General features: G+C 41.9%; 1 long non-coding RNA gene across 1 annotated transcript; it reads left to right on the top strand.

Moving 5' to 3' along the window:
• The first annotated feature begins 17,974 nt into the window (after nucleotides 1-17,974).
• Nucleotides 17,975-71,503, top strand: LOC306649161. Its single transcript, XR_013760581.1, has 4 exons — nucleotides 17,975-18,346; nucleotides 42,052-42,142; nucleotides 43,594-43,686; nucleotides 71,232-71,503. It is a non-coding gene; the product is annotated as an uncharacterized lncRNA (long non-coding RNA).
• The last annotated feature ends 586 nt before the right edge of the window (nucleotides 71,504-72,089 follow it).

The raw sequence follows: 72,089 nt of genomic DNA, 5'->3' as shown, positions 1-72,089 counted from the left end.
GAAGGCTGGCAGGCTGCTGGGGAATCAGGAAGGGTTGACGCTCCAGTGAAGGCTGTCAGCAGAATATTCTCTCGCCCAGAGAACAGTCAACCTTTTGTTCTATTCAGGCCTTCAACTGATTGGATAAGACCCACCCTCCCACATTAGGGAGGGTAATCTGCTTTACTCGATTCACTGGTAAATGTTTATCTTACCCAGAAACACCCTCACAGGCACGCCTAGAGTAATGTTTAATCCAATATCTAGGCATCCTGTGGCTCAGTCAAATTGGCGCATAAAATTAACTATTGCAACACCATTTAGAGCAGAAATTAGACAGGTGAAGAATTTTCTCTGAATGGCCACTGAGTTTTTTTTTCCTTTCTCTTTTCTTCTTCTTCTTCTTCTTTTTTTTTTTTTTTTTTTGTGCTGGGGATTGAACCCAGGGCAATTGACCATTGAACTGCATCTCCAGACCTTTTATTTTGAGACAGGGTTTCACTAGGTAACCAAGGGTCTCACTAAATTGCTGAGGCTGACCTCGAACTTGCCATCCTCCTACCTCAGACTCCCATGTTGCTGGAATTACAGGCGTGCTGCTTCTCCAGGTGGGGTTTTTTTCTTTGAACTCTAGAGCCTCAGCCCTGTCATGAGATGACGGTGGTGAGGTCCATTAACTGACATCCAGTTCTAAAACAGCCCTGGCCTGACCTGGTGAGTGGTGGATGAGGCTGAGGGAGGTGCTATATAGGTCTTTCCTCTCTCCAGGTGTCTCAAGCCTGGTCTATACCTTGTTCTGAATCAGGATCACAAGCTGCAGGCCAGTACAGGGCCTGAAGGCTATTGCTCTGCAAACTCTAAGGGCTTCCCCTGTCAAGTCCAAAAGCACAACTCCCCTGATCCTGACCAAGTCCTGGGCTGCACCTCCTCCCACCCCAGTTAGGCCTGGCTCCCATCTGCAGCTATGCAGCCGTGATGGGAGCCAGACACTGTGTACTAGATGCACCTCACATACATGGGGAAAGGAACCAGCTTGGGGTCCAGCTTGACCATCTGACTCAAGTAAACAATTACAATCATTCCTCAGGATCCTTGGGGAATTGGTTCCAGGACTGCCCCCCGCCACCCAGGTACCCAATTCTGTGGATGTTCAAGGCCCTTATATATAATGGCACATTATTTGCATATAACCTCCGCAATCTTCCCATATACTTTAAATAATCTCTAGATTACTTATAATACCATTTACGATATAAATGCTACGTGAATAGTTATTATACTACATTGCTTAGGGAATCGTTTCAAGAAAAGAAAAGGCTGTGTGTGCTCAGCACGGGTGCAACTCTCTTCTTTGAATACAGTATTTTTGGTGTGGGTTGGGTTGACTCTATGAATGCAAAACTTGCAGAGGCAGAGTATCAACTGTACCTGAGTGATGTATCAGCAAGCAAAGCATAATCAAAGAGGTCCGGCTTCCTTTCCCCCTCCCTCCTTCCCCCACTCTCTCTGTGTCTCTTTCTCTCTGTTTCTTTCCTTTTTTTCCAGCAAGGGGAAAAGATGTTTCTTTCAACCTCAACTATCAGTTGAGGCTTTTGGCCACACACAGAGCTGAATTTTAATTGGCTCCTTGTACTTCATATAGCAGCTGGTTGGGAAAGAAAACATCTTCCATTTAGATAAATATGCAAAAAAAGGTCGAAATTAATAACCAGAAAGATACACTCATTTTATTATAATATTTTTGAAAGAAAACAAAGCACTGGCTCCAAAAAAAAAAAAAAAAAAAAAAAAAAAAAAAAAAAAAACCAGGTCTATGTGCTAGAAATGTGGAAAAGCTCAGCAGCGGGGCAGTGGGGAGATCTTCGGGGGCCAGTGAGGCAGGGCGTGGGTTGCTTCCTGGGGCTGGGGCTGGAAGTGGGCACCTACCTTGCTGCTTTTCCATTAAGGGCTCTCTCACTGGCCCCACAGGGGGGTTCGAGTCTGCAAAATTGCCTGAGTTGGGCCTTCCCAGGTATAGCCAGTCCTTGGTATCACTGCAGCCTGGTCCCACCTGTCAGGGAATATTTCCCCCTGAAATGAAGTGCACTGTTGCTTGGAAGTTTCCTGAAGCTCATGGCTTTCTGCACGTACAGCAACCCTTTGGCCAACGCTCTCCACTGACTGTTTCTGGCATCGTGTCTCAGGTCCATCCTCTGCCTAGGACACCTCATTAACATGCAGAAGTGTCTGCCATATACCAAGTCATTGAGCATCCTTTTATCTGTATCAGTTCATTTGAATCTCACAACAATCCAGCGAAAACAGCGGAGCATGAAGGAGGTCCAGGTGTCAACAGGCTGGAGTAGAGCTCAGCCCCAAACCTAAGCCACTGGGCTCTGGGCAGAGGTGACCACCTACTGGGTTAGGGGCAGAGGCTTCGCATAAATCAAAATAATAATCAGAAGCCAGGGAAGTCTCAAAATGGTATTAAAAACTTTGCGGTATGTTTGAGATGATTGTCTTTTTAAAAACGGCTACTTCAAATGCATAAAATTGCCATGCATGGTAATGGTGCCTGTCACAGGACAATGACATGATTTATGGAAATGTGACTGAGCTGCTTGTTCTCAGGGATGTGTCCAGGCATCAGCTGGTGCTTGAGGAACACTGTTGCCTTCTAGTGCTGTCCGTGAGCTTCCAGGAACATGTGTCCTCTCAGGGAGGTAAGTGGGAAACTCCTAACTCAGCTTCTGTCCTGTCACATAGGACATTCTTGCCTTTGCCTGGCCCCCACCCCTCTCTTCTCCTTTGTGTTTTCTCTCTTTCCCCATGGCCATCTGTGTCTGATGACATCCCTGTATCTCTAACTCTCCCATGGTCCTGCTGAAATTCTGGTCCTGGGGAGTCATCCTCAGGCCATGTAGTTCTCTGGTGACTTGTCCTGGGGTGTGGTACTGCTCACTGCAGCAGAGTTGTCATCTCCTGGAGGGCAGGCAGCTCCTCCTGTACATCCTCGCCGTGTACGGTGCTCGTCAATGGCTTGTGCACGCACACGGGGTAACTGGTCAGCTGGCTGAGTGCACCCAAGGCCAGTCCAGTGCAGACTTGTCATTTAGAAAAAGGCCTCAGAGTTGGGACCCTGTGCTTAGCAATAAGGGAGGCTTTGGGTGTATCAGTTAGCTTTCCATTTCTGCAGCGACTCTCTGAGATAATCAACTTAGAAAGAAAAAAGGTGGCTTTCTGGAGAGTGATGGTCCAATCCTATGAATGCCACCCCAGGAGGGCGGGCTGCTGTATGTCTTCTCTTCCGTTCACCATTGCAACCAATAAAGGTCATTCTTACTGTTGAATAAAAAGAGAGAGGAAGATTGATTTTGGCTCACAGTATTGGATATTCCAGTCCACGTCGGGGGGACCTATGACTTAGGCCTCCGGCGGGGGTGCAGCACATAACGGCAGGTGCAGGTGGTGGAACGAAGCTGTTCACAGCATGGATGGGAAGTGAGAAAGAAAAAGATGAGAAGATCAAGGTCCCACACTCCTCTGCAAAGACCGTTGTGGTTTGGATGAGAGGTGTCCCCCAAAAGATCACATAGGAGAAAATGCAAGATTTGGAGTAGAAACGATCTGGTTATAGCCTCACCCTAATCAGTGAATTAATCCCTGATGGGATTAACTGAGTGGAAACTGGAGGCAGGTGGGGTCTGTCTGGAGGCGTGACTATGGGGTGTATATGTATTTGTATCTGGAGAGTGGAGTTTGTCTCTCTCTCTCTGCTTTCTGATTACTGTGTGAGCTGCTCCTCTCCTCCACACTCTTCCGCCATGATGTTCAGCCTCCCCTCCAACCCCGAGGAAAGAAGCTGGCCTTCTATGGACTAAGACCTCTGAAATTGTGAGCCCCTGAATAAACCTTTTCTCGTCTACAATTGTGCTGGTCAGGTCCTTTAGGCCGACTAAAATGAAGACATACCCCGATGACTAGAAGACCTCTTAAAATTTCCACCCCTCACCCCATCACTCTGGAGAATGAGCTTGTGGGCCTTTGGACAAAACTTAAGGTCCAAATTATGGATTAAGTCAGTCATAGTCCTCAGAGGGAAAAATGCCTGCACCAATACTCCTGGTGGAAGAAGAACCCATCAATATGAGCAAGAGAAACCCAAACCACAGGCATCCAGAGCATGGAGGTCACATCTGGCAGAGAAGAGGAGGTGGGAGAAGACCTTGGTGCTGGTCCCTGGAGAATAGGTCTTCCTGGGCTCAGACGATCATCAGGTGGTGCTTGTAGATGTCAGATGCAAGTGGTCTTCTCGTTTGAGAAGAGGTGCCAGAGGGCAGTTTCATGTTTCTTCCTTCTTCTTCCAGTCCAGGTAGGGCTGACTTTCTTACAGGGGCAGGCATGGGCCTACAGGGTGTGGCCATCTCCAGCTCAGCAGAAAGCCTTCAAGGGCTCTTAGTGCAAGTGAGCTGGTACCATGAGAGGCTCCTTAGTTGAGATAGCATGAGGGCACTGGGCATTGAGGCCACGGGGCTCAGCCTGGCTAGTGGAATGGATGACCTCAGTACTTGGGGCCTGTGCAACTGGAGGGAAGAAGAGCCCACTAAGACGAGGAAGACCATGGGGGTGAGAGGTGGTAGGAATTAAGCTTTAGAAGTTCAAGCGTTCCATGCCTGTCACTTCGTTGAGGGGTAAGAATCTGCAGCTGGAGGACTGCTCTGGGGTAAAGTCAAGTTTGTAGAGCCTCGTCATGTAGGTTGGTTGTCATATCCTACAAAGAGAGATGTATGATTTGCATTCAGCAGATGAGGAAATCAAACCCCAAGAGAAGTTAAGTAGCCTATAGTGATGAAGGGTCTCGCGTACAGGAAGTGGGGCTGTTAGGAATCAGACTGGGGTCCGGGTGATTCCTAATCTGCTCTCCTTATCTACTGGACCACCTGTGCACCGACACAGCACCACTGTCCATTTGGAGCAGGCCAGACTGTTCCCCACCCTGAGTCCTTAGCCTTTGTTTACTGTTTTTGTTTTATTGAGCGGCTGCTTGTGACCAATAAGAAAACACAGTTGATATGTTGGGTAAGGCTCTTTTGATGGTTAATTGAAGGTGTCAGATTGACTAGATGAAGGGGTACCTAGATAGCTGGTAAAAGCTTATTTCTGAGTGTGTCTCTGGAGGAGATTGGCATGTGAGTTGGTGAACAGAGTGTGTGTGCGGCACCATTGAGCTGACAGCAGGCCCAGAAAGAACAAAAGAGCAAATTTGCTCTCTGTTTTGGAGCTGGAATCTTCTTTTTATCTTGCCCTTGGCCATTAGAATTCCAGGTTCTCCAGTCTTCAGCCTTGAACTAAGAGTTACATAATTTGTTTCTCTGGTTCTGAGGAACCAGGATTTGAACTGAGCCATGCTACCAGCAAACTTGGGTCTCTAGACAATAGGCAGCCTATTGTGGGATGTCTAAGCCGCCATAGTTTTACGAGCCAATTTCTCTAATAAATTCCCCCCCCCCCCCATCTCTCTGTCTATTCATCCATTCACTTATCCATCCATCCACCTACCCACCCACCCACCTATCTCTCCATTATCCATCCATCTACCTACCTACCTACCTATCATCATCTACCCTGCTGGTTCTGTCCCTGGAGAGCCCTTAATACAGCTTCTGCGGCCCACAGCAATGGATTCATAAGTGCAATCCTAGATCAGTAACTCAGCATCACCTGGAAACCAGGAGAAATGAGAATTCTTAGACTTCACCCCAGAACCTACTGAATGGGGCACTCCAGCAGGGAGATTTAACCAGCCCTCCAGCTGAGAATTTGAAAATCATCAACCATCTAAAATCCCAAATTGCCCTCTGCCCTCTCCCAGCTGTCTGCAGCGCCCTCTCCTGTCCGCACCAGCAGCTCTGCTCTGGGCAGGGGCAGGTGGGAGAGGTTGCTCTGCTGGGGCTCTGCAGCTGGGCAGCCATGGGGGAGAGAGTCATTGGAGAACAGCCTGGCAAGTGGCTGTGGGTCAATGGGAGAGGTGTCGCAGGGTCGATAGCACTGCCACTGAGCAAATGTGATGCTCAATTTCCTTTGCTCTGGTCAGTGGCCAGTGTGGGCAATGAGCTCAAGAAAGCAGGACGTCGTTCTCTGTCTTCTTCCTTCCTTTCTCCCATCACATGGACCCCCAAGCCAAGGAAGAAAGTCAGTCTTGATGGTGATAGTCAGATTCCCTGGCCAGAAAGCACAGCTGTGAAATCACTTGGGGTGTCGTAGACATTTATCTTGCAGGGGTGAGAGGGGAGCCCCCAATTTAAATTGAAATGCTTTTAGTTTTTTTTTTTTTTTTTTTTGGTACTGGGGATTGAACCCAAAGACTTTAACCACTGAGCCACAGAAGTTCTTATTTATTTATTTTGAAACAGGATCTCTCTAAGTTGCTTAGGGTCTTGCTAAGTTTTAGTCAGTTTTTCTGTTGCTGCAACAAAAAGACCTAACAAGAACTATCTTAAGGAAGAAAAGTTTATTTGGGGGTTCATGATTTTAGAGGTCTCAGTCCATAGATGGCTGACTCCATAGTTTTGGGCCTGAGGTGAGGCAGAAGGTAATGGTGGAGGGGTGTAGAGGAGGAAAGCAGCTTAGGATATGGCACCAGGAAGAAGAGAGAGAGAGCTCCAAAGGCACGCTGCCAATGACTCACCTCCTTCAGCTACACCCTACCTGCCTAGAGTTATCATGATTAACCCCTATAGTGGATTAATACACCGACTAGGTTAAACCTTTCATAAGCCAGTCATTTACCTTTAAACTTTCATTTTCTCAAACCAAAGCAATTTGCTAAGGCTGGCCTTGAACTTGAGAATCTCCTGCCTCAGTCTCCCGAGTCATTGGGATTATGGGTGTGTGACACTGTGCTCGGTTGGAAATCTTTTAGATTTACAGAAAATTTGCAAAGATAATACTGAATGTCTCCATGTCCCCCTTACCTAGTTTTCCTAACATGAGAAACTCTCACTACTGGCTACATTTGTCAAAACTAATAATTTACATATTATTGTTACTAAATTTCAGATTTCATTTGGACTTCATCTGTTTTTCCATGAATACCCTTGTTTTGTCCCCATTGCAATTCAAGACACCATACCAAATGTAGTAGTCTTCACTCCTGAGACTGCCCTGGTCTGTGATGGAGTTTGACTGAGTGCTAACCAGGTATATGGAATGTTCTTACATTTGATAAAGTCAGGAAGTAGAGCTAGAAAAATCCTGAAATATTTTTTTCTCAAAAGACAGTGTGTGCTTGTGTTGAATTTTCTGATTTTTACACATTGTCTCCTGTAGGTTGAGCACCCCTAATCTGAAAATCTGAAATCTGAAAGTCCACCAAATCCAAAACCTTTTGAGTGTCAGCATGACATTCATTACATGTGGGAAATTCCACACAATGAAACCTTTCATTTTATTTTTAAAAATTGTATATAATCACCTTCAGGCTGTGTGTACAATGTATATATGAAACACATAAATTATTAGACTGGGGTACTATCCCCAAGATGTCTCATTATTTATATATGAATATTCCAAAATTTAAAAAAGAATCTGAAACCCCAAACGCATCTGGTTGCAAGCATTTTGAATAAGGGATACACGATATGTTGTTTACTCCTGGGTAACCCAGTAGCACCCCTATAGCACCTGAGGGTTGGTCAATAAAGGCTCTGTAATGACAACTAAATATTTTTAAAACATATACTCTACATGTGTCAGACCAAACACATCTGAGAACCCTACTCAGCCATGTGACTTTGGCCCTATATGTCAGATGAAGGATATTTAGTAGACATTTAAGACAATACATTTAGTTAGATCAAGCCCCTCCCACCATGCGGTGCTGGGAATCAAACCCAGGGCCTCGTACATGCTAGGCAAGTACTCTACTGGACAGTGCATTTGGAAAGAACCCAAATATTAGTTTTTGTGTAGTTTTGTTTTGATCTTCTACTATTTTCTGTTTAATCACATTGTTTGATCTGCAACCTTTTCCCACAGAGTTGCTGGCTGTCTGACCTGGTAACCTTGATTGGGAAAACTCTGCAGAGATTCTTTCCCCCAGCTGTGGACTGAGCAGGTGAGTGTCTACCAGGTTCATAATGAACTTCAATCCCAAAGGACAGGAGTCTATTTGGAAAACAATCCTGTCTATAACTGGCCTAAGAGAGACTTAACTTTCCTATGCACATATATGGATACAGTGCAGTGAATCTCTATATCACATACATCTGGGAGACTGGGAACCTAATTAGAAGAAGATATATACTGCACTTTTGTATAAATATGTCAAAATTGACTCTACTGTCCAATGCCTAACTAAAAAGAACAAATAAAAAATTATAAAACAAATAAAAGACCCTGGATTTTAAAAAAGAAAACACCAATGAATTACCATCACCAATTACCAATCACCAATGTGATGTTGGTGACAAGTTTCAAAGCAGCAGGTCCTGCTCCTACTGGCAAGAGCTGGCATGAACATGTCCAGCACACCAACCACCTGCCAGTTCCCTCTTACAGGGGTGTCAGGAATGTGACCTTGGCAGATCTTTCAACTATTGTCATGCTGTCCCTTTTACAGATCAGGACACAGAAGCACAGGGAGATTAAATTACTTGCTTGAGATCATGTAGCAAGCTCTGTCCCCAGCCATCTGGGTTAGGGCCCAGCGTCCCTGTCTCTGTGCTGAGCTGGGGATGTTTGCTGTTGCTAAGAGGCAGTAGCAGATCCTCCCAGGAGAACACGCGAGTGTCATCTGGGAGAAGATGGAGGGTTTACAGAATTGAGGCTTTTGTCCGTGTTGCTCCCAGGTTTAACGTCCTGATGCCCATGTGGAGCTCCAGAAATTTGGATTTCTTTCTCTGGGGTCAACAGGATCACATAAAGTGCAGAGAAGACACCAGACTCTGTCTGTAAACAACCAACTTCTAAAGGCATCTCTATCAGTTGGTTTCTGTTTCCCATTGTGACTTCTTGGGGTGAAAGCTGGGGACATACTTTGTACTTGTCATGTGACACATCCCAGCAGAGCTTTGGAACTATTTGAAAACCCGTGGCTGCTCTTGAGGAGGGAGATACCCATGCATGCAGGATTTGGTCCGAAGCTTGGTTGGTCATGTGCTACTCTGTGTGGCTTGGGGTGCTTGGCAGTTGTCACGTTCCGAGGCCTTGTGGCATGCTTTAGAACTGTTCCAGTTGTTTCCTCCTTATCTACATAAACAACATAACTTTGTCAGAAAATTGAAAATGTGCACTTTGTCCCGTCAGCTAAAATGGGCTGTCAGATAAGGCTTTTTTCTTTCTTTCTCCAATTGCATCCAATGAATGATGTAAATGGTTTTTGGCTTTGGAGTTTTCTCTCTCTCTCTCTCTCTCTCTCTCTCTCTCTCTCTCTCTCTCTGCCAGGCACTAGAGTAAATGATCAGAGTGGTAACATTTTTAACCTTATCTATCATACTGAAACATTTTTTCTGCCTCCAATAAAACATGTCAGAGTCGATTAAGGACATTTTTCAATGAGGTATAATTCACAGATTTTAGTAGTGAATCCAAGAGCACTGAAGTATTAAAGAGGCTGTGAATAGTTAATTACGGATATGTTACCGTTCTACCTTTGCTTGAATTCCCTTAACGCTTTGGAACTCTGTTCTGAAATGCACGTTGTGTCTGATGGCGGGGTCGGAGGAGTAGCAGGTACGATGGCCGGGGATGTGTCACATTGTATCTGGTGACAGGGCCGTGAAAGATACGGCAGCTCAGTACGTTTGGCGGTGCTTATCTGGTACATGAGTGCACATTACTTCCCAAAGCCTGGGATCACTTTGGACAGTATCATTAAATGCCACGTCATTACCTGTTATAGAGCAGTGCTTTAGCTTCAAGGGCCTCTTGGGACACGTGCAACAGTCTTAAGAATGATGGGCAAAGATGGAGCCGGCATTAAATTTTCAATGGAAGCAGTATTGGCTTTGACTTTTCAGAAGCCTTATCTGTTAGATGGTGTTTGTCACTGGGCCGCGGAGCTGTGGATGTTCGTCAGTTGGAAGTTGCAGGCAGTTGAACGATATGGACAGGTGAAGGCTCCGTGGGGACCAGCCCGGCTCGCGGAGAGCTGGAGGGGGTAAATTGAAGGTTTATTTATCCCATTCGCTGTCAAGGTCAGCTTGCTAGAGAGCTGTCCTATGGATGCTTACAAATGCCAAAATCCTGGCAAATTGTCGGAAAGAGCCTCCAAATCACTGACCTTTGTACACTTCCTATCAACGTGCCCGTGTCTCTGAACGGGGTCCTTAGAGGGAGTTAAATGGTTGGTAAAATGAGGCTTATGCTGTTGCTGTAATGTCAGCAGAGCTGCTATGTGTTTTTTACTTTTGTGTTTTCAGCAACAAGGATGAAGTCCAAGATGTGACTGGTGAAAGAAGGGGCCGGAGGCTCCGGTGCAGAATCACTATGCTGGCATGGGTTTTGGCAAAAGGAGTTGGACCTGAATTTCTACATTTGAATGTATTTCAAGCCTGAAGTCTGATGTGTTTCAGTTTCTCCATTGTTAGGTTCTTGTTGGGGAAGAGGTATTCCATAATTCTTTTTGCTGGTTTCCCCTCCTCACCCAGGGCCCCGGATGCAGCCAAGGGTCTCTCAGGGCTGGCCATTCTGAGTGATGTGTTTCCTTACAGGGACAATTGCTGACTTTGCCATGACAGCTAATTTAAGGATTCAGGACAGAGCCAATCATATTATCTTCTCCTTTTGTTGAGGGTGGAATTTGCTAAGCCACATTGCAGTGGCAGTTACTCAATGTGAGGTCATTGTTCAGTAATTGAGGTACACGGTGCTGTGAAATATTATGCATCTGTTAAAAAGAACCTACTGGCCTGTACCTGTTGACTTGGAGAGATACCTGGGAGATCCTAGGAAAGAAATGTGTGCGAATACTAAGATCAGATGTTGCAAAGGAATAAAACCGCTTTCCACCCAGGGTTGCCAGATCTCATACGGAATACTCAATGAATTGAATTTGATTTTCAGATAAATGATCTGAAAATAAATCTGAAAAATCATTTGTTGTTTTTCTGAAATTCAAATTTAACTGGGTGCCCTGTATTTTTATTTCTGATAGCTGGTACCTCTCTCCCTTTCCCCACATGATCAATGTATGTGTGCATGATGTGTAGATGTGTCTGTGTGTATGCATGTATGAGTAAATATGTGTATTAGATAGGCAGGAAGAAAATAAAGGAGGCATCCCTGATAATTAATAGATTTTCTGGGAGAGGCCATATTGGGATTGATAGAGTATGTGGGTAGAGGAAGCAGGTGGAATGGGGGAGAGGAAGAAGAAAACAAAAAAGGCCAAAGGAAAAGTCCACATGTTGGCAGGTCCCCTGTTCACTTGTTGATTCCACAAAAGGTTTTCCAGATTTCCTGTATCAGGGTCAGGCACGAAGGATCCCAGGGAGATGTGGCCAGGGGCCTTGGCTCTTGGGAGTTCACCTTCCAGTGGGGAAGGCTGGCAGACAGGCAGGTCACTGCAGGGCAGCCCCTCGTGGGGGGCTGCTCTGGGCCCTGGGGGGCTCAGAGAAAGGGGAATCTGCTCCAGCCGGACAGTCAGAGGTGCTTCCTGTGGTCCTGATTTAGAATAAAAACCTAAAGGTTGCATCTCATAGGCCTCCATTTTGCTCTCTGGGAATTCCTTTTGGTCTAAACTCTCTTCTTATCACCCATGAGCTCAGGAATGATGAAGATTGCCTTGCAGTGGGCATTTGGAAACTTGGTGGAAGGTCAAAGCAGGCCAGCCGTGGGAAAACTGTGTCTCTCTCTGTTTAACACTGAAGACCGTCGCTGCCGAGTTCCGTGCATCCACAATTTACAAGACCATTCAAAACCCCCCTTCTTATTTCCAAATTCAATTAAAGAGCCGTTAATACGTCCCAGGTTTGTTGTAATGAGCCCATAACTGAAACTGACATCATTATCAATTCAAACAAAACACAGGCGCTTCATCTTTTGCTTCCTCAGGGAAACACCCAACTTCCCAGAGTCCCATCCTGTCTCTGGGCAGGAGGATGCTGGAAGGCTTGCCTGCCTATCTCTTTCTTCGCAAACACAAAGGGCTCTGCACAGGGCCTTTTTGTTCCTGCCCCACCTGCTCCCTTTGACCAAAGGAGACTTTGACAATTACAGTTCTGGAATGTTCCTTCTATGGCCAACTTCTCTTTGCAAATTCCTTTTAGGAATTCCTGTCAAGAAACCTGGTGACTGGGAATTTTCTGTGTGGCTATATGACCCCAAATCTCTTATGTTTTGTGGCCTGAGTTTCAGCTTCTCATAATGCAAACTTTGCAAGGCTCCAACACCCAGAAATAGCAAAGAGAGAGAAGAGGGAGGAGGATCACGGGGTGAAAGGGAACAGAGGGAGTGAGGGTCAAAGGACCGAGGCAGTGACAACCTCAGTATTTTCAGAATAGAACTGTATGTCACTGAGAAGTTATATCTTTTACCCCAAGCTAGTGTGGCCTCAAAGACTTTGTGTTTAAAACTGTTTTCAGAGTAGCTGAGAAGTTGTTGGCAGACTCTTCACCTAACAGGTGTTCCTGTGAGCTCACCTGCAGGTAATGCAGAAATCCCCACTCCTAAGCCACAGGACGACCTCTCTTGGCCTCCTGGGCTTTGGCTAAAATAGTGGCTTCTCTTGTGTGCCTCTCTGACTCCTGGACCCCTTCCTCTCTACAGGACCTCCATATTTGTCTTGAGTACACTCTTTGGTGCACTAGAGATCTAACCTTTAGTGCTCACCTGGAGTTGGGAGCAGGCCAGTTCTGATGAGGCTATGAGACTGAGCTGGGCCGCAGAGGGCTAGCATTCCCTTCATGCAGTGGGGTTGAGGCAGCGTTGGAGAGCACACGTAGGCCCTGACTGATTTGTGCTGAAGCTCCCTTTAGGAAACTTGATGACCTCTTTCCGAAGCCCATTCCCCCAGAGGCTCTCACACCTGGATCTCTGGATGCAAGCCCCACCCGTGAAGCTGGGGCAGAGCATACTTCAGCACTTGTGATGGAGTGACTGCAAATTTTCTCTCATCCCTTCCATCGACTGCCCAGTCCTAGTGTCTCAGCGGTCCGACTGTGCAAGTCTGGAGGCCTCGATGGCAGCTTACCATCTCAAAGTGGAAAATGACCAGAGGTTTCTGCATGGAATTCATCAGCTTGGCCCTGGCTGATTTCCAGCAACCTGAGCTACATTTCTCAGGTGGCTTCGTAAACTCTTTGAAAGGCTGTAGAGCCGGGCATTCCGTGATCTGTGCCAGTCCACAAAGAGGCCAAGTGCGCCCTTCTGTATCCTTTCCTTCCCTGCCCTGGGAGGACATTGTCATTCCTCTGTCACTCACTCGCTCACCAGGTAGTAGTTAGCTGTTGAGGGTTTCCTAGAGCAGACAAGGTCCCAGCATCTCTAGATGCTGAACAAAATAGATAAAGCTCTGGTATTCCCAGAGGTGATATAATTTAGGGGAGCAGATGATGAACATGTGCACAAATACATAAGATAATTTCAGAGAGCAATAAGTGCCACAAATAAAATCCCTTAGGGAAACATCAACTCTGTATAGGTCTTTGAGTTGAAAGTGCAAGTCCAAGGGAACCAATGGAAGGAAGGCCAGAGAAGGAGCATTTCCAACACGGGGGGACTCTGCAAAGGCCCGGGGTGAGGGGAGCCAGCCTCATGGACACTCTGAGAACAAAGAACCTTGTGGTTGGAGATGAGCTCAGGAGGCTGGCAGAGCTGGGTGTGCAGGTCCTTGTACCTGGAGCTAATGGTCTGATTTTATTCTGAGCCTCATCTCCCATGGAGAGCCCAACGACAGCAGCTTCCTGTTGGCCCAGGCTTGGCTTGTGCTGCTCTGTTCCCTGGAATGCTTCCCTTCTTCTTTGTCTACTGACATTTTGCTCATTTGAAATGTCCCCTCTTCCATGAAGTCTTCTCAATCTTCCTGGCGGGGTCTCCTTCTGTCTCCTATGTGTCCCCACTAGACATAGCACCCTGATGGCAGCATCTCCATGGTCTGGCATGGTGTTCCTGGTCCCTGGGGCCATGTTGTTCATCTAGGCACAGTACCTGGTGCCTAGCCTGTGCTCAGGAGTCTTCCTCCCTCCTAGCAGGTGCCTTGTTCAGGAATGAAGTTAGGAGGATATGCTCTGGAGACAGAGGATAGAGCTAGGCTTCCTAAAGTCCTTCTAGCCCTTTGGAAGAGCCCTGTGCTAGGGACCCCAGTGGGAACAGTTAGATGTCTGTCAGTTATTTTTAACTTTACGTGAACTGCAGCTGACTCAGACTAGTGATAAAAGGGAGAAGACTGGAGACAGGAACAATATCCCCAGCTGTGGACAGGGTATCTTTGAGGACATCTCATCAGGGCTGTGGGATAAAACCTTCATTAGAAGAGCCCATGATGAGGTGCATCTTTATCCTCATGGTCAATAGAAATGAATTTAGCCCCTGGAGCACAACTTGCTGGTGAGCACAGTTTCTTACAGATTAATGCTCTATGGAGCCCTCTGTCCCCATGAACACACACCTGATCCCTGGAACAGATCCTTGGCCTGTGGCACATGGATTCGCCATGTGGCATTTATTCTACCTGAACCACCTGAGCACATGGTCTGCTCCTACCAGCCCAGCCTGCTGAGAATTACAAGGCAGCCAGCTTAGCAAGTCTTCATGTCTGAGATCACTGTGTCCTTCCAGTGTCTGCCTGCCTCTGGTGGCTGTGAGGGTCAGCCTTCTCCCTCATGGACTTCCACCCATTGAGTCAGTGTCCTCTGGTCAGGACGGATGTGTCAATGGGAAGCCTCCTTCTAACTTGTCTTACTACTGTCCAGAGTTCATTTCTCCCTTGAAAGACAAGGTGACTTGGCTTCCTTTCCACTCTCCTATTTTTTTCCAGGAGGAGGATGGTTAAGTCAAATGACAGAGAACATATTATGGTTGCAACCAGATGCCCTGAACTCATCCTCAACCAACATCTAACAAAACTATTCCTCAGTGTGTGCCTTCAGGGTGCCCATCAGCCCCGGCAAGGTGGGGGAATGGGGAGTCATCTCAGTTCCAGGAGGAGGGTGATTGCTCTATGTCTTTTCTTTGTCCCGGTGCCTGACTCTTTGTGTTGGTTGACCATCAGGACCAGGGAGGGTCCAGTGTGCTCCAACCAGTTCTGAAACACAGAGCCCAGCACAAGTCACTGCTGCAAAGACACAGGACTCAGTTCTATAGCTTCTGAGAGATTTTCTGGAGGAGTGTCTGACTTTGCTAAGGGAGGTAAAATCGTGACCTTGACCTTGACCTTGAGGCTACGCTGTTGTCAACAGAACTGCAAGGCTACACTCTGGACTGCCTACCTATGTCATGCCAACGTGGAAAAACTCTCAGGAATATTTACAGTTGGTCTTTAAACAGCAGTGGATATGAATAAAAGAGCAATATCTCACATCATTAGTCCATAAATATGCAGTTTAGTTTTATTTGTCAAATAAAATAACCTGAGATTGAACTGCCTAGCTGAAAGACACAGACACACAGACACCCATCACTTGCCCTTCTCCTGTCTGCAGCCCCTTCGGAATGTTCTTTTTTCAAATAAACCCTTCTCCCTCCTTTTCCCAGCTTTCCTGGGAAGAATCACTTAGGCAGGCTTCTCTCCCTCTGCCCCTTGAGGAATGCCAGCTGGGTCCTAGATTGTCACTGAGGTCACTGGTTCAAGCTCCTTGGGAACAGCTGGAGTCTCCTTTCCTTATTTACGAGAGCGTCATTTCCATTCTGTAAGAGTCTTAGGATGTGTGCTGGGCTGGAGGTCCTATGGCTGCTTGTGGGGGACACTTCAGGGGCAGAGTGGCAGGCCTCTGTTGTACCCCACCCTGGATTTCATGCCCTCAGACACCCAAATGGGATGGATAAATTGGTAGAGGCCCAGGAATGTGAGCAGGAAGACAGGGGCCTGTTCTTCCAGGGATATGGGACGTGTAGGTGTAGGGCAAAGGACCAGGGGCAATGTAGGGTGAAGGCCCAGCCCCATGACTTACAGCGTGTCCCATTTCATCTAGCTCTGAGTAGGAGAGGTTGGGTACAAGAGTGTGGCTCTTGCTTAGTTGAGTTGGCTGTCTGTCCAGAGTTAGTTGTTGCTGTGGATCTGGGAGGATGGGCTGGGTGGGCGTCTGGGATACTGCTTAAGGGGTGTGCTTGGGAAACCCCTCTCCAATGCCACTTGCCCCTCACCAGTCTCTGAAGAAGAGTCTTGGCTTGAACTTTATCTGACCTGGGTACTATTCAGCAGAAGCAGAACTGTTCTGATCTGAACTTTAAAGCTTCTTGGTCATTTTGAAAGCAGAAATGTTAAAGACAGTCTAACTAGGAGTCAACACACAACATCACCAACGCTCAGTGTATTCCATCTGAACTTTACCTCAGGAGGCAGTTTCTTTGTAAACAGGACCTTGACTTCCAGATGAACTCTCACCTTGTCAAGGCTCAGGTGAACTCTGAGACTCGTTCATGTTCAAATCCCCCTGCCCCCAAATTTAAGCTTTTTCTGGGTCAAGTATTGGACTTAGGATTCTGCTTGTGTCCTTTTTCTAGGTTTATCTTTTGCTTCCCCTCATATTCTTATGGAAACGATGATAAACCAGTAATGGATTTTAGACTGCAAAGTCACCAGCATCCACTAAAATATAAAGGTTGAAATACATAAATAAGACATAACTTTCAGTTAATATTGCTTTTTATTATTCTTAGGTCCTCAGATGCCACAGTTTGTTAAACTACTCTGTGTTACACACACACACACACACACTACCCCTATATATTTTCAGGTTTTCAGGTACTGGAGATCAAACCTGGGGGCACTCTACCACTGAGCTACATTGCAGCCTTTTTAAGTTGTATTATGAGGCAGGGTCTCACTAAGTTGACTAGGCTGACCTCAACTTGCCATCCCCCTGCCTCAGCCTCCTGAGTGGCTGTGATTACAGCCATGAGTGACTGTGCTCCTGCTGTGTTATGATTTTGAGGAGGAAGTTGATGACATGACATTCAAAGTCATTGTTTTTTTCCTGTCACAATGCCCTCTCTGCAGAGGCATACGTTTGTAAAAAATATTGTTTTATTATTATTTTTAGTTGTACATATTTATGGGATATGGTGCTATAATTCAATTTGTGTTTATAATGGGTCCTGAGCAAATCACAGGAGTTAGTATTTCCATCTCCTTAAACATTCTTTTAAAACTTTTTTTTGGTACCAGGGATGGAACCCAGGGGTGCTTAAACACTGAGCCACATTCCTAGCCCTTTTTAAAATTATTTTTTTATTTTGAGACAGGGTCTTACTGAGTTGCTTAGGGTCTCACCAAGTTGCTGAGGCTGGCTTTGAACTTGACATCCTCCTGCCTCAGCCTCCCAAGCTGCTGGGACTACAGGCATGTGCCATGGCGTCTGGCTCAAACTTTTGATTAAGGCTTTTGTGCTACCCACTGAGAGAAGATGTACAGTGAACTGAGGTTCCAACTCTTCTTAGGGATCCAGAAGCAACAGAGGGAATTCAAATAATTATAAAAGGTGGAAAAAGGAATGTGAATCAGGTTTTCCCGGTGACTGAACCATGGCCTCAGCTCAGGAGCTGGGAGTATGAAGCATGAACCCAAAGCTGAGTGGTGAGCTGGAAACAGGGACGTTTTGCAAGGCCTGTCTTGCAGTTTGATGAGAGCAGAGCAATTCTGACGTGATTTGTCCGGATGGTCTTTGGGACATAGGAGGGGCTGGCTTTTCTATTGCACATCTCCCATGAAATCTTACCCTTTTGGTGTCCTTGGGAGTTTCATCTTTTTAAGTGATGGTCATTTTCTTGGTGCCAAGATACTGTTTTTATACTCGAGCTCTTGTCAGAAATTGTGACATAAGACAGAAACTTACACTACTTGCCATGAACAGAAAGGAATGTGTCTTGTTAGCGGCGCAGGCAGGATACACAGCCCAGGCTGTCCGCTTTTATTGCTTTTGCACAGGAGAGGAAAATATCATCTGGCTCAACGATGCTATATCCTTGAAGAAAGAGGCAAGGTTTAACCCGAAGCACCGGAACAATGTGTTTCTGATGGCCGGCTCCTGCCGACCTCCAGACGTGGACTGTTGGGGAGTATGCTCAGACTCTGAGGGCGGCGTCTGGGCAGCAGAACATCTGCAGGCAGGTGGAGGAGACCCCCAGCAGCACTTTGTTTAACCACTGGAAACATGCCAGGTGTGGGATCTGGAGCCAAGGGTCTTCTAAGGTACAGACACATCCCCAGGGAAGTCATTCTCATGACCAGGTCTGTACCTGTGAGTTCCTCCTTCTTGACTTAAATGGGACTTGTACGTGTGAGGCATTCAAGGAATGGGGGCTGTCAGTCTTGGTCAGAAAACTGACCATACTAAAAAGATGGGGTCTTCATCATTTCTCCATAGATACCACTGAGAACAGTTGTATCTTTTAAATGCTTAGATTGAGCTCAGCTGTAGCACAGTGGGTTTGCCTGTTGTGAAAGAAGCTAATTCAGAGTTCCATGAAAAGTAACTTAAAAGACAGCTGTTGACAATAAGTAAAAGTTTAGTAAGAGGTTTGAAACTAAACTCCTCTAGTCTGGGTTTGTCATCTATAAAGTCCCTTAAGGGCAAGCTGGACTCTCCCCGACCCCCACTGACAGAGAATACTTTTCCTGGGGGTAGGAGTCCCCCAGGTCCTAGCTGGTCCCTTTTTAGCTATAGGTCACAGTTTTGGCCTGATGTCTGCAGAGAACAGAAGGGTCAACTCCCCAGAGGAGGGAGGAGCTGCACCTTTGAAGGAGAAATTTAAAACATTTCTAAAACATCCCTAAACTTCTTCTGGGAGAAAAAGTTCTAAATGAGGAAAAGAGTCTCCGCTATTTCAAGGTCTTGGATTCATTCCCTTTCTGGCATTGGGGAGCAGCTGTGCAAATTTTTCCTCCAGAAATGGAGGAAGACTGATTTAGCAGGTTTGCAAAGAGCCCACTTATGATGCACCTTCAATCCTGCTTTAAGGTAAAGCTCCTTGTCCTGAATAGAAAACAGAGAAGGATCTGAGTGTTGGGCATGTTTGTCCTACCCTGTGTCACGATGTTCTAACGGAATGAATGACCAGTGGGGCAAATCATTTAGGAAAAAGACCAAAGTAAACTATGGGGCCCCAAATCCCTGCCACCGTTGGAAGGACTCCTGAGGGTCCTTATCAGTTTGTATTAACCTGCAGTGTGAGTATCCAAGGTGACCACACAATTAACTCTTCGTTTAGGGGACTGTCTGGGGGAAGCACTGACAACTTGAGGCAGGATGGATCTTAGTTTTGCATCTCCAACTAATAGCTAGAGAGCTTATCAATAAGAGATGCTCAATAGATCTGATTGAATATTGGATTCACACTTCATTGACCACCCTCCCTCCACCCCCATGCCATAAGACTATGCAAAGGTAGGATAGGAAATGTCGAGGGTCAAGTTTCAAATACACAAAACATATGTCTTTGTGAGAATATCAGTGTTCTTTTCTCATGGTTTCTAAACAATGAAGCTTTCTTTTTTTTTTTTTTTTGTTTTTTTTAACAATGAAGCTTTCTAAACAATGATGATTGCACTGCGATGCATGCCTTGGACCAAAATTGGAACCCAATGGCCACTGCTGGGGGAAATTCTGTGTCCCACAGATTGGACATGTACCCAACAATACACACAGGTCTAGGGCCATGACGGTCATGGGGGCATAAGTAGGAGGGAGACTCAATGGGAAGATTGGCATGAACCACTCTGAACCTTAGACCAGGGTCCCAAGGGTGGGTCAGTCAACAGAGGTGGAGGGAGCTGGAGGAGAGGTCAAAGGTGGGAACAGCAAGCAACTGTGGCAGAGGGAGGGGAGGGGGTACTTCATTTTGGAAAGACACGTGGTATGATACAGGGTGAGGCAAAGTCAAAGGAGGAAGAGTGACAAGGAAAATCTGTTTGATGACTGAATTCCAGGATGAAAGCCCCAGCCTCCTGTGACAGGGACAACCAAGGCTGTGGACTTTTGTGCTTCAGTCAATTAAACTTGGGTGTGGGAAACTTCAAAGGAAAACCATTCTAGTAAAAATTTAACAAGCTCTATAAGCTCTGGGCTGGCTTAGGGGATGTATGTGAAGCCACAACAACACGAGGCCCCATCCCCCAAGGGTAAATGATTCCAGATCTGGGTGCAGATGTGTCTGAGGAAAGTTTTGTTTCTAAAGATAAAGCTTATCACAGAGAGTCTCTCTTGAAGAGAGGGACACTCAGGTGAATCAGGATGGACCAGGGAGGAAGGAGAAACTGGGAGGAATGGCCTTGGATGAAGCACCACAACTAAATTAGGGGGTGCAAGCCACCCAGTGCACTCCATCTGGGGTTTTCCTCCAAGTCTCCTTCTCTATGACAGATGACATCATCGCATGTGACCGACTTAGGACAAAACCTCAGGAGCCTCTTAGATACGAAGTAGTGTCACTTCTCAGGTGAACCCGAGCAGTTTTTAGTTGAAGAACAAAATAATCAAACAAATCCATCAAACACTACTACTAATAATAATTACCAGAAGAAAGCCCAGTGCCGTGGCTGGTTCCTGGAGGACTGCATCTGCTCACGCCATCACAACACGGTACCATCTCAGTTGTTCCCTTTTTTGTTCCAGAGACAGGCAAAAAAAAAAAAAAAAAAAATTATTCATGAACTGCCTATCCCCCTGATAATACAAATGCACCTGTAAATAAATATATCAATGTCTACACACAATGCATATTTATGCGGAATCCATACTCTTGGTGATTCTTTAGTTACCAAGAAAATGTCCTTTTGAGCTTAAGAAATAACACCGCTAATTCAGTCTTGGGGTTTGGGGTAAAGTTGGACTATCTGCAAATCAAAAGGTGAGGCTAATTAAGTGGCATTCATTGGGGATTTGGAAATAAAGAGGTTTCTCGTGGGAAGGTAATTATATCTTCATTGACCCTTACATGGTCCTCCTACCCCCAGTGGCGGGAGCTCTCTGCCTCGCCGTGTGACATCTCCTTTCGGGATGAGCTGCCCGTCACCTCGCAAAGGCCCCCTCTCCACGGATGCGTTTTCTAATCAGTTCACATGATTGAGCTCCCACCAAGTGATGCTTTACTTAATTCCTCTCCGCCTGTAGGGTGTGAGGCTTGGAGGGCCTCTCATCAAAACTTTGGAGTGCTCTGTCAGTTTGAAAAGAACATGACCTTTAAATTGTATCAGTATGTTTGCTGGTGCATAAGGGAAAGGAAAAGGTTCGTCCTGATGGAAAACCACTCAGAGACCAAGGAGTAATTCAGAGGGAACCAGCCCAGGAAGGTAATTTGTTTATATATAATTTGCTAAGTGGGGCGAGAATGAGGACCACTTACCTACTGGACGTGAAAGGCCTGAGAGGTGAGGTTCAGGGACATGTAGCTGGTCTTCGGTATTTTTCTTTCCTTGCGTCTCTCTTCTGAGCTACAGACCTTGCCACGCTGTTATTACAATAGGTAAAATTCACACATTCTTATTATTGCAATAAAGGATAGACTGTCAGCAAGAAGCTCCTTCTATTCAGCAGTTGGTTCTGGAGTTGAGTTGTCACCTCCTCCAGAAGAATTAGCCAGGGCTGTTGTGAGACAGAGGGACCCAAGTAGGAAGGTGAGGGCTGGTTTCAAAAGAGTTTACTAAAAACAGCTTTTTAAAGAGCAAGACATAAATTCTCACTTTATTTTGAAAGTTTTATTAGAACAAAAAGAACTTGGAATCCCGTCTGTTTCCTACACCTATCCCCCCCATTTTTAAAATTCATATAATGTGTGTAGTTTTGATTGCATTTATTTTTGTAATTATTTTAGATGTTATGCGATTTGAATTTAGGAAGACTTTAATTGTGGACCCTTCTGGGTTGGGTTTGGTTACTACTCCCCTCTTCTTGCTAGTGAAAATATTTTGATTTATAAGGCAGAGAAAAACCCCAGATAATGGACATTCTCTGGCGTAAGGAAGTGACCAAAAATAACAATTTGGGCTTAGGGGAGACATTCTTATTTTATTTTTATTTGTGACATCTTTATCTTTCAGAATTGAGAAAGTTGCCCACATTATCTCTCCTCTCTACTGAAGGGAGTGCATGCTTGTGGAGAGGGGAGGCCACTCGATGTCCCCATCTTAGTTTGCCTGGTTGTAACATTGGGATGGGACACCTCTCTCTTCTGTTGAGGGTTATGTTATTTATGGAGAGTAATAATTTTGGAGGAAAAAGGTGCCTTCCTCCAAAGGAACACACATTAAGGAGCAACTATCTCGGTGGTCTCTTTCCATAAACATATTGCAACTAGACAATGTATTTGCTCTTTGCAGTGGGAAAGAGCAATGAGCAAGTTCCTGACTCCAAGTCCTGTTTATCCTCATGTTGTGAAGCATAATCATTTGTCAGCTTAGGTGAAGCCCCTGTGCCCAACCGCAAGCAATGGTGCTGTGAAGTATCGACTGAGTCTGGGTTCCTAATGCAAAATGCAAAATGGGAATTGAAACATACTTGATGGAATTAAAACATTAGTATTGGCTTTCAGCTTTTGGTTCTCTAGCTTCTATAATAAATGCAGAGCATCTTGGAAACAAAAGCCAACAAACCAACAGCAAACAGCCAGGCTCCTCTGCAAGGTAGAGGAGGCAGAAAACCTTGCTGCAAGATTTCAGAATTGATTTTTCCCCAGTGTGGACTCCAGTGACTGTTTCATCTCTAACTTCGACATACACTTTTCATTTATTTTATTTTTACCATTGATATGTGAAGACAGTGGCATGCTAGATAAATGAAATAATCCTGATTATCACAATAAGCCATATACAAGGAATCTTAAGAAAGTGCCATAAATAATCTAACAGGTTCATCCTTGCTTTTATATCAGATTATATAAGCATGCACATGGTCTGAGCCTTTGGCACAGAAGAGCTTACAATAGCATGGGATTTGGCATCTGACCTCTGACAAGGACATCTATAAGGGACTTAAAAGAAAGGCTTCAATCATACGTGATCTACACATGGACTCTTAGAAGTCTGTACTTCATCAAATAAGTTTAGTACTCAATGTGTAAGGCACTGATATGTTGTGGTTGTGCCTCTCTGCCTTTGATATGGGTTCATATTAGTCTTAAACTTGGGACTCTGAGTGGAATGGATGACCAGCGCCTTTTAAACTTGAAGTAACCCAGGTACAGTGCTTTGATTCTATTTCCTCAAGGGTCTCAGGACACTTGTGTTCGGGTTACTACCCCCGATGCTCACCAAGGGTTAATATGCTAGGGCAGGAAAGCAAAATGGCGCCCCTGGACTACATTTGGATTCTATACATATCCACTCTTTTATGCTTGTGAGGTTTTTTAACAATCTCAGTGCAAAGCAAAGAAATCCAGGGTAAAATTTTCTGTGACCTGTTCAAACACTCCTCTATTTCCTCTTCCCTCCATCTCAGAACTTGATGTTTCAAACATTGACGTGGTTTGGAGTCACTTTTCCTCAGTCCCAATGAATCCTGAGCCCTGGAAAAACAAGAGGGTAAATGGGGAGTGAGGAGGGTTAGGGGACACTGAGATACTTTATCTACCCCAAATCTGTCTACTCAACGAGTGTTGGCCCTGATGGACAGATCCAAGGGGAACCCATTGCTTGTCTCCTCATTTCCTCCCAGGGGTCTCGGGCTGGGCCCCAGAGTATACACCAGGCAAGGGCGACTTATCCTGATATAACCCGAAGATGTCTGGTCCTTTCATGTCGTAAGTCTCTGTTGCTTTGTTAGGCTTTCCCTCTAAGGAGCCCTTGGATTACACTGCTAGATTTGCGCCTTCGAGTCAACAAGATTTGCTCGACCCCCAAGTCTCATTAATTTTAGGCCCTTAACTCCAAGTTTCCAGGATTGTATCTGGCATCCCAGCCATCCCTCCCCAGAGTTCATCCCCAGGGTTACTGAGGGGGGTTGCGGGGAGCATGTGGGAGACCCTGTGACCTCAGCCTGCAGAGCTGTTCCCCAGGACCTGTACTCTGAGGAGCTCAGGATAATTTCTGAAGACTTCCCCAGGGGGTGAGACTGGTATGGGGCTCCCTGGTTGGTGCCCATGACTGGCATATTCAATTTTGGCTAGAGGGTGAGTAGTTTGGCTTTTGGAACTGAGGGATATTGTCCTGAGGTCTGTAACTTTCTTGAGACTTGGGCCTGACTAGGCAAGGTAAATCTGTGACTCTCCAGACACATTTTGGGTGAATTGGTTTCAGCTTTCACAAAATGCTAATGTTGATTTTGTTTACGTCTGGTTGCATTGTTTTTCACTTTAAAATTACAGCTTTAGTACATTAAGCTAATTTCATAATACTGTATTAACTTAATATTCCATAAATCACACATGTCAGATTGCCTTGTTACGGATGCACAAAACCCAAATTTACTACTCACACTCTGCAAACACATGTATTCATAATTTGCTCCAGCGAGCCCTGTGCCACCATATAGGGTTAAGGAATTACACATTCCAGTGCCAGGCCCGGATCATGTGGTGCTCTCTCTCTCTCTACAATTGTTCTCTATACAAATTGAAACAATATATTTCCAGCCATTTTCATAGTTGTAATTACTAGCAAAAATCGTAATACCGCGAACATATTTTAAACACCTGCGCTTTTGGTCCAATTCATTTTTTTTAAAGCTGTTTCCATTTGAATAAGGTTGAGAAAGCTCACCCGCGGTAGCAATCGCAGGGTATGTTTTTCCTGGGGAAGATTATAACTTTTGACTTGGAAGGAAGAGGTAAAGAAATTGGCAGAAGAAACTCAGCTTTGCATCCTCTCTCTCTCTCTCTCCCTCTCTCTCTTCACCTTGGCAAAAAGGATGTTACTGCAGCTAGATTGCTTTTCCTATGTTCTCTGGTCCTCTTGCAAGGGTGCGAGGTTCTATGCTCAAGCCTGGCTTGCTAGTTCCGGGGAACAAAGGGATACTGTCCGTGGGGGAAATGGTGGTGGGCTGGGGCGGCCGTGGAGCCTCTGTAGGTTTTTAAGCACACACTGTCTAATCGGGCTCTGACAAGTCCATTGTAAATCAAAGGTCTGGTAAGTGGGGATGCCAGAAATGTTTGATCTCCTTCCAAGCCTTGAAACAACTTGCTTATTTTTTCTGCAGTTTGGCTCCTCACTAAAATAAAACATTGCGAGATGAATGTTCTGACGGGTCATTGTGTGTCAAGCTGTCACTCTGTAATGGTTACATATTTCAGCTGGATTGAGGTGGTGCCGGTTGGGGGAGGTCTGGGAGAAAGAGAGGGAGAGAGGGAGGGTAAGGAAGGAGACAAAGAGTAACAAGATTTCTGCTCTCTCCTTGTGGCTGATCTTCATTTAAACCAAACACTTGTCATGTTCAGGGGAAGTTTTATAAATTTTTAATGATATTGGGTACAACTGGTGCTTTGAAATTTGCTGTACTTTAATTTTTTCTTCGTTAGCAAAGGTTCACTAATGCATTGAAGTGCTAAGAGCGTATCCTAGGGATGCCACGATAATTGTGTTGTTAATAATATTGTGGCACTAGTAATGTTCTCCTGGTAATCAAGGCATGAGATTTTTTTTTAATATATTCAGTTATTACACTGCATCTCGTACAAATCATGTCAATTACAATTGCCAGCCTGTGACAGTTAAAATAATTGTATACGTTTTCTAGAATTTTCCATTGGCTTGGCTAATCAAGCTAAAAAAAAAATCAACACATTATTTGCATTAATTTTGTTTCTAGTCTATTTCCACTCCTAAATCATTTGTCCATCTACTTCAAAAGGCAGAACAGTAAGTATTTTAATAATAAATATACAAACACATTCACACCAACCTAATTTAAGAATACTTCTATAGGTCTAGCAGGACGGAATCATCTGGTAGGAATGTTTTGTGTGACTGGGTTTATGACTTTAACTAGTGTGCATGCATGCTGATATTGAGTTCACATTGTATACACTTGGGATACATGGATGCTGTGTGTATATAGACAAATCTTGTAAGAACGTTCGTTTTAGCATTTTCTATTTCCGTATTCAGTCTGTAGTTCTGTCTAGGTCAGGAAAATTGCATGATTTTGATCTTTCCTTTTTGCCTTCACTGAAATAGCTCAATATTCCTCTGCACCAGGAAATGATGTATGTAATACTTTGTAGAACGGCACTGCAAATTTGCAGCTTAAACACTAGTCTTCCACTTCTGTGAGTTCTACCTCCTGACCGGCACTGAAGCTTGCTTTATTTAGAACTAAAATAGCTAAACACTCAAAAAGTCCTGAACATGTGAAACTGGCTGCACATGGAATCCCCTGCGGTGTCTCAGCAAATTTCCCCAAAGCCTGGGCTCCCTCTCTCTCTCTCTCTCCTTCACCCAACATCCCTCCCTGTCAAGCCCAAGAACAGGGAAGGTTTTTGGTTACAGTGAGGTGTTTTGAACGAGGACCCCAGGGTGCCCAGGAGAAAGAGAAGAGATGGTGGGTGGCTCACTGGGGAACCCTGTTGTACCTGGCTGCCTTCGGGCCTGGGGACAGTGGATTGGGATGCCTCTTGGCCAGACCCTGAAGAGTGGGTCAGCCTGACTTGTTTTTGCTGTAGAAAAGACAGAAAGCAAGCAGGGAGCATCAATTTCTCAAGGAGCCCTCGAAAAAGGAGCAGCAGCTTTTGCAAAATAACAAGTTGCAGAAGGATCTAAGAAATGACAGGTAGACATGATAGGATTATTTGAGAAATTATTGGGCAGCCCGGTGATATTATTTAGAGAATAATAAGTAAGCTTCCCGATTCCCCAGGCTCTCCTCACCCCCCCACCACTCCAGCCCCTTTGCTCCCCATACTCTTCTAAGTCATGTCCCTGGCATCAGGATTTTGCATGAAGATCAGTGGCTACAGGTTATGGGGGTCAGGGCAACAAAATGTTTTTTTCTCCTTTTTAATGCAATCATATTCTCTTAAACATGGCTTGAACAAATCATCTCTCAAAACGTAGAATTTATTTCTCAACTTTGCCTGGAGGTACAGCAGCAAGAACAGATTTTTTCCCTCTCTCTGGCCCTTTGAGTCCTGACCATACAGAATGGATGGCTTTAGAACTGTACACGGACAGGAAAATCAATGTGTCATACCAGGAGGCTTCAGGGGTTAGGTTCCCATGTCCATGTCAACAAGGCTATTGGTTTTTTTAATGCTCCAAAGTTATCACTTCCCGGCTGCTAGATTCACCACTGTGACTTGTGTGGTCAAACCTTAACAAAAGAATTTCCTTTTGCCCACTGCTCAGTAGCATGGAATTTAATTATTGCTCTGAGAGAATTTTTCCAAGTATGACAATCTAAAACAAACAGACAGGCCCCAATTGTAGCCGTTCCTGGCTGGCATGTTGCGGGATCGGGGATTTTGTTGGGGGCCAGACCACCATGTTTGTACCAGGCTTCAGCTCTGAGGCAGGATGGGGAGCTCTCTGGTGGGTCTCTGCTACTTCTGGATGCTTTGGGGAAAGCAGCTTGCTGTTAAAGAGATCAACCTGGCCTTCTTTGGTAGGGTCATCCTGTCTGTTGGAGTTGGAGTTGGGAGTCCGGGGCAGCTGGGACTGTGGGCATCCTCCTCCTACTTCGACTGCTCTGTTTTAGACTTCAATTTGCAGTAGATTTATCTGTCATCAGGTGAATACCTTGTAAATGCAAATAATACTCATCATGATTGGATTTTAAAACAAGTCTCCAAAAATGAGGGCTTGGCTAAATCTGTCAATTTAATCAGTCCATTTGGTTGACCGAGTTGGGGGGAGTCCCTGCACCCAACAGCAGCTGTGGATGGAGACCTTTATTTTCTGGGATCTGTCCAGCTTGCATCTGCACAGGATCTAGACCCCTCCCGGGCAGACACTGGGCCTGGCCGACCCTGTGCCCTCCTAAAACGGCCCTTTGATCTGGGTTTGGTCTTTGCTGCCCCCTCCCCCACCTGCTTTTCCCTGGGCTGTCCTGTCGGCGGTGACACAGTGCTAACGCCACAGCGCTGGAGGCCACAGTGAGCATTGCTCACTCGCAGCAGGCGGATGAAAAGGCAGTGCAGATGTAATTTGTTTTCAATGGCTGTTTCAAAAGAATAATTGTGGTGACATTGCGGGATCAATATTATAGATTTTTGTTTTCAAGTACACTGTATGTGTGGTGCTAAGGGGAGGCAGGAAATACAACACTGCAGCCTGAATACAATAAAAATGGATTGAGGTCTGCGGGTATTTGTCGGCTGCTAGCCATCACGGGTTTGGAACATCATTGGTGGGATTACAGAGTTTGTCCTTTGGGTTGGTATTTCATGGGGAAATGTGTGCACATTTCCTGTAGTTTTCTCCTTTTACTTCTTTTGGGACCTGTTTCTTTAAGCTTGTATAAAGGAACTGGAGATGAGGTTCCATAACCCGAACCTTGGCTTTACTTGTTCACGGAGGTGGAGGTGGCTTGGGGTGTCAGGCTGTGTGTTCTGGGGAGGGAGTGTGAAGACCTATGGCAGGGGCTGAACGTTTTCACCAGAAACCAGTAGCTCCTAATCTAGGTTGGGTGTCAGATGACTCCAGAAACCCAGTATTTCTCTAGTTCTTCATGTGGGGCTTCTAAGGGACGGGTCTCTCCATAAGTGTTGGTGCATCTTGGTGGATAGAGACATCTGTGACTGTGGGCTCAGTTCCCCCAGGCTCCCCTGGGAATGAATGGCTTAGGTTGCAGCCTGGGCCTCAGCTGGGACAGCATCTCCTTGGAGAAGCTCTCTGCTCAGGAAGCTTGTCTGAGCATAAAGACTGTTGCTTTAAAACCCCGTGAACATCAGGTGAGGTGATGAAGGCCTCCCCATTTAAGGCAGGTTTCCTGACTCTGGGTAACTAGACAAAAATGTAGATCCTAGGGTGAAAATTATATGAACAAAGAATTAGTAATAAAGCTGAATAAATGTAATGAGATGTGAAAGAGAGCATGGTGCATGCTTCCCCCCCTGTCTTTTGTAATTAGCCCTTGAAAGAAATGGAAATCCTAGCAAAATACCTTTCTAGTCGCTGGCTTCACATTGCAAATGGGAATGATTTGTTTGGGGGGGGCGAGAGCATCAGCAGGTAGAGAGCAGGATTAAAAGGACAGCTAGACCGTGAGCGCTGGAGTTTCCTGGCTCAACTGAGTCATTTGACAGATGGGAAACTGAGGAACAATCATTCCTAGGGCTCTGCCTGGCCTCCCAGTGAGTTTGAACAGACTGTGTATTTGGCTTTCAGCTCGAAGTTTCCCAGAGCCCATGAATGGGCCCTGTTTCGGGTTCAGGGTTTGACTCCCCACTCCCCATATCCTTGGGTTCTGAGTCCTTTGATTCAACCCTTTGTGGATAGAAAATATTTGGGAAAAATTGCATCTGTACTGAACATACACGGACTGTTTTTTGTCGTCAACCATAATAACAATTTACATAGCATTTTTATTGTATTAAGAATTATAAATAGTCTAGAGATGATTTAATGTATAGAAGAGATGTGGATAGGTTATATGCAAATTCCAGAACATTTTACACAAGGGGCTTGAACATCCTTGGAGTTTGGTGTCTACAGGGTATCCTCTAACCCATGGATACGGAGTCAATTGTATTTTGTTTGGAAACCGCAGTGTCTTTTTTTGTTCGTTTGTTTTCTTTTTCTTTCTAATTGAGGACAAATATAAAATGGGTAGAGTTCTGCAGCAATCCAGTTTTACATTCTTTTGAAAAATAGGAATACCCAGCAATGCTGGAGTGTGTCCTGCGTGGCAGCGTCTAGCTGGAGTGTAGTCCCTTGCACTTGAGCTTGTGGGCCTATCTTCAGTAGGGTTCACACCACTTGACTGTTTTCCTTTTCGGAGGTGTACCAGGGACTGTTTTCTCAATTTAGCCATGTGCTGAATGCCAGGGATACATATCCCTTAGAGTTAAGCTTTCCTTAGTCCTACTAAGTGCAGAATACAATTAGTAAGTATGACCCAATCAGCACTTTGTGCCCTTGAACACCCTATGTTCTCAGCATGTGATACAAACTGTCTGGAAAAAATAAAAACCCAAGCAGCTACACATTTGAACATAGGCAGGTGTTCATGTTCGCACTTCCTGAGGATTTAATTCAATAAATGCTAACTAAGCTCCTTGCTTGAGACTCAGATGAGAGCGAACATCCTCTCTCAAAGAACTCAGTCTAAGGAATAAACATAGATTAATTACCCAAGATTAGGTATTGCTTACTGAGTTCCCCTGGATACTAGACCTGGTGACTACATGTTAAGTTGTAGGACAAGAAAAATATCACAAAAGACAGCAGTAATGAGAAGTTTGAATCTAGTTAGAGAAGTTAGCATCTTATTCACTAATTTAGCAGATGTTTATTGTCAGCTTGGCATTAGGCATTGTATTGGGTGGTGGAGCTATAATCATAAGCAAAATAGACATCAATCAAAGAGTGACACAATTGTATCATTCAAACTAATAAGGGTTATGAAAGAAGAACACAGCATTATAAGCAGATATAACAGGACTCTGATCAAATCTGGAGAAGAGCCAAGATTTCTATGAAGAGGACATTTAGTCTGAAGGTTGCAGGATGAACAGAGTATGCCAGAACTTTCTGTGCAGAGGAATTAGTATGTGCAAAGGCTCTGGGGCAGGAGGAAGCAACCAAAGAAATGTCAATGCAGCTGGAACAAAGTGTGCACAAGGAAGAGGCATGTGAAGAGGAGCTGCAGAGATCAATTGGTGGGTGCCAGACCAAATAGGACCTCACAGCCCAGGTTAAGAGCTTTGTGGTCTTTGATCTCAGAGGAAGAGGAACTGAGAAGAGTTGTGGCATGTGTGTGTGTGCTCACATAATGACAAACAGATCTGTCTTTTAAGGCAAGCATCTATCCTAAGTCAAATTCTCCAAGAATCAGATTCTGAAACTCAGAGATGTGTATGGAGCATGTTCATTGGGGAATGCTCTTAGGAACATCAACCGTGAAAGGTAAGGAAAGCAAGATGCAGCAGAAGGAGAAGTTGCACTGAACAGAGGCCCCAGGAAATACTACAGAGCACGCTGAGCAGGAAAGGCTCTGCAAAAAGTCCTGCACTGGGGCAAAGACAGTTGAGTTTGGGGCCTCATCCTGCTGCACCCCACTACATCATCCAGTCATGGATGTGGGCTGTCTCTGGGGAGCAAGTCTCATCTTGGATAAGGCTACTTTCTTCAACTAAGAATGACTTCCAATGAGGGACTCAGCAGACAGCTCTCAACCACCCATAATCTGAGAAGCTGGAATGAGGAACACGCGCACTACATGGGTCTGATTGTTTCATTAATAATTTTTGTACATGACTCTTCCAGGAGCCTGATTGGTTTCTTTTCCAGGGGAAACTGATAAGAGGAGTGTTAATGGACAAACTTCAAACCTCACCACTGCACCTGATCTCTGGGTCACCTGTTACGCATCATCCACTCTCTGTCACTCATGATTCTCCTCATCCTTGCCCAACACTTTCATTGATCTAAGTTGCTCACTGGGTTCAGTGATCAGACCCTCGTCTCTAAAAGGTCTGGTTCTCTGGTTACCATGTCCTCCAGTCGTGACTGCTGCAACTCACTGACTTATTTTCAAGAAAGGACTCTGGTAAAAAGGGATGCCTTAGGATCCGGGGGCTGCCTCCATTATGTAATAAGAGCTCCAGTCCTCCAATCTTTCTAGCTAGACTTCTTAGCATAGGAACCCCAAGTGAACAGGTTTCAGTTGTAGACAAAAACGTGATGGGGCTCTCTTGCCAAGTTCCCTGGTGGAACAGTTCCTAGTCTGGGAATTAGGACCTTTAGATTTACAAAGACTAGAGCCAGGGGGATAGGAAGTACCAATGCCTCATAGATCACTGGGAAGGATGTGAGTGGGGCCTCTTCTCCTACCTTTTACTTCCTGATTCCATGAAATCAGGAAGTCCTACATTTTGGGGACACAGAATCCTACAAATTTCATTGCTTCTGAGTCCTAGAGAAGGACATCCTCTTATTTTACTGTATTATCTCCAATTTGGTGCCTGAGCCAAATCTTCAAAGGGTCCTTCAATTGCTCTATCAACCTGGCAACTTCCTTTGTGTTGTGGGAAGAGACAGAATCCGTGGATTTCTGGTCATGTTCCCATGGTCATAAGCAGGGAACTTTATGTGAAATCTAGTTTTAGTGGAAATCCTTGGTGAACACAGCTAGCTAGATCCCTGTGGGCAGGAAAGGGAAACTCATATTCAGAGTACGTGTCAATTCCAGCCAAGTTGGATTGCTACCTTTATCAAGGTGGAAGGGGTCTCATGTAATCGAGTTGCCCCCAAGTGGATGGCGAGCTGTCTTGAGAAGTGAAGCCAAGCTGGGGAACACAGCACTGGTCTCTGTGATTGGCAGGGTAAATGTTTGACAGTGGTGGTAGCTAGGTCAGTCCTAGAGAATAGAAGCCCATGACATTGGATCCACGCATAAGATTTGTGCTGCTATGTTTTTGCTCCATTCATGAGGCCATTGTGCTGGCACAATGGCAGAGTCTGGCTCATATCAACTGGCTGTCATTTTTTCCTACTTGATTTTTTTAGTGCTCCCTCCAAGATGAATGCACCCCGATGGACGTTATCATGCAACATCACGATGCTCCCACTTTTTGCCCCCTCACAGATCCATCTACAATCCGCTTTCCTAGACTTCATTGTCTGTGGTTTCCTGATTTTTCCTCCTTCCAGAACTCTTGGCCAACCAGCTGCACCTTGCCACTGCTTATGGTTCTATAAATATTCTTTATGTCGGGCCACTTCTTTTTCTGCACAAAGTGAATTTAGCTTCACCACCTGAAGCTCAGGCTATTGGGAAGATTTTTTTCCTTGCTGCAGCCTTTCAAGGTCATGACTATGTGGGATTAGGGTAGAGTATTGCTAAGTTTGCAGTTTATATATACATACTAAGCCAAGACCCAAGCATAGCCTTTTCTCCTTCCCCCACCAGGTCGTCATAAGTGTCTCTGTGATTCCATAGATGCTATCTAAGGATTCAGAGGCTGGTACAACAGCAGGGGTCATGGAAGTCTGGAATACCAGCTTATATGTCTTACTTGTGCCTTGTGGCCCTAATCATGCCAATCCTAGATTAAATCCTTTCATCTTACAATTCTGAATAACTTATTGATCTACCTGACTTCAATGATTTGATGACTGTGACAAAATCCAGTTCATGATAGATATCTCTGACCACCTGACCACGTGGTAATCTAACATTCCATGGGTAGGCAGTTTGTTTATGCTACAGCCCAGGAATATACCAGGAGCTGTTCTTTTTATTTATTTTTTTATTCTTATATGGTATTTATTTCCTTTCTGCATAAGCTCCCCTGCCAGTGATCTCTGTGTCTGCTAGGTCATAAGGAATTGCCTGGATCCTGGTCCTGTTGCAGAGTCCTTTCCTGAGCAGTGTCCCTTTTGAGGCTGGAAGACATTCTTGTCACTCAGTAAATGAATTGGAGCAATATTCTGAAATGAGGAATAGCTGCCTTCAGAACCCATGGGGGCCTACCCAACCAAGTGTTTTTATTTTATTTGTCAGAAATGTGAGAGGCAATAATTTGTCCTTTTTTTTGGGTGGGATGCCCTGGCATGTCTTTGACAATTGGACCCTTGAAAACATCATTGATTTGGTCGGGTGTCTGAGTCTTCTTAGGGTTTATCTCCCACTCTCTGGAATGCATGCATCTTTCCAAGGTTGTCCACTATCATCCTTCAGGATCTGTTTTAGTTTTGTAGGGATCAGACTGGTGAATTCAACAGGATATGACTGGAGCCACCACCTTTCCATCGTGTACAGATTGACATTTTTGGATGGCTGTGGGGGCAATTTCCCAGACTTCCACTTGACATTCAGCACCGAGAGGGTTCTTATCCAAAGGTCCAAGGAACCCATTTGGAGAGCTACCAAGTTCCAAGTATGTCCATTTCACTGACACATTTCTGGGACTTGGAAATTACCACTAACTGGACCTCTTCAGAGCTGGATCGGGGGCAAGATTCCATATTTTACCTGGCCTCTGTGTAGGTACACTCAGCTCAGTTTTCTAGGAAGAAGAGGAGGGTGAGTACCAGGCACAAGTTGTACATGTTGTATACCAGGAGCTGAATCCTCTTTGTGTCCCAGTCTGAAGAGGCTGCAGAAGATTCAAAGAAGTAACCTGGGGTTTCTCAATGTGTGGGACATGCAGATGGTGTTAAATAGTATTTTTATATAAACTTACAGGGAGTTACAAGGTGGGAAAGTTATTGCAGCAATAGAAAGTCAACCTGTTTAAATATTTGCTGTGGTTCTACAAAGGTGCAGGTCGAACCTTTTGGTTGGGAGTTGGGATAAAAATAAATTTCCCATGCAACTATGGCCTAGAAATTGGCTTATTTTGATAGTTTTACCTTCCTTAAAATCAAAAGTTGGCATTATTGCCTTATCTTGATGTAAGAACTATCAAAAGATCAGCTTTTTCTTCTAAGTCTGTTTCTCCAGCTTGGTTCCCACCTTGGATAAGATAACTCTACCTTTGAGGTCTTAACACATGTGACTCTGTGACCTCTGAACTCAGGCAGGTCACCCAAACCTCACCAATCTGTACAGAAGGAAAATGTAAAGCCCTACTACCTTCTGGTTCTACAGGCTTATTTATATGTACTAGAAAATGCTTTTTAGGATTTAAGTTTCTAAATATTGAAATTTCTTGGGTCAGAGTGTCCTTTCTAAAGCACGACATGTTATGCCCTGGTATCCTCATTTACATTGCTCAGCATAGGTTAAGGATACCCCATCACTAGAATTCATTTATACATGTGGAATAATATTGGGACTCAGAGTTGTGTGCCCAACAGTTTTTTCTTTGTCTTGGGCAAGAAATCATAAGACTATGTATTAGTTTTCTATTGCTGCTGTTAACAAATATCACAAACTCAGTTGCTTCAACAATATAAATTTATTATCTTGCAGTTCTATCAGTCAAGATTCTCACACAGGTCCCACTAGGCTCAAGTCCAGGTGTGAGCAGGACTTTGTTCCACCTGGAGTTTCTAGGAGAGAATTCATTTCCTGGCTTGTTCCAGGTTCTAGAGGCGGCCCTCATGACTTGGCTCCGGGCCATCTTCATCTTCAAATCCAATACCATCGTATGTTTATTCTTTTGTCTTCACACCTTCTGTTTATTTAAAGCCAGGGAAAGTTCTCCTGTTTAAGGAATTCATGTGATTAGTTTGGGACTACCTGGAGAATACAGGATAATTCTCCCCATTTTAAGACTTCATATCCATTTTGCCATGTAAGCTAACATGAGTCCAGACTTAGGACATAGACATTTTTGGAGGTCATTCTTTAGCCTGCCACAGATCACAACATATCATAGTCATAGATTTCGATCTCTGAGTTTCCACTCATTTTGCAATTTCTTTTGAGGCATTCCTAACAGATTCAAGCCTCAGATGGAACGCCGGGTCATAGTGAGTTTACTGCCTCTCTGAGCTGCTTACTCTGAGGAAGTTCTGTTATCCATTCCCTTCAACATCTCTCTAGATTGTTTTTTCTCATTGGGTTTGAATCAGAAGTTTTACGGAATGAACACAGTCAAAAGTTGCCTTAATGGGACTTTTGATTGGCTCCCTAAGACCATATCCCAAATACTGCTGTGTTTGCAAGTAGGTTCTGAGTTTGAATTGGGATTTTTCCTACCAGACATAGAATGTGGGAGGTTTCCTTCTAGTGATGATCAGATATAAGTTGGGTTAGCCAGCAGCTGGGGAGATGCACAGTGTTCTGTTCACATGGTCCATCCATTCATTTATTTATTGGCAAAAATGGTAAGCCTCCATATTGTCAAGATTCTACATGCATGGATTCAACCATTTGGAATCGACAGCACTGCAAATAAAAAAAATTCACACCTGTTCTGAAAATGCACAGACTTTTCTTCCTGTCATTATCCCTAAAGATACAGTATAAAAACTTTCATAGTATTTACATTTTATTTAATATAATAAATAGTCTAGAGATGATTTTAAGTATGGTGTTCATAGGTTATATGCAAATACTTGACCTTTTTGTAAAAGGGACTTGAACACCCACAGATTTTGGTGTCCATGGGAGTGTCCTTATCCCATCCCACAAGGATTTTGAGGTGCAATTATGTTTATTAAATCACAGCTAAGTGCTTGGCATCATTCTAGAACTGAGAGTTGGACAAGGCAAAGTCCTTTTCCTCATGGAACGTCCATTTAAATGCTGGTGGTTGGGTAAGAATTAATGGGCAGATAACTCCGTATTGTAATAACTCAGAGAAATGGGCACTAAGAAGAAAAATAGAGTAAGGGGAATGGCAGAGAATGATGGGGCTGTTGTATATGAGATGATGAGGAAGCTGTCTCTGGGGAGGATGGTATTGAATGGAGAGAATGGAGCAGGGGGAAGATGGAGTCAGTATTATGCCATGTAGGATCAGAGAGAGTAGTGGCATAAAATTTTGAGACATGAAGCAAGGTCTGCTTCCAACCCTCATTTCCTCATATGCTCTTGCTCCCTTGAACCCCTCACTAGTTGGACCTCCTTCAAGTTCGGGGTCATGGCATCTTCCATCCTACTTCAAGAAAAGGTTTTGAGAGAAAATATTCAAGAGAACACTATCTAAGCTTCCAAAATCGGCTCTAAGACTCAGGACAAAGGGTTTTGAGTTACATTAGTCAGGTTTTTTTTTTAGATAATGGCTCTGAAGAGCTCAGAGCATGCACATAATAGATATGGGAGGAGAGGAAAGGCGGCTGACTCCCAGGGTCCTGGGTGAACATTCCATAGGACTTTTGGAAGAGAAGGGAGGGGACGAACTGAGCTAGAGTCTTGTTGTAGTTTGGATCTTCAATGCTCCACAAACATCCATGTGTTAAAGATTTGATCTGCCAGGGGGAGGTGGTAGAACATTTAGGAGGAATGTTCATTAGATCTAATGGAAGATCTCTATCACTGGGGGTATGCCCTTGAAGAGACTATGGGACCAAGATCTCGCCCTTTTCCTCTTTGTTTCCTGCTCATTGAAGAAATTGGTGTGGTCCACCCTGCTCTCCCTGTCATTCCATCTGGCACCCCTACCAGAGGCCCAAAGCAGTGGGGTCCATTGATCATGGGCTGGAGCTTCCACACCAGAGTGAAATAAACCTTTTCATAAAATAAGTGAATCGCCTTAGTTGTGTTTCTATAGTAACCTAAAGCTGACTAACACATATATGCCCCTTTAATGTCTAGTACAATGATGTGTGATAGGTAAGTATTAATACCTAAAATTTGGACAATGCTGTGGGTACAAATTTATTATTGACAGTCCTAACCAGTATGTTTTGTAGGAAGGATTGGGATCCTATCTCTTCTTTTTCCCAAATCCATGATCCCAGATTCCAGGGGTGTCTTAGCTTTCCCTTCACTTCTGCCCCGAACACCTATAGGGAGTTTGGTTCTCAACCCTGGGTCCCCACATGTCCCAAGTGCCCTAATAGAAACATCAAGGATGATTTGAGCCAATAAGATCTGGCAAACAGAGTGGATAGATTGGTCTCATTAGTTATCTTATCACCTAGAAAATGCTTCCGAGATATTGGCTTTGGGCTGGTTAACTTCAAACACGAAGGTGTTCACTGAATAGGAAATACCGGGATGTTTCCAATTTGTCCTGTTTCCCTCTGACTAGCCCAGGAACCTCTAACCACTGGGACTGAGGCCCCAGGACATCTTTCCTTGTTTGCTCTTTCAGGCCAGCTTCTCCTCTGGCGTGAGAACAGATTGGCCTACAGCAGGCTGAGCTGAGAACTCTTGGCGTGCTCGTGTATTAGCCTACAGGGGAGTCCCACTTCACAGGGGAGTTTGTAATATAACTGGGAAGGATGGCTGCACCCCTGACTAATACAGCTCCAATCCCAGCATAGCCGTCCAAACAGCTGGCACACTCTAACCCCTGTTCCATGAGGGATTGGGCAAATATCTTGACACAGAAAAACTGCATGTTACCCCGGTAGAAATTATACTTTTATAGTTATTTTTACATCCAAACATTACTCTTAGAGCACTGTCATATTTTATGAAAACTTTTATTAACATTTCAAAATGACCTTCTCCTCATGGTGGGACTATCAGTCCCAGGAGTCACAACCTATTTAAAACATTTTTATCTTTACAAACACAATAAAGTAAGCTGTCTTCAACATAGATTTGTAGATCTCATTAGAGACACTTTTTAAGAAGGTAGTACGTCTCCGGGGAAGATAATGACAGGTTGTAATCTTTGCATGTAAAGTTTTTTAAACATGAACTCTGTGCAAATGAATCATTTCATCTTTGGGGTATTGATGTCACCAGATCTGCTTTGTAATTGTTCCGGTATTTAGTGGGGATGGGTAGGGCTCTGGTTGTCCTACACAGGTCAAGACACTTTGGATGGGATGGAGTTGGTGAATGGAGCATCGGGTAGTTCCCAACTTGGCTCCACCATTGCAGGTGAAGTGATGGTCTGAGGACCTCAGAGGTGCAGGAAAGCTCACCTGGTGGCCAGAGGCCAATGACACCTTTTCTTTGATTAACGTTTGTCCTGTCTTCTGGGTTATACATGAAGCTTTCCCTTTTAGAGTGACCAGCTTAGGTGGCTGTCCTGGGAGTTATTTTTCAGCAATGCTACCTCCAGCAGACCACTGTTCGAAAGCCTTCTCTACTTAAATGGTGCTTTTCTGCAGTGAGATAAGGGCAGTTTGCACATTGCTAAATCAGGCCTATTTTCTGAGGAATGGCTGCATTCAGGGCACTTCTAATTTGTCAGAAGAAATGCAGGCCATCTCTCCAGGAGTCTGCTTAAGAGGACATTGTTCCTCCAGGAGCTCCGCCTTGGGTCAGTGTGCTGTTCGGCTCATCCACATCCCCCTGTTGCTTCCACCTCCTGGGGATGCTCTGATTTATTAGGATTAAACAAGTCACATCCTCCTCCTGAATCAATCCACAGGGTGAACATTCCCTCTTTCCCCCTGCTCTCTTGCCCCTTTCCTCCAGAGCCAAGACAAGAGAAGGGTCACTTTACAAATGAAATACCAATCTGTTGGGGCAGGCGATGCTGGCTTATGGGCACAGCTGGTTCTCAAGGAGGGCCAGGACACTGGACAGGCAGGCTCTCTGAGTGTCTGCTCTTCTGGTTTCTAATTGCAAGATGGTAATGAGACCACAGAGCTCTGCGTCCTGGAGAGATGAAGCCCAGACCTCGGATACTGGAATACAGTCATTTCCACCAATGCCTGCATGGGCGACAAAGCCCAGTGAGTCACAGTGCTGAGTGTCCCCAGACGTTCACCTTGTAACCATTTTAATTGCATTTGTTTCAGCTTCCCTCTTCTATGAAGCTCAATTTAATGAAGCACTGCTCTGGCATGGCAGAATGTTCAAGCTTTTGGTTGGGCATAGGTTTATTTCAGTATTTTTATTTGGTTGATCTGATTCCTACTTGGGGTCCACTCCATTATCTCACCTTCTTATATTTGGCCTTTGTCCCTGAGGTCCCCAATATCTCCTTCAACAGTAGAGCAAAAGGATTCAAAGCATGGACCCCAGGACTGGCTGCGTAGGTGCAACCCTGTTCTGTCCCTCAGCGACTCTGTGGCTGTGACCAAATTGCTGCACCACCGTGAGGGACGATAGTGGGACCCACCTCATAGGGCCATTGCGAGGTTAAATCAGTTAACACACATTCTAGGTATGGGTGCTGGCAAACCCATAGAAAACAGAAGCCCAGCTCTTAGGGTCTGCTTGAACCCCCCCACTCCATTGGCCTTTTTTATCCTCATGGTCCTGCCACTTGCAGGTCTCCTTTTGCTGAGACCCAAGCAGTTTCTTTAACCATCCAAGTGATTTCACAGTAGCTGCCATGCGTGCAAGAACCCATTTGCAGGAGCAGATTAGAGGAGGACCACGGAGGAGGGAGGTAGGGTCTGTGAAGTCCTAACCTCCCTAAAGTGTGGGCCATACCTGTCTCATCCAGCCCGCTTTTTAAACAAGCCCCATGTGGCTGAGGGGTGAGTCTGGAGTTCTGTCCAGGGGTTGGGAGCTGTGGCCTTTGTCTAGGATCTGGCTGCCTCTGATTCAGTGCTGCGAGTGGCGGGCAGGACCAAATTCTGAGAGGATACCCAGTGCGTAGCATCCTGATGTGGTGTCAGACTCATTTCTGTCTTGCTCTGTCCCTTTGATGTCCTTAGTGTCTTCTCAAGTCCGCCCAGTGCACCTGACTTTCATCTCAGCTTGTATTACTGTGCTTTCCCAAAGGCCATCGTGTAGGCAAAGATTGCTGGGGCACGAGCTTTCTTCCACTTTTCCTGAGTGGAAACTGGCCAAGAACGTGGATCTGCTCATTTAGTATCTCTCCCCGACTTTATTCATTCTGGGGAAGTAATGAATTTCCTTGTTAGGGAAGGAGGTTCGTCCAGTTATAGAACAAGGATGTGAGGCCCAATTCCTAGGTTAGTTTTTATTAGAAAGAAGATTAGAAAATAATTTGTTTTTTACTTTAACAGCTTTTCCAGAGAACATGTTGGATTGAAAAGTTTTTGATTTGGTCTTGCTATCCAGCAGCTGGAAAACAGTTGCCCTCCCCAGCCCAGATTCTGCTCTGCATATTGGCCTCAATCGTACACAGACACGGTGGGGTCAGGGATGGTGGTGTCGCGGGGGGTGGGAGGGTGGGGGGGCGAGAAGGGAGATGTGCCAGGTGTGCCCTTGCACGTAGTTGTGTGAACACAGAGGCTGTGATGGTGGTGCAGAAGGCAAGAGGCTGTCGCTGTTCACATCACAGAAACAGTGACACCTTTCCTGGGAAGAGAACTGACAGACCTTCTCCAGGAAGGGCTGAGCATCCTCGGGAAGCCATGGAGCACAAGGCACAGTCTTCATTGATCACAACCCTTGTGATGCTCCCAGAATCGCACTGTCTAGGAAACCATTTAAACTGATGAGAAGAGAATATAGCACTTGACAAGGGTTGTTTTGTTTTAAGATACATACATTAAAAATACATCTGAGATCCAGGGCTCAAAGAATCCAAATAACGTTATTAAATTTCTTGTTGAAGAAGGTCCCATGGGACAGCTGGTTCCACTCCTTAGCAAAAAACTTGCTGAACTTGACTTGTTGCATGAACAAAGCATCTTCATTTCTCTCTCTCTCTCTCTCTCTCTCTCCCCTCTCCCTCCTCATTCTCTCTCTCTCTCTCTCTCTTTTGCATTTCCCACTTCTCCCGAGGAGACAAACAAACCTCTGAAGGATTATTAAGTTGCAAATATACCAGAGCCAAAAATAGAAGATGGAGCCTTATAAACATTTTGCATATTTTGGTGTAATTTGTTGAAAATAGCACAAAATAATATTCACAGTTGGCATCTTGAATGCAAATATTAGGAATCCAATCCCCTGATCCATTATGGTTTTTCTGCAGTATAGTGTGGTCTCGTCCAATAGCTATTGTGTGACTTTGTAGTTTGTTGGAGTGTGAATAATATCAGTGACTTGTTTGTACAGTATATTAGGGAGATACATGTTGCCAAGTGATATTAGCTCCTCTGGAGGCTCCAGGGGACAAAAGCCTAGAGTGGAACTCGGGGAAAAAACAGATACATATATTTTTAACATCACTGATGCAATTCGCTTTTCTGAGTTATTTCCTTTAAATAAAATCCAGACCGGGGCTCAAAGTGTGCAGGGGGCTTTCATGTTCCAGAACACGGGGGTTAAGTGGCTAGGCTTAAATGAGGAGGTCTGCAGTTCCCGAGTGAACTGTGGGAACTACTGTCTCCCACCCAGAGCTTCGGTGAGCCTCACCGGTTTTACGGCTGACAGTAAATTCATCCTTCCTCTCCTCTGACAGGTGAGAAGCTGTCCTCCCCTGGATGGGGGCCCCCACTGTACATCTGGCACCCACCTCGCAGGTGATCCTTTCCGCTCCTAAATGATGACTGGTAAGAAAAACAGGATGTCTTTCTTGGTTATAAATTTAACTCTTCTATGATTAGTCTGGGCAATTAGGACACCCCTGGGGTTCAGTGTATGGCTGAGGCGCAAGCTGGAAGTCTGATTAGCTCAGGTCTCTTGATGCTTGTTCCTGGTAGTAAATGCCTGGCACATATAGTATTGATTTTCATTTAGATATCTTAATGTTTCCAGACAATCCCGGCAGATGTGGGCTGAACTCAGATCTGCGGGAGCGCCGGTCTGCAATCTGCAAACATTTTTCTTGCCACTTTGTTTCATTTTTCCTAAACTTAACTGATTTGGAATCGGGAGATATAAATGAAAAATGCGGCGTTGGCCTATCAATCACGGCATGCACAAACATCGCCACTGCCCTTTCCTAACATCCTATTACCACCGGGTAGTTGGCTAGTCAAACAGGAATAAAAATTACACTGCAAACATCATAAGTTAGGCTTGATTTGTTGAGCAAGTAGCCTGACAATTCGGTAAGAGTTATATACCTCAGCTTCGCTGAAAATCAGGCTTGTTATGGCTCTGGTACGTCTATAAAGATTGTTCATTTCATATAAAACAGCTACCTGCACTGAACGCCCTGAAAGGAAGAATGATGCTGGTTATAAATATAGAGGAAAATCTATTTGTCTGCCCCTTCATGCTGTTAGCAAGTCACATGGAGCGGCCCTTTGGTGCTTCTCAGCAGCAGGGGGAGTTCTCGGCGGCCACCTTCCCCTCTGCCAGGCTGGCCCGGATTGAAGCGCATCATCTCTCTTTGTCATATGAGATAAAGCAGTGAAGTGTGACCAGGGCCACTGCCTTGCTCTCTGCCCACCAGGGGGACGCTAATGATATTGAAAAACTAGACGGCATCGCATTTAAACCAATGCAAGGGGAAGGCTGTCCGTTGGCCGGCTGGGCCGGATAACAGTTAACGTCAGAAAAGATAAATAGAAATTATTAGAATGGGTTTGGAAGGGATTTTTTATAGGGCAGGGTTGTATTCGTTTAAAGATACATTATTGGACTGTTATATCTGATTTCAAGCTGCTGGGTAATTAAAATGATTAACATCCCTTACTCATAGAGTTCAATTCATTAAAGTTTTAAGCACCCTTTGTGCTCAGAACGGAAGGATGGAACGTCCATGTTGACTCACACCAGGAATCACTCAATCCGGCCCTCTGTTTATTTTCCCTGATCTTTCAAGCCACAGTGTCCGTTTCTAAGCTGCAGGGGCACGTCGGATAGAGAGCGTCAGCCTGAAGCACTCACCCTGAGGCTCCTTGTTCAGAGCAGGGAGGAGGGGAGAGGAAATAGAGAAACCCAGACAATTCTGCTAAGGATGTCACATAGGATCTTCTCACGGGCACAGCTGCTGGTCCCTGGGAAGCCTTGCTTTGGGACAGGGCTCGGTAACTGAAATGTGTCTAACCCTCAGGTATGCAGCATCAGCAGAGGGTCTGAGCTGGGCACCCACATCTTGCAAACATGCCAGAACATGCCATGGATTCTCATTATCATCCTGATTTAAGTGAGTTAAAAAAAAAAAAGTACATTGTTTCCCGTGCTATATTTTTTAAATTTTGCATTTATAAAACATCCAGCAGTAGGTTGGTGGATAAATGGGACATCTTAAAGTGCATGCTCACGTGATGGCAGAATAAAAATGCCACGTTCTTTAGGGTGCCCTCCTTTTTGCCACTTTATTCCCCAATGTTCAGGGAGAAAGAATAACATAACTTTCTTTGTAGTGTCTTACAAAATTTTTGACCTGTGATTTGCAAGACTGCTTGGGACAAACTTATTTTCAAAGACAAAGATATGGCTTGGAATTTATCACCTTTTGGCAGGTTCAGTCAGAAGTCAATTCTAGCACTGTTCCGCTGTGTGACGTTGAGCAAGACAATTTACCTCTCTGAACCTCAGCTTCCTTGCTTGTAGAAGGCAGATAGATCTGTGTTCTTTGTAAGTATTAGAAGGATTAGTGAGTGTTGTAAGCAAGTACCTAATGCAATGCTTGGCCCAGAGTGGACACTACACGCATCGTAGCATCCATTACAATGTGAATAACGGAATGACTCTTTAGATGATTCTGAGCACCATAGACAACAGAGGACCAGTAGAAGATGTGCAAAGTGGAACCAGTCACTTCTAGCCCAGGGCCCCAGGAATGTGGCCCAAATCGTGATCTTTCATTTTCTGAGCTGGTTGAAGGTCGTCCAGCCATGTCCTTGTCCAGATTATTAGTTACATGGACATTCTGGAAAAACTAGATATAATCTATACTTCATTAAATTGTGGAGTGAGTATGCACTTGCATGCAGAGGGGCAGAAAGAGAGAGAGAGAGAGAGAGAGAGAGAGAGAGAGAGAGAGAGTATGAGAGCTCATAGATGATGCTTCAAAGTGAACTCCAGGATTTCAGGTCAGTGTGAGGGAAACTGACCCAGAGATGAAAGCCAGGGACCAGGAAGGGAGCTTTGTCACATATTAGGGACCCTGAGCACTGTATCTGTGACTCTCCTCTTACTATGCTCTCCCTGGAATGGGGGTACTTGAGGCCACTGCTGCTCCACCTATGCCTAACCATTCTCTTCCCCTTTCCCTCCATGGTGACCCGCAGCAAAGATGTCTGCCAGCTTGGGAGAAAAACTCCACCCACTTTTTTCAGGTAGGCTGACTATCTACCTGACTGATCCAGACCAGTCAAGGTTAATGTTTACTTTCCTGGTATAGCAATGTCCTTCTCCATCTGCTGAGTGTCCCAGGTGATAATTGATAAACTATAGGGCCACACTAGGCAGCGAGCATTATGGACATGGCCCTGGGAGACTTGGAAGCCCTACTCAATTTACAGACCTGGGGTAGTGAGAGCAGAGTCCGTCACAAGGTCATGTGTAGAAAGGTGAGGACTCGATCAGTCGCTTGCTTAAAGGGTTGCGACAGTGAAGCCTTTGCTCCCAGGTGTGACAGACACCTTCATCATGAGAAAAAAAAAAAAAAAAAAAAAAAAAAGGAAATACAACGTGGTAGAGAGTGTCATTTCAAGTGTTTATGACAAGGGTTTACTTCTTGGGAAGAGTTTATTTTTCAACTCTTGAGACCAACTTATTGGTAAAGTTAAAAAAAAAAAGAAAGAAAGAAAATGTCAGAGCTCATATCCACTGCAGGACTGTTAAGTGGTTCTTCTTGGAAATTCTTCAGAATGTCTTGATGAGCATCAGATCAAAGTCACCGGTTATTACATCAGAAGAGCTGTTTCCAGTTGGACTTGGCAGTCGCCTAAAAGAATATCAGAAATTAAGAAGAACGGAGCATAAGTAAACAATGATTCTCTTTTGTTCTTTGTTTGGAGTAATTTTTTTTTTTTTTTTTTTTGCTTTGGGAAAGAATGTAGCTATCCCATATTGATGTCATTCTAATCAAAATCACAAAGTCTCACATGCAGCCTTGCTAAAGTCAGGTTTCCAAGAGGGACACAGCTGGGCTGCGGCCATGTGAGTGGGTTGGCCCTGGGGATGCTTCTTTTGTGTGCTTGGATGTCCTTTTTCAGCTGACCAACTGCTTTCGCTGCCACTGGGTCATTTGCTGTGGTCACATTGCATACTGGAGAAGGGTCAGTGACTTCATCCAATCTTACACGGGATGCACCTAAACCAAAAGACACCAGAAGAGTGCGGAGTCCACGGAGGGACTCCCTCTCTCAACGTGTTCCCTTGGATGTGTCCTGAGTTGTCCATCCGGGTGGCATGTTATATTGCATGTGCCTTGCATGCACTTGGCTGCTCACTAGCTGTGCATCCATAGGTGTGTCCCTTCCCTTTCTTCTTCCATTTGCTCATCCTCAGATGGGCCCTTCGGTGCCTAGGTTTGTGTGCCAGATTGGTTACCAGCTGAGCCAAGAACAGATATACCATGGTGAGTTATCTTTCCCTCTTACCATATTCTTTTTCCACTTGGCGGTGGCATTACTTGGGAGGAGTAGGGTTCTGTCATTTATCAGGGTCTCTGAGTCCTACTTCCCCAAACACCAGAGGGTGCAGAATGCAAACTCATGCTCCACAGGTCAATTTCATCCTGCAAACAAATTCTGATTGGGGTGTGTGTGTGTGTGTGTGTGTGTGTGTGTGTGTGTGTGTTGGTGGGGGTTTGTGCATGTAGGTAATTATTGTTACTCTTAATGGAACAAGTTACTTATATTTGAAACAGAAATTTCACATCAAGCTGGGAAACCATCTCCTTTGAGAAAAGTAAAAAGGAAGAGAGAGCCACACTGGGCCAGGACTTCTGCAGAGCAGTCATCAGCTACCACAAGGGGGGCTGCCCTCTTTTAAAGGAATGTTCTCCCCATCATGCTGTGGCTCCCTATTTCCTTATATTAAAATGACTTCTTTCATTTACCTTTGCTGCCTGGCTCTGGGTTTGAAACCTTTACTGTACAAGTAGGTGCTTAATCAGTGCTTAACAAATGGATCCATACATGAATTGATGATTGAAGGTAAGAACAATAAGTCAGTTGCCTATTGCTGGTGTCCCCTCCTGCTTGCTAAGGAGGCTGGAGACTGGGTTGGCTAGCCCATTCAGACTGCAACGCAGATGACACCAGTCTCAGGGCTTAGCATCTGAGGGGACTAATACACATGTTGCAAAGCATCTCTCCATGACCCCACTGGAATCCCTCCATCCACTAGGAGGAAGTGAAGAGGACCAGGGTCACCTCTCTCACCTCTAGAATGGCAAACCAGGTGAGTCAGGTCAGTGCTGCTCTCTCACTCAACACAACTCCACATCACGGGCTACACACCTGCCAGCAGGAACACAGGGCCACAGGAATGCAGTGCGGTGGTGCCCAGCCTCCAGAGCTGGCTGGACAGTTAAGGCCCAGAGGGCGACTGTGAACTGTGAACAGGGGAGTCTGCAGCTGACACCCCCTTTTCCATCCACATTGGCTCTTTCCCCTTCTCTACTGTAGAAGTCTGACCTCTAATGGATTAGATGGAGGGGTCTTGGGTCAACTGGCTCGAGGCTGGTTTCTGACGGAGGGGAAACCCTGGCAAGAGAGAGAAAGACAGACACTGAAGTTGGAGTGTTTAATCTGCAGGGTCCCTTTCTCAGTTGTGGCCTTGGGTTAGTTGTGGCCTTGGGTCTGAAGGAATCTCAGCCCATCTTAAGACAGTGCAAGATTCTGTCCTTGCAGGCTTCAGAGGGATCCCTCTCTTATTCTTTAAGGCCTGGCCACTGGTTCTTAGCCTGGCCTTTGAATTTATTGTGTGATCCCTTACCATTTAGGAATCTGTCCCTTTGTAATTAAACTCTTCCGTTTTCTGTGGGAACCCTGACTGACAGCGACCAGCAGGCAGATGGAGGTAAAGTGCCTATATCTGGGATATCTGAGGAGGGAGAGGGCTTGGGCAGAAGGAGCACTCTAAGAGTGTCTAAGAGACAATTAGCGTTTGAGTTTCCATGGATGGTTGATAAGGATTTGCAATGGAAGGATGAGGGAAAGGACATTTCACTTGAAGAAGGCAGGAAGGTGGCAGGGTGTGGGGCTACAACAGAGAGTGGGTCTATTTCTTCCCAAAATAAAGAAGACAAATGGGAGTGATAGGGAATAAGATTGGAAAGTCATGGTGGGCTTGAATGGCTTGAAAGTCATGCTTGGATTGACATCCAAGTCAAAAAGTTTTGTTTACTATGAGTTGTGAAGTCACAGAGCATTTGGGATCAAGGAAGTGAAATAATTGGAGTGCATATATTTATTGGTAGAAGAGGGAAGAATTAAAAAAAAATGACTGAATGCATATTTAACATGAAATTTCCATTGAGGTATCCAAGGGAATATAAATATAGGGGAAAATCTGAGCTCAAACTGGAAATCAGGTCAGGTAGTCATTCATTTCACAACATCTTGACAAAATTTCTATGAAATACAGAATGAAAAGCATCAGACCCAAGGGAAGGCCTGTCCACCGCTGGCTGCATTCTACAGTGCGAACAATTTACCCGGAGCAGAGTTGCATAGGAGCCAACTGATAGGCTGACTCTGAGTCACAAGGGGATAGAGTGCAATGTGGTGGGGCAGGAAGTGCAGGGACCCTCTGGGTGCCCAGCAGAGCAGATAGCTAGAAAGAGCCTAGGTTTGCATTCCAGTCTGACCATGTAGTATCCAGGTGCTTAGGAAAATTCTGTGTCTTCTTGGTGTCTCAGTTTCGTCATCCATAAAACAGGGTGAACATGAATCCAAATTTAATTATCTTGCTGTGATGACTGCTGGAGGTGATCCCTGCAGCTCATCTGGGACAGAACTTGGCCCAGGGAAAGAACATCATGAGGATGGGTTCTTTTCTCTCGGGTTGTGCACCAAGACTGAGAATCCCATCCTCATGTCCATTCTTAAATCCACGAATTAGAAGACAATTTCTCATAACACAGATAAAAGGAATGAAGAGGTGAAAAAGACTGAGATACAGTAAGGTGACAAGTTCAGGAAGGAAAACCAGGAGATTCTAGCCAATTGCTAGAAATTCCAGAAGGAAATAGTCCAGCAGACCAAAAATAGCTAATAAAAAATTGTGCTCAATCAAATCCTTAGCTTTTAAATTAAACCTCGCTGAAGACCTGAGTGTCAGTCACAATTAGTGAACAGAGTCCTATGGAGATAGTTATTGTGACATTTTTGTTAAAATGTTAGGAAGCAGGGCTGGAAATCAAACTATTATTTGAATTTTCTTCTGCAATGCTAACAGGATCTAGATGGAAATATTTGGGAAGATTTGGAGAAAGATGGTTGTTCTTCAACTCAGGTGGAACATTCTCAATTTGAAAATCCAAAATCAGAAATGTTCCAAAATCCAAAACTTTTTGAGTGTTAACCTTATGCCACAAGTAGAAAAATTACATGCCTGACCTCATGGGACAAGTCATAGTCAATATGCAGATGCACTAAAAGTATTGTATAAAATTACCTTCTGCTCTGTATCCAAGGTGTATATCAAACAAAACTGAATTTTGTGTTTATTTGTGGATCCCATTCCCAAGATGTCTCATTAGTCAGATGCAAATATTTCAAATATTGAAAGGAAAAATCCAAAATTTGAAACTTTTCTGGTGCCAAGCATTCCAGATGAAGGATCCTCAACCTCTAATGATTCAGAGAGAGGCAAGCAGAAAAATCCAGAAAATAGGGCATATGTCCCAGTCTAGCTCACCAACACCATCATTAAAAAGGCGTGTTCTAGGTTAGGAATAATTCAAAGGAGTAGTCAGTTGGATCGTACCTATGTGGCATAAACTACCTGTAAAGGACAATTGGGGAAATTTGAGTATACTTTGGGCATTAAATATCATTACAGTTTAATACTATGGCAAGATAGGTATTTATTTATTGGACAAAAACACTTTACCAAACTATTTATACAGTATGATCTTACTTTGATAAAAATACACATACATTTATGTATGTAGAAATAGATCTGGGAAGATATGGTTCAGGATTTTAACTGTAGTAATCTCTAAGAATTAGAAATATAATGATTTTGTTTTCTTTCACTTATCTTTGTTTTCTAATTTTCTACTGTGTGCATTGGCTGCCTTTGTAATAATAAAAGGTTATTTTTAATTGAAAACAGTTCTACATTCTCTCAAACTATCATTCCCAAGACAACCTTGCAGATCTTGAAATATGAAAGTACTTAGAAAGTATACCACCCATGTGCCCTCCATTAAAAAAATGCTCCAAGAATTTGCTCCAGCTGAATGAAGGGCATATAAATAATAAAGGACTCAAGAAATGGGAAGATGTAATGTAAATGAAAAGGCACAAAGCACTAGAAAGGAAACAACGTTTGTTCAGAGTAATTGTACTAAATATGACTATAAAGTTTATGGCAAGGAGAAAACAAGTTATTTAATGGAAATATTTAAATTCCACATATATCAATGAGGATTCGGAGACACAGAGAGGACAGCATGAAGGAAAACCTAGAAAACTTATCATTTTTCAAAGGGGTGAGCAGAGAGAGAAAATATGCATTTCTAATGTTGATAAATAGAGAAAAAGAAATTCAAAGACCATTTCAGTCCAAACTTGTGGATATAAAAATAAGATGTTTAATTTCTATATCAGTAAAGACTTTACAAAAGATTAAAAGAAAACTAGAACCACAAACCCAAGATAGAAAACATAGACAATAATCAGAAATAAAAATGGTAAGGGGACAAAAAGAAAAAAAGGACCACTGACATTAGATATGACAAAAATTCTGAAAGGGTTATTCTTTCTATAAGAATCTCTTAAAAGTTGTTTCCCAGTTAAATGCAAGGTGAATCAAATCTGCATTTCAGGAATGGAGACTGTGAGCTACCAGAAGCCTAAAAATATGAATCAAAATGCAATTAAAGATTTAAGTCTATATTATTGGACTAAGTGCAGCTATAAAACAAAATGCAAAAGAGTGTGCAAAACATAAAATAATTTAACAGTTGTTAAAACCGCAGGAAGAGTTTGGGTCTACCTATTTCTGAATGTGTTAATACATCTAGAATGTTGTGGGAGAACAATATTAATACTTCCATTTTACAAGGAGAATCTGAACATAACAGCGTATGTATGGTACCATCCATTATAAAAATAAAGCTAAGTGTGTTGTCATTTATTTATTTACTTGTATTAAGTTTATGCAAGTCTGACATCCTGAAAAGTGCTGTGTATTCTGCCCAATGGATCTTCCCAAACGGACCACAGCTGTAGGCAAACACAGTAGCAACGTGAAGAGCAAGACTAGGTCCCAGAAAGTAGCTCTGACGTCCTCAGTTGCTGCCCCCCAGGGGAATCCCTGTCCTGACTTTTGCTTAACATAAATCGAGTTGTGAATTCTTTCTTCTGGCTTCTTTCTTATGTTTCTAAGATTTATTCAGAGGCTGTCTTGTAGACTGTCTCCCTTTACTTGATGGCATTCCATTGTGAGAATACACCTCAATTTGCTTGTACATTCTGCCCTTGGTGGTCTTTGAGGACTTCCCAGCTTTTGATTGATATCAATGGCACTGCCATGAATATTCCAAGGCATTTTTTCCGTTAAAGATATGTGTGCATTTTGGTTGGGGATGTACTTGGGAGTAGAATTTCTGGCTCAGCGATACACACGTGTGTGGCTTTAGTAGACACTGCCAAGTAGTCTTCAAAAGAGTAGCAGTTTACACCACCAGCAGAGGAGGAGAGAAGCACTTGTTCTTTATACATTGGTGTTTTCTCTCTTTTCCATTTTAGCCATTCTGATGGTTTAGTGCATTGTACTTTAGTTTTAATTGACATATCCCTGATGACATTTAAAATTGACACTAATTAACATTAGATACCCTTTCATGTGTTTTATTGGTCATTTAGAGACTTTCTTTTGTAAAGTGTCTGTTTATGTCTTTGGCCTATTTTTTTTTTCTATTTTTAAATTCTTTTGTTATTAACTAGAAAGAGTCCCATATACATATTTTGATAAGAGCCTTTTGCTGGAGATTGTGTGTATGTTGGTGACTGTATTCACATATGTTGTGTGTAGATATGTGTCTTCTACCATGTTCTGAATAACTATTAAAAATTTTATTTTACTATTTTCATTAATACATATAAATCATACAGAAAGTGAATTTTATGGTGGCATATTTGCGCATACATAAGAATATAATTTGATCAATTTCACTCCACAGTACCTCTTGCTTCCCCTGGTCCTCTTCCTCTACCTTATTGGTCTCTGTTCTAATTTCACAGAGTCCTTCCCTATTTTTTTTTTCTTTGTAGCTTCCACATATGACAGAAAACATGATATTTCTCTTTGAGACTGACTTATTTTACTCAAAATTGTGGTCTCCAGTTTCATCCATTTTCCTGCAAATGACATATTTTCATTCTTCTTTAGGACTGAATAAAACTCCATCATACAATATATACAGAGTTACATGTATATGATGGAGATTTATTTATATAGAATGCTTATATATGCAATGGCCATTCTAATTTACATTTCAACCGACAGTGTATAATGGTTTCTTTAATCCATATTGTATTCTCCATGCATGTCATTTTAACTGGAGTGAGATGGAATCTCAGTGGAATTTTGATCTGCATTGCTTTGATGGCTAAAGATGCTGAACGTTTTTCTTTATATTGTGGGGCATTTGTACTTCTTCTGAGAAGTATCAATTCATTTGCTGATTTGTTGATTGTGTTCTTTGGTTTTTAATGTTGAGATTTTGAGTTCTTCATAAAATCTGGATATTAGTTCTTGGTTGCAGGAGTAGCAGGCAAAGATTTTCTCCCATTTTGTTGGTTGCCTCTTCCCTCTGTATCCTTTGCTGTGCAGAACTTTTTACTTTGATGCTATGCCATTCACTGATTCTTGCTCCTATTTTTTGAGTTGTAGGGGTCTTATTCAGGAAGTCTTTGCCTGCATCTGCATGTTGAAGTGTTTCCTTGTTTTTTCTTTGGACAGTTGCAAATTTTCTGGTCAGGATAGTAAGATCTTTGATCCATTGCAAGCTTACTTTTGTAGAGGGTGAGAGGGATGTAGTTACATTCTTCTACATATGAATATCCACTTTTCCAAGAACCACTTGATAAAGAGACAGGCTTTTCTCCAATGTATGTCTTCAATGCCTTTGTCAAGAATCAGATGATCATAGCTGTGTAGGTTTGTCTCTGTGTTTTCTATTGTGTTCCTTTGATGTGCATGTCTGTTTTTACGTTAGTGCCATGCTGTTTTAGTTACGACAGCCTTGCAGTATAGTTTGAAGTCTGGTATTGGATGCCTTCAGCATAGCCTTTTTTGCTTAGGATTGCTTTGTCTATTCTGGATCTCCCCCCACCCCCCATATGAATTTTAGGATTGTTTTTCCTGGTTCTGTGAATATTATCACTGATATTTTGTAGAGTTTGCAATGAATCCGTAGGTTAGTTTAAGCAATATCGCCATTTTAAACCACTTCAATTCTACCTATCCATGAACATGGGAGTTATTTTCATCTTCTAGAGTCTTCTTAATTTCTTTCCTCAGTGTTCCATAATTTTCATTGTAGAAGTTTTTAACCTCCTTGGTTAGGAGTATTATCAAGTATTTTATTTTTGTTTTTTTATTTAAGCTATTGTGAATGGGATTGTTTTACCACTTTCTTTATCACAATAATCATTATTGATACCTAGGAAAATTATTGATTTTGGTATGTTGATTTTATATCCTGCTACTCTGTTGAATTTGTTTATCAGTTCTAGAAGTCTTCTGGTGGAACTTTTAGGGTCTTCTAACTATAGGATCTTATCATTTTCAAATACTGATAATTTGATTCTTCTTTTCCTAATTGTAAGCTTTTTATTCTTTTCTCTTGCTGAATTGCTCTAGATAAATTTCAAGTAGTGTATTAAATAAGAGTGGTGAGTGGACTTCCTTGTTTTGTTCCTGATTTCAGTGGAAATGCTTTCTGTTTTCCCCATTTAGTATGACACTGGCTTTGCGTTAGTCACATATAGCCTTTATGATATTGAGGTGAGTTCCTTTTATCCCTAGTTTATTCAGGGTTTCTATCATGAAGGGGTGTTAAATTTTGTCAAATGCTTTTCCTGCAACTATTGAGATGATCATGTGACTATTGTCCTTGGTTCTATTTATGTGGTGTATTACATTTATTAATTTGTATATACTGACCTATCCTTATATCCCTGGAATGAAAATGATGTAATCATGGTGTATAATCTTTCTAAGGTGAAGTTGAATTCAATTTGCTAATATTTTATTGAGGACTTTTTCATCTATGTTCACTAATGTTAGTCTGTAGTTTTTTCCTTGAAGTATATTTATCTGATTTTGGTTTCAGGGTGACACAGGTTTCATAGAATGAGATTGAAGGCATCCTTCCCTTTCAGTTTCATAGAATAAATTGAGGAGTATTGGTACAGTTCTTTTTCTTTCTTTCTTTCTTTTTTTTTTTTTTTTTTTTGTGGTGCTGGGGATTGAACCCAGAGCCCTGTGCTTGCAAGGCAAGCACTCTACCAATTGAGCTATATCCCCAGCCCAGCCCCTTGGTAATAGTTCTTAAAATATGTGATAAAATTCATCTGTGAATCCATTATATCCTGGCTTTTCTTGATTGGACTATGATAATTTTTTATTGTTTAAAACTCTCTCTCTCTTTTGTCTCCTTTAAGAATTCTTTGTGCATTCCACACTTACAAGACATTTTACTCTCAGAGTTTTACTGTTTAAAATTTTTACATTTAGAACTTCAGTCCATTTGTAATTGATTTTTGTGGATGGTGTGAGATAGGGGTCCATATAAATTTGTCTCATCTGGATATCCAATTGGTCCAGTATCATTTATAGAAAAGATTATACTACAGAGTTCACTTTTCATAAACAAAGTGACTGAATATTTATGTGGTGTTTGTTTATGTACTTTTGTTTATCCCACTGGGTTTCTTGGTCTATCCTTGCACAAATATAACATCAATCTATTTATCATAGCTTTCTTAAAGGTTTTCATACATGGTAGTATGAGTTCTTCAAATTTATTTATCTTTTTTTACAAGTCTCTTAGTAGTTTTAGGTCCTTTGAATATTCATATAAATTTAATGACCATCTTGTAAACTTTCACACACACACACACACACACACACACACATACCTGTTTGTGTTTTAATTGGGTCTACAGCAAATTTATAGAGCAATAGAGCAATGTTGGAAGATCGGTGACTTTATTAAAAAAAACTTTCATTTATTTAGGTTTTCTTTAGTTTTGCTCAATAATATGTTACACTTTTCAATGTAGAGGTTTTGTACATTTTTAAAAGATTTATTTCTAGGCTTTTATTGCACTTTGATGCTAATGTAAGTGTTGATAATTTTAACACTATTTTCTATTCATTGCTGGTATGTAGAACTAAAATTGATTTATATCTAGTACCTTTGGTACATTCTTTATTCATTTGAATTGTCTACAGATTCTTTTAGATTATCTTTGCAAATCATGTCACTTATAAATAATGATTATTTGCCCCCTTTTTAATCTCTGTGTTCTTCATTTGCTTTTCTTGTTTCATTGCATTGGCTAGAACCTCTAGCAAGTACTGAGTAAAGTTATAAAATTGGGCACCCCTTTTCTCATTTATAATTTCAAAGGGAAAAATTCTGAATCTTATCAAGTAAGCATATGTTTACTTTGGTCATGTTTTCAAGTTAATGCTATTTATCAGATTAAGGAAGATGTCTTCTAGTTCTAGTTTGCCAATCATTTGAATCCATATATTTCCCTTTTATAATCCAAAGATAATAACTTGTAGAATAAATTAAAAGTCAAAAGATTTATGTTTCTAAATAATGAAAATAAGATTCAAAAATAGATTATAATGACAGACTGCATTAGCTTGTTTCATCTCTGAACATCAGATCAAACACACAGTAGCTTCTCAATAAATATTTGTTGAGTGGATGAATGGAATTCAACTCATTCCTGGATCAAAACATAAATTGAAATAGAGACTTTAGGAGAAACAACAAAGCAAATTGTCAGAAGAGGTAAGAATAAAGGGAGAGGCCAAGGTATGCTCGCAATATATAAAGCAAGAGAAATTGTATGTGAAAAAGTGAAATGCAAGATGAAGTCATTTACTAGACTGTAATTATCTGACCTTGATAAAGGATTCACTTTACTATGAAGCCAGAGTAGTCATGAACTTTTATACCCCAAATAACAGCATCTGAATATATAAAGCAATTATAAAAGTTGCTATGGGAAAACTGAAATTGCAGTGGACAATTTAAAGAAACCATTCAGTCTTAGACGAATCAAGAAGTATATGAATAGGGATATAGAAAAATTGGTTATGGAATTCATCTTTGTTTTTGTAAAATCAATCTTGATTCATTAGGACAAATGTATAGAATACACAAATGGCTTTAATGACCTTAAAATGGTCACAGAGCATGTAAAGGACATTTCATCTTCGTGACCTTTGCAGGTGTGTGCAGTGGCTTCCCTTAGCAGCTGCAGCTTTGCAGAGCGAAAGATGAAGTGAAGAGGACTTTCCTTTTTCAGAGTGAAATGAACAGTTTGTGCTCTTTTTCTCTTAGATCCAGTGACGATGAACAGAGAGAAGTATAAACAGACAAGCCAACAAAACCTCCAATGAAAAACAACTAAGCATGACCCACTATTTTTTTTTTTTTTTGTACCAGGAACAGAACCCAGGGGCACTTAACCACTGAGCCACCTCCCCAGGGTCTTGCTAAGTTGCTTAGGGCCTCACTAAGTTGTTGAGGCTGGCCTCAAACTTGCAATCCTCCTGCCTCAGCCTCCACAGTTGCTGGGATTATAGGTGTGTGCCCCACACCTGGCAGCAAAACTCTGAAAGAAAGTAAAATAGAAAGGAACAGGGGGTCAGGTCTTCAACTAGGGTGACAAAGTGCTCTGAATCAAAGGTAGATAGGACTATGCTGTGGATGACTTAATTCAAAATAGAGCGCCGACCTGAACGAGCAAGGAGAGGTTGGTGAGGAGGTGGGGCCAGATGGCCTGAGAGGTTCTTGGCTCAGAGCCTCTCAGCCAGAGGACAGGGCGGTGTGATTGCTCTAGAAGCAGGTGGGTTAGCTGGACATCGTGCACGCTCTGTGGATACTAGTTGACACCACAGTCTCTGTCCTTCTGGCACACGCTGGGCGGAGTTGGGGTTGCTGGAATTTATTTCTAGGGTTGAGATGAAGTGGGCCTCACCAGCCAGTGGACCGTGTTACCTGGGGAAATTCTAGGTTTTTCCTTTTGAACGAGAACGCAAGCGACTGGGTACTTCTCATTTCAGTAGGAATGAGGTGTCTTCCGGCAGCAGGATTTACCCATCTCCTCAATACCTGCCTCACCTAACCAAAGCCGGTCACTCAAAGTTCCCCGCCATTTTCTGCCTCCCAAAGAAGACGTCCAGCCAGAACCTCTGCTCAGGAATGAGACCGGGCTTCGCTGATGCAATTAGAGAAAGTCAACCATCCACCCATCCTTCTTCCATCTAAGCAGACAAGCAAGGTTCCTCAAGGGTGTGTGTGTGTGTGGCAGATAAATGAGAAATAATCGTATAAGAAGCAGGATAAAACATACCTTCTAAAGACATATTCAGTGACAGTCGAGAGAAGATGTTACATTCAAAGAACTGAAGCCTCCGGAGAAGGACCACACAGGAAACAAGAAATATCTTAGAGATTAAAAACAGGATCTCCCATAGAACAGGAGCAATAAAAGCACTGGAAAGAGGAGAGACGATAAGAGAGAAGAGAAACGAAGGATCAGTTCCCAAGAGGTCTAATCCTTATTTTGGGGGAGTATAGCTAGAAAAAAAAACAGAGATGAAGATAAGATAGAAAAAAATCACAGTCAGGAAACAATCAAAGAAACTTCCCCCAAAGGATAGTCGTCTTTATATTGAAACGGTTCTTGGAGTTCTCACAACAGTAATGAAGAAGACATCGTGGCCGGATTTATCACGGAGAAAATCCAAGGCGCTGGGAACAGGAGATGTAGAACGGGATTGGAAACTGCACGGGCTCAGTACGGGTGTACTAATATCATTACCATAAAAAATTAAAGAAAGGAAGGAGCCACCTCATGGGAAAGATGAGATTCAGACGGCGAGATGAGATTGCATAAGGAACACTCAGATTCTAAAAGATGATGTTTTCAACACTTGGAGAAGAGAAAAATAATCTGACCTGAACTTCCATAAATGGTTTAATGTCACTCAAAAGTGAGGGTTGGTTTAAGGGCAGAGACCCAGAAAACTTACTGCTAAGGGCTCTTTGTAAAAATCAGCTCTTTCAAAGTAAAATTTGCATACAATCAATTTCCATTGTTCATCTAACAATTTGATTAGTTTTAACATATACTCGATCATGATACTGAGCAGTTCCTGCACTCCAAAAGCATCTCCTGCCCCTTGGCAATCATACCCGCTACTCCTTTTTCATTTCAGATTTTCACATAAATGATACCATGAATCCTGACCTTTCCTTCAGAATGATGCTTTGGGATTCATTCATATTGTTTAGTGTATGAATAGGTTATTTCTTTTTCATTGCCATGTAATATTCTGTTCTAAGAATATAGGACAGTATGTCTTTCTACTTACCAGGAAAGGAACATTTGGGTTGTTTTCAGTTTTGGGATGCTATGTATAAAATTGCATTTGTATACTGGTCTTTGTGTGAATGAAGGTTTCGTTTCTTGTAAGTCACACCTAAAAGGTGTCACACAGTAAATGTATGCTTATAAGTAATTACCACACTATTTTCCAAAGTGTGTGTTGCATTTTGGATTCCCATCAGCAACTTATGGGGATCCTAGTTACTTTCTATTTTTGGCAAGACGTGGCATATTTTTTTAAAGCCATCCTAATAGGTATCCCATGTTTCTTGCTGTGGTTTTAATTTTCATTTCTGAAACAACTAATGATGTTGAACATCTTTTCAGATGTCTCTTTGCCATCTGTGAATCTTCTTTGGTGAAATGGCTATGCAAAGCTTTGCTCATATTTATTTGTTTTGGTAGTGGGGCTTTCACGCAGAAGCACTCTACCACGGAGACACATCTGCAGCCCTTTTAAATATTTTACTTAGAGACAGGGTCTCACTAAGTTGCTTAGGGCCTCGCTAAGTTGCTGAGGTTGGCTTTGAACTCATGATCCTCCTACCTTCTCTCCGATCAGCTGGGAACGTAGGCATGCGCCACTGCACCTGGCCTCATTTTTATTTTTATTTTTTATTTTGTTTTTGCATCGAAAGGGTTCCTATTATATTTAGGTCTATTTCTATATCACATACTGATTAAAAAAAAATAAAACTGTCCCAGTCTCACCTTGATTTTTTTTCATTTTAATTTGGTGCTGTTGAAGCACCAGTTTTTAATTTTAATGAATTATAATTTAATCTTTTATTGGTCTTTATTTCTGTTCATTGAAAAAATCTTTGCCTAACCTAACATCACAATAACTTTGATTTGTGTTTTATTATAGAATATATAAACTTGGTTCTTACTTTTAGTTCTTTTTTAAAAATTTTAAAATTTTTAAAATTTGTTTTATTTGTTCTAATTTGTTATACAAGATATTACATTGCATTTATACATTTTGATAGACATACATAGATTTTTCTGATTATACACATTGCAGGATCACATGGGTCATGTAGTCATACATGTACATAAAGAAATAACGTCTGTTTCAATCTACTATCCTTCCTGCCCCCCGCCCCTTCCCCTCCCTAATATAAACTCTATTCTTCCCTATTCTTACCTTTAGTTCTATAATTCATTTTGAGTCAATGTTGTGTCTGGCATAAGCTCAATTTATTTTCCATATACATGGTCAATTTTCCCAGTACATTTGTTAAAAAAAAATCCTTTCCCCATTGGATTTTCTCCCTACTTTTGTCAAAAATCAATTGAGCATGGTCATGTGAGTGTGGTTCTAAACTATTCCATTCTGTTGAGCCGTAAGTTTATTCTTTGACCCATACTTATTGCCTTGACGGCAGCCGCTTTATCAAACCTTGAAATCACGTAATTTGATTGATTTGAAGTTTGACTTTGTTCTTCTTTTTCAAACTTGTTCTAGTTAATCTTGGTCATTGTATTTGCATGTAAGCCAAGGCATATTTGCATAGACATAAATACAAGAGGTTTGCTAATTTCCCCCAAAATGCTATTAGCATTTGTTTAACATTGCATTAAATCTGTAGGTTGGTTTGAAGAGAATTGATAGCACTTTTGGATTTTTTTTTGATCCATGGATATGGAATCTCTTCCCATATATTAGAATTTTCTTTACTTTCCAATTGTATATTTTGTAGGTTTTAGTCTATAGATTTTGCACATATCTTGTTAAATTCATTCTTTTGTATTTCATATTTTTGATGTTATTGTGCTTGATATCCTTTGAAATTTCAATTTCTAATTGTTTATTGCAAGAATATAGAAATCCAGCTGATTTTATATGTTGAACTTGCACATTATGACTGCTAGTTTCATTTATCAATTTTAGCATATTTCTTATAGATGTCTTACAATTTTCTACATAGATGATTATTTAATTACAAAATAGACAGTTTTCTTTCTTCTTTCCAATCAGCATCTTTTTCTTTTCTTTTTCGTGCCATATCTTACTGAGTAGAACCAATGTTGAACAAATGTGCCGACATTCTAGGCCCTGTCTTTTAATTTATCTTAGTATAAAATGGTCAATGTGTCATCATTGAGAGGTTGAAGATGCTCTCTTCTGTTCTTCTTTGGTGACAAGTTTTTATTGTTATTGTTTTTGCTATTTTTTTTTACCATGAATAAGTATTGGATTTTGCATTTTTGCATCTATTGAGAATATCATGGATTTTATTATTTGGTTTGTTAATACTGTAAATTAAGTCGATCGACTTGTTGAAACTTAACCGATCTTTCATTTTTAAAATGTATCCCACTCAATCATGATGTTTTGTGTGTGTGCATAAATTATACACATACATACACATTACTAGATTCTATTTGCTAAAGAAATTATTACATATTTGAGGAAAATCAGCCCATAGTTCTCTTCTTTTGTAATATTGTAATGTTTAAGCTTATCCTCATTCCTAAAAATGTATCTGGATGTTCTCCGGCAACATAAGGAACTAAATCAAGAAGAAAAAGTAGACATGGATTTAGGGGACAGGAAGATATTGCACTGACCTCAGGTACCAGGATGGTAGCTGTGCGGTTATTCAGGTATTTTAAAAATGCCTGAATTAAAATTTAAAAATTTAAAAAATTTTAAAAATACCTGAATACCTGAAAAAACAAAACAAAACAAACTGCCTAAGTAGTTTATTATAGGGGTACAACAGACGAATTTGGGAGGGAAATATCAGGATGTCACAGAATAAAGAGTATGATCAAGAGTTTTCTAAAAATAAGCAAGGTAAAAGTGAAAGGTGTCTTGCCTAGCACGGTGGTACATACCTGTATTCCCAGTGGCTTGGGAGGCTGAAGCAGGAGGATCGTGAGTTCAAAGCTAGCCTCAGCAAAGTAGTGAGGCCCTAAGAAATTCAGCGAGACCTTGTCTCTAAATAAAATATATAAATAGGCTGGGATGTGGCTCAGTGGTTAAGCATCCCTGGGGTCAATCCTCAGTGGTATTAAAAAAAAAAAAAAAGATAAGGGTGTCTCAAAAAACAAAACGAAACAAAAACAAAACAAAACAACTGCAATTGTAAACTCCAGGAAAAAAAAACAAAAAACAAAAAACCAAGACTTAAACAAAACAACAAAAGTGAAAACTGCAAGAACAACATATATTCAACAAGAAGCCAGGGAAATTTCTCCATGGTTTTAACTAATTAATGCAAAGAAGTGAGACTCCACTTGACTCTATTACTAGAAATGCTCTTCTCTGAATGATCCAGACACCTTGACATTGGTGTTCTAAGAAGGAAATGGAATTCTGACACATTTTTTTGGCCTTACAAAATATTTACACTGTGACATTCCTTTGTGATGAATGATTTTTAGGTTTTAGAATCACCCTAAGGACAAAGTATGGAAGAATTGACTAATTGTAGGATCCAAAGAAAAATACAAATATAAACCCTCCTGACAACGTAAAAGCTTCAGTGCAGCTGACTGAAGGTGGTCGTGATGGTGGTGGTGGGGGGGTGCGCGTTGTAGAAGGAAGAGCAAGGGGTCCGATATCGAGTCAAGAGGCAACATCAAGCCATCAAGCACTGATGTAATAGGAAGAGAAGATGTAGTAGGCTACTTAAATTTCTAAAGGAAACCAATGGAAGAACCAACAGGAATGTAATCCTCAAATATGGGAAGGGAATAGGAAGAGGGAATATATGTTACCTGCATTTTGAGATTTTGTCTAGCATCATTCAACCGGTCAGCTGCAGGCAACCGGAACCTTGATCAAAGAACAGACAGAAGATAAGACATTGAGCAGGTGGAGGATAAGAAATTCGACAAAAAAATAATAATGCCACTGAATGTAAAAAACTGAAATGGCAAAGCAGAGAATCAGCACCGCAGAAACCTCAGTCTGAGAGCTGGGGGGAATGGACAGATTCAGATCATCTTGGAGGATGCAGAGGAAAAGTGAAAAAGAAAGAAAAATGAGAAAAAGAAGGACAGAGAAAAGGGTCAGCGGTGCAAGCTCACCCTAGCCGCTCGTGGGCTGTCTGACCCCGAGAAGGTAAGAAATGAAACCCAAAATAACTGGCCATTGTACAAACAAGAAATCCTGAAACGAAGAAAGGATGGAATTGACAGAAATGACCGGGTTTACTGTCTCATAGAGAGTATGTGCAAAAATGCCCGGTGAAGCTACTAAAAACCAAGGATGGATCATAGAACACCCGACTCTGAAAAGTAAATCAAAAAGAATTAACAATCTGGGCTTGGCCGGAATTTCCTTAGCCACGTCAGATCCCTGAAGTTCTGAGCAAACAGGTCAAGACGTTGAATGGAAAAACATGTGACCTTAAAACACTCTATCTAGTCTCCTCCTTTTTGTAAACATCTACAGATCTTAAATAGGAGGGGACTCAGGTGACCGGTCACTCATTTGTCAATGAAGAGTCACAAGGAACCTAGCAGAATGTTTTTGGAAAGGACCCATCAAACAACCAAGCCACAGTGAATTTCAGCTTTGTGTGTATCTATAAAGCACTCATTTAAAAACAAAAAGATCAGTAAATAAAAGGAGGACCAAGAGAGAAGAGGGAAGGAGAGAGGAAGTACTGGGGATCGAAGTGGAGCAAATCGTATTCCATGCAGGTCTGATTGTATCAGAATGAACCCCAATATCATGTACGACTGTGATGCACTGATAAAAGCCTAGGAAATAAACACATGCAGGAAGTAAATAACAAAGATTAAAATGGAATTAAAAACCATCAGAACATCTTGACTTGGGAAGGGTATGAAATGAAGACAGTTCCCGAGATCATGATGATAGTGTGCTGGATCTTTGTCTTTAGGAGAAAGAATTCGAAAAGCTTGCTTCATGTCTGAAATTGGTAATTGATCATGCAGGTTTAGGGGTTTTATTTAAGTTTAAAACATAACCACCACTAGAAATATAATCTAATTGTACTACATTCAAATTACCAGATGAGGGGAAAAAATAAAACAGAAATTATAAGAAAAAGAGGAAGGAATATTAAAAAGAGAATGCAAAAAAAAACCCAGTATATCGAAGTTAGAGTGAACATAGCTGCTCAAGCAATAAATACTCAATCTAATAGATAAACACTCATGCTTTTCCAAAACCTACAAGTTTTTCATATGTTGTATTGAGGAGAGATTCTTAACATGGAATGACCCAGTCTCTGAAGGTAAAATTTTGGAAATACAATAGAGATGGAAGCAGAAATAAAGTAGGGGTCACTACAATGATATCTCAGTGACTTCTGTGCACAAATAAATGCTGATTATTGATAAATTACAGCCCTGAACAACACAGCTTCTGCCTCACACATTGCTAGTGGAAATATAAAATAGTGTAGTCACTGTGGGAAAGAGTTTGGCAGTTCTTCCAAAAGTTAAACATAGACTTACCATATGACCCAGTAGTTTTACTCCAAAGTATATATCCAAGAGAATTAAAAACATATGCTCACACAAAAATGTGTGCTCGTGTACACACAGAGGTATTATTTATGATAGTCCCAAGTGGAAACAATCCAAATGCTCATCAATCCATGAATAGACAAATAAGATGTGGTACCATCCATACAATGGAATATTATTCAGCTATAAAAAGGAATGGAGTGAAGACACATGCTGAAATATGGGTGAACCCTAAAAACATTATGCTAGGTGGAAGACGCCAGACAGAAAAGGCCACATGTTGTATGATTCCATTTATATAAAATGCAAATCTATGGAATATAATAGGAAAATCTATAAAGACGGAGAGTAGATTAGTGGTTGCCAGGGGCTGAGGGGAGAGGGTGGGTGGAGTTAGTACCGGCTGTTGATGAGTACGGGGTTTCTTTAGGGTGTGATGGAGATATTCTGGAATTAGATAGTAGCGGTAGCTGTACGATACAGTGACCACACCAAAACTCCGATCTGTACCCAGTAAAGTGGTGACTATTACACCAAATGAATTATATCTCAAAAAATAATAAAAAAAGAGCCGAGATTCTGGAACCTGGGTTGAAGAATGTGTCAAGATTTACTGTCTGCGTGGCCTGGAGAATGTTACTGAATATTCGTGGGTCTCAGTTCCTTATCTATATAATGGGAATGATAATACCTATTACCTAGGTTGCTGTGGTGATTAAATGACAATATTGGTAAGATGCTTGGAATACTTACCAATATGTAAGGATTGTTACATAAACATTTTTAAAAAATGGGTCTAAGGGGGGTCTCAGAGTAATGTAAGTAACAATTCAAAATAAATAACTGTCATGGGTAGTTTTGCACAAAATTTCAAAGCTTCTATAAAATTGTATAAAAGAAAAGGGAGAAATGAAAAAAGAAAACCCAAATGAGAAGCACAGTTGGAATAATGCACATCTCTGAGCTCTGGACTCACCAGACGGACCAGAGGAGTGTGAGCTTTGAGACTCATTTCAGCTCCTCGACGTCCACCAGGGGCCTTCCCACTGTCCTTCTCACGGGACACACGTGAGCCCATCAAAATGTCAGATGAAAAAAATTAAGAGACTACATGTTGTGGTCTTTGATCAATTTAAGAATCGTATCAGCAACTGAGAACATGTATGTCTTTGCTGTCCTGACCATTTAGAAATTAAAATAATGATACTTATCTTCAAGACAAGAGCAAATCCTTGGAATAAAGATACAATAAAAAATGGCAAATATAGAATATCATCCTCTTGGTAGTCACTGAGCAGAAAATTCTTATCCTCTACCCTTGGAGAATAAAACAAAACCCAAAAGACGGTCAATAAATTCTGGATTCAAATTTTAAAAAGGTGATTAAAAAGCAAAAAATCAAGCCTAAACCAAACAGAAACAAAACAAAACAAAACACTAATGATGTTGAAGCTTACAATCAGTGACTACGAACTAGAAAAATAATGGCAGTATAACCTAAGAACTGGCTTAAAATATTACAAAGTCAGTATAGATACGAAAAAAATAAAGTGCAGTATTATAAGGAGAAAGGAAAAAACACAAACAAAATAATTGAAAAAAAAAAAAAAACAGAATAGACCACTTGATAAAATTCTGATACAAAATCTTTGACTTCATGAATGAAATGGAAAAGTTTACATGGAAAGATGAAGATAAACCTGGATTCGAGAAAGAGAAAGGTTGAAGAGACAATTGTGGTACAAATGGAGAAATTTATTAAAGAACCATTGTCAAATAGTTGTAGGCCTAGGCATTTCCCTTTCATTTGAAACGTCAGTGATCATCCATGAAATCAAGAGTATTCTCATAGCACACCTTTTAAAGGGCTGGGGTTGTAGCTCAGTGGTAGAGCTCTCACCTACCATGTGTGAGGTGCTGGGTTTGAGCCCCAGCACACAACCAGAAAAAAAAAAAAAATACATCTTTCAAAAACAATAGCTGACATGGGACTTGATAGCAGGGCAACCAAAACATTTTTAATAGAATAAAAAGATCTGGGTATCTTCTATCACTAGTACTTAACCTTTAACAAACTTTAGAAAGCTCCTCCTGATTTTTCTGGTGAAATAGTTATAGAGGTCTTCTTCCCTCAGATGATTAACACGTATGTCTCTCTCAAATAACAGCACCAATGGAGATATTTAAAACATTCTTTAGAATCGGTAATGTGACTCTATTGATCGATGATTGTATTTAACATGATTCGGGATTGTGGAGCCATGTATTCAGGAAAAAGACATAAGAATAAGTATTGAGTGATGTGATTGTCTATCGTAAAGTGAGGCAGTCAATTCAAAAACTGTGAGCATGGAAGCTTTGATGGAGGAAGATTTGTTGAGCACAGACTTTCTGTGTGGCACTGGAGATGTAGTGATGAGCGGGAGGGAGTCCCTGCCCTCCTAGAGTGGGCAACCCAGCTGGGGAAGTGGAGAGTAGCATAGAAAACCTGGCAAGTGTGTAATATGATGTCCGGCAACAAAGGCCACAAACACCAGCCAACAGCACGGAGGAGGATAGAGATGCTGACCTGGGTAAGGAGGGCAGGGGAAGCTGCTTCCCTAAATTCCTTTCAACATTAATAAAATGCCAGTTGTTTTAATCAGCTTTTTCGCTGCTGTGACTAAATGACCTGACACCAGCACAACTGTAGAGGAGGAAAGGTTTATTTGAGGACTCACAGTTTCAGAGGTCTTAGTCCCTAGAAGGCCGGCTCCATTCCTCAGGGCTCCAGGTGAGGCTGAACATCATGGCGGAAGAGTGTGGCAGAGGGAAGCAGCTCACATCATCAGGAAGCAGAGAGAGAGCGAGGATGGGAGAGAGAGAGGGACAGAGAGAGACTCCGCTCTCCAGATACAAAATATATAGCCCATAGCCACGCCCCCAATGAACCACTTCCTCCAGCCACATCCCGCCTGCCTCCAGTCACCACTCAGTTAATCCCATCAGGGATAATTCACTGATTAGGTCAAGACTCTCACAACCCAATCATTTCTCCTCTGAACCTTCTTGCATTGCATTGCATGTGAACTTTTGGGAGACATCTCGCATCCAAGCCATCGCACCTGTCAAAATTCTGATGCAATTCCTTCCTTTCTCCATCTCTCCATTCCTTCCTTCCCTTTTGAAATGGATAAAAGAATCAAGAAGTTGATCTGTGTTGTGTGTTGGACATGAGCTATCCCCCCAAGCTCTTGCTGTGAATGCAGGAATATTAAGAGGTGAAAGATGAGATGATGAGAGTTGCCACCTAATCAAGCCACCCTAGTTTGCAGAGACTGACTGGGTGGTGACTGTAGGTGGGTGCCTGGGGGAGGTGGGTCCTTGGTAGCATTCCACAGAGGGGTTCATCTTCCCTGAGGACCTTTCCCTGCCCTCTGCTTCTCAGCTACCATGAAGCGAGCAGCTTTCCTCCGCCATGGACTTCCACCATGACGTTCTCATCACCTTGAGCCCAGAGCAATGCAGTTGGTTGACCATAGACTAAAACTGAAACTGTGAGTTTCTTGTGAGTCACAAGAAACTTTTTTTCCCTCTAAGTTTTCTTTTTCCAGGCATTTTGGACACAGCAACGAAAAGCTGACTAACATAATCTAGAAAAACAAAATGGGAAGGATAGAGCCAAAAGTTTGAAGAGAGTTATGTAGGTAGGTAAGAAGCCAAGTAAATGGATTACATTGAGATTTTTTTCAAATTATATTATTAAATGACAAACACCAAAATGGTATGGTACTTTCTCTATGAACATAATGAGATTTATGAAAACTGAGTATGAGCTCAAAGTTTGTAAACCAGTGGAGTATATAAGAAGTGTGGCTGTCCTAGCTAAGGCAGGTGTATGTTCTATACCTTTTCAGCAGAACTAAAAATGTCAATACACATTAACAACTTTATTTACTCACATATTTCATTTTAAGTTGGATTTGAAATTTCATGTATCTCAGGTACTGCACTTAATGAATCCAGTGATCAAACCCTTGAATGAACCACATGGAACTCTGAATTTAGTACATTGCAGGTGGACGTGAACAAGCTTTTGAAGAGGCCCATCCTCCTGGCAGGCCTATAATCCCAGTGACTCAGAAGGCTGAGGCAAGAGGATTGTGAGTTTGAGGCCAGCCTCAGCAACTTAGTTGGACCCTGTTTCAAAATAAAAAGGACTGGGGATGTAGCTCAATGATGAAGCATCCCCTGGGTTAAATCCCTAGTTCCCCACACCCTAAAAAAGAAATTCAATCTCTGGAAAACATGTGATTTTCACAGACATTATTATGTAATGTTTTAAGGTTAAAAATGGATGATGAATGTTTTAAAATACATGCAGAAATTACAAAATTGTTTTAAAATTCTGTGTAAATAATTGCTGAGGGAATTGTCATGATTCTCATAGAAAGGAAACTGATGTGTTAGCAAACAGGCAGAATTGTCAAGAAACCACTGGAGTTTGAGAGCTTCTTTAGCTATAAGGTTGATTGAAAACGATACAGAACTAACCTTGTACTTTTATGTTAAAGTGGTAGATGATGTTTGCTATAGATAAGACTGATTTTAGAATTTGATTACCAAAATTTAGAAATATACAGCAAACTACACTTAAAATTAGGAAGTAATTTCCAAATTAGGAAAAAAATTTCAAAATAAACAATGATGCTTTAATAATCATTATATATAAAGTTTCTTTAATGAATAAGAAAAAAACACCAATTCAAAATTGGACAAAGGGCATAAATTGAGCCATCTTCAGTTTCTCCTTTCCATTATTTGCTTTGGTTAATTAAATGCTTAAATGCACAGGATTAATAATATTGACTAGTGGTCTATTTATATTCAGTACTTATTTTCCTATATTCCAGTAAATTATATTTTCTCATTGATTGATTGTTATAAACTCTTCATAGTTTGTCACTTTTAAAACTTAGTTGATGGTGTTATTCTAGAAAGAGAATGTTTAATTTCTATGTGGTTGAAGTTATTATTTCATGATCAGCTAATTTTAATTCTATCCATTTCCTACATTGAATTTATTTGTGACATATATTCATTACTTTTACTTAGAAAAATAAACAATGAAAATAAGAAAATTATCATGTGATTTTTGGTTTAAAGCTTTTATCTTCTAAAAAATATGGATCACAATTATAATCAACAGAATAAAAAGTTATGGAAACCACTGAGGAGCAAAATTTGTGGGATGCTCAAAGTTGAAATTAGGAAAAACTGTAGTCCAGATACATTTATTATTTAATCTAAAATTGAAAATATAAAGCAACTAAGTACTAAATGTAAGATATTAGAAAAGAAACCCCAAGTCAAGAGTAAAAAAGAAAGGGGAAGGAAATAATAAAAATAAAAACATTAATATTTAATGTTTAATGTGATCTAATATGTATAATCAATATTTATTATATGGTGAATTGAAACATTTTATGATACATATGTTCAAGTATGTGCTTAACATTGCATATTCTATATGAAAAAACTATATATTTACTTAGAAACTAAAAATAGTCCACAAGTCAATATTAGTATGTATATATTCCTAATCCTTTATTTTAAGCATTAAATAAACCAAAGCAAAATAAATTATTTTCAAGAGCAAAAATAAGGATGGAGAAGAATTGATAGATAAACTTAAGCTTGGTCCTATAAAACCATAGATAAATTTCTGATATATTTAGCAAGAAAATGAAGATAAAATTCTCCCTCAATATTTAAAAAAAAAAATGGGCTTTAGTGTAGCTCAGTAGTAGAGCCCTTGCCTAGCCTGCCCTGGGTTCATTCCCTGATACCACACACACACACACACACACACACACACACACACACACACACAACTCTAAACAAATAAAAAATGAATAATTAAAATAAAAATATGAGATAATGGGTGCAATTTTAATAAAAAAAGAAGATGCATATGAACTGGTTGTTTTTAAGAAGAAAATATGTATTACATAAAAGAATCCAAGACTATAGAACTCTTGAACAAATAAATAAGAACTGTTTCCAGTTACCAACAGTTTACTTCCAACAAAAAAGCAAACACAAGATGCTTTCATTAGAAACATATTTTTAAAAATATAAACAGTTTCAGAGCACAGTTACCTCTAAAAACACTACTTAATTCATTTTATGAAGTGGTAACTCTAATGCTACAGCTGGACAGAGACAGTTCAAAAATGGGAAACTCATTTTTCAACAAATGTGAAACTATTGATTGAAATATGATAAAAAATATGCAGTAGAACACAACAATGATGTCTTCTAACTTTTTTCCATTAAGTAATTCGAGGATAATTTAATGTTAGAAAATATATTAATATATTTAAATATATTTAAAATATCAGGAGAGAAAATTTACACCCATCTTCTATTGAAATGGTTGGTAATAAAATTTAACAATTGTTCCCAAGAAACAAAATCCAAAAGCTAATGGCTGTTAGTATGATAGAAATGAGACCTTCTTTATTAACAAAGAGGCTTTAACTCCCAAATGAACAGCTGAAACATACTTCAGAAAGAAAAACTAGAGACATTTCTATTTAAATATCAAAGGATTCTCACAATATCTGCCATACTTCACAGTTTAAAAAAAATTTAATGACAGATATCAGTTGTACATATCGGTAGAGTTCAGTGTGACTTTTCCGTACATGCACTGATCAAATTCAACCTCTGTTTTCACCCGCCACGTCCTTCCCAATGTCTCATAATATCTATTCTACTTTCAGGTCCACGTTTTTTAGCATCCACATATAGGAGAGACCATGCAGTACTTATCTTTCTGTGTCTGGCTTATTTCATTTAACACAATGTCTTCTACTTCCATTCGTTTTGCTGAAAATGACAGGATTTTATTCCCTTTTATAGCTGAACAATATTCCATTTTATATTTTTGGCACACCTTCTTCATCGATTCATCCACTGACGGGCACCCAGGCTGAGTCCATCTTAGTTGTGTGGCGAGAAACACGGACAGGCAGGCAACTGCTTAGTAGGTTGATATCATTTCTTTTGTCTATATACCCAGAAGTTAACACAATATTAAAATTCTGGCCAATGGAGTAAAACAAGAATAATTTAAAAAAAGAGGATCTGAAAGTAGATAACACAGTTAGTGTCAGTTATGCGGTATAGACTTTTCTCTCTGGAGAATTCACAGAAAGAACCTGAAAAATGACTTCTCTGCTAAGTGAGTTCAGAAACAATGCTTGGTCCCAAATAAGAACATAATAAAAAAGTTAGAGTTTTTCTATAATGATTTTTGAAAAGTACCATTCATGATAGGAACAGAAACATAATGTACCTAGCATGAAGTTCACCAGAAATGTGTTAAAAAAAATAGGAACTATAAGTGGAAGAATGTGATCTGCTGTTGAACTAAAATGTTTACAAACAATATAGTTATCAATTCTCTCGACAGGATCTAGAAGTTTAATGGGAGCCATATAAAAATACCCATGGGACTTTGGAGGAGGTGGTGCTTTATAAAATTGTTCTGAAATTCATCTGTTACTTTAGAATTGCCAAGAACATTTTGGAAAACATGGAAGGAGAGGGACTGGCACTCCTGGGTAAGCAGTGTGCAATGATGTACTTGCAGCTTTGTGTATATTTAAGCAGTCTGGTTTAATTGCAGAAATAGACAGATAAATCAATGGAACAGTACAAGGAGAGCTGAAGCAGGCACACGTAAATATGAATTTCATATAAGATGAATGTGGCATTTCAAATCAGTGGGGAAAAGGTGAAGAATTCCATAAGTCAAATTGGGTCAATTTGCTGACCATGCGGGAAAAAAAAATAGATCTTCGCAGCATAACATGCGCTAACAAATTCCAGATTGATAAAATATTTAAATGTGAAATTTAAATCCATAGGAAGATTTTAAGAAAAAAATATGAATATTTATCTGAGGCCATGGTGCGTGGGTACTTTCCTAAGAGTGCACGTGAAGACTTAATCCATAAAATAAAGGACTAGTGGATTAAATGACTCCAAAATAACAAAAGTCTCTATGTCAAAATGATCCTAAACAAAACCAAATATTGGACCACAAACTGAAGAAAAACATGTGGTGTGACAAAATTGTTTAATATCCTTTTTTAATAACAAATGCTTGCAAACCAGTAATTATGTGGCCATCGTGCAAGAGAAAATAGGCAAAAAGTATTAGAAGGAAATTGTATAACAAAAAATCACAGCAGCCAATGATGTAAGAAGAAAAGTTCAACCTTACTGGAGATTAAGGAATGACAATTAAAAGGACTAATATATTCAA

The sequence above is a fragment of the Sciurus vulgaris genome (genome assembly GCF_902686455.1).
Source record: "Sciurus vulgaris genome assembly, chromosome: 17".
NCBI lineage: Eukaryota > Metazoa > Chordata > Mammalia > Rodentia > Sciuridae > Sciurus > Sciurus vulgaris.
Note: the sequence above shows the minus strand (reverse complement) of the source record. Positions and strands in the feature narration are given on the sequence as shown.